General features: G+C 39.0%; 10 protein-coding genes across 11 annotated transcripts; 4 read left to right on the forward strand and 6 right to left on the reverse strand.

Moving 5' to 3' along the window:
- Window positions 1-1,474: 1,474 nt before the first annotated feature.
- On the reverse strand, window positions 1,475-3,715 carry LOC140795090 (probable N-acetyltransferase HLS1). Its single transcript, XM_073147471.1, has 3 exons — window positions 3,055-3,715; window positions 2,770-2,933; window positions 1,475-2,574 (listed from the first exon to the last, which is right to left on the reverse strand). Exons 1-3 carry the CDS (start codon window positions 3,235-3,237, stop codon window positions 1,713-1,715), a joined length of 1,209 nt encoding a protein of 402 aa, XP_073003572.1. The 5' UTR covers window positions 3,238-3,715; the 3' UTR covers window positions 1,475-1,712.
- Window positions 3,716-9,963: 6,248 nt separating this feature from the next.
- LOC140796109 (LOB domain-containing protein 38-like) lies at window positions 9,964-11,194 on the forward strand. Its single transcript, XM_073148986.1, has 2 exons — window positions 9,964-10,549; window positions 10,660-11,194. The coding sequence occupies exons 1-2, from the start codon at window positions 10,366-10,368 to the stop codon at window positions 11,007-11,009; spliced, it is 534 nt and encodes a 177-aa protein (XP_073005087.1). The 5' UTR covers window positions 9,964-10,365; the 3' UTR covers window positions 11,010-11,194.
- A 4,032-nt stretch (window positions 11,195-15,226) lies between these two features.
- On the reverse strand, window positions 15,227-20,330 carry LOC140797740 (QWRF motif-containing protein 2-like). Its single transcript, XM_073151752.1, has 6 exons — window positions 19,111-20,330; window positions 18,340-18,459; window positions 17,356-17,472; window positions 17,173-17,262; window positions 15,635-15,742; window positions 15,227-15,549 (listed from the first exon to the last, which is right to left on the reverse strand). Exons 1-6 carry the CDS (start codon window positions 20,140-20,142, stop codon window positions 15,481-15,483), a joined length of 1,536 nt encoding a protein of 511 aa, XP_073007853.1. The 5' UTR covers window positions 20,143-20,330; the 3' UTR covers window positions 15,227-15,480.
- A 2,365-nt stretch (window positions 20,331-22,695) lies between these two features.
- Window positions 22,696-24,737, reverse strand: LOC140798604 (uncharacterized). Its single transcript, XM_073152908.1, has 3 exons — window positions 24,289-24,737; window positions 23,426-23,523; window positions 22,696-23,055 (listed from the first exon to the last, which is right to left on the reverse strand). The coding sequence occupies exons 1-3, from the start codon at window positions 24,377-24,379 to the stop codon at window positions 22,858-22,860; spliced, it is 387 nt and encodes a 128-aa protein (XP_073009009.1). The 5' UTR covers window positions 24,380-24,737; the 3' UTR covers window positions 22,696-22,857.
- A 4,166-nt stretch (window positions 24,738-28,903) lies between these two features.
- Window positions 28,904-30,762, forward strand: LOC140799830 (scarecrow-like protein 32). The gene has a single exon (XM_073154317.1). It carries the CDS (start codon window positions 29,190-29,192, stop codon window positions 30,516-30,518), a length of 1,329 nt encoding a protein of 442 aa, XP_073010418.1. The 5' UTR covers window positions 28,904-29,189; the 3' UTR covers window positions 30,519-30,762.
- Window positions 30,763-34,184: 3,422 nt separating this feature from the next.
- On the reverse strand, window positions 34,185-36,921 carry LOC140800164 (small ribosomal subunit protein uS14z/uS14y/uS14x-like). Its single transcript, XM_073154829.1, has 3 exons — window positions 36,778-36,921; window positions 36,266-36,365; window positions 34,185-34,441 (listed from the first exon to the last, which is right to left on the reverse strand). Exons 1-3 carry the CDS (start codon window positions 36,837-36,839, stop codon window positions 34,433-34,435), a joined length of 171 nt encoding a protein of 56 aa, XP_073010930.1. The 5' UTR covers window positions 36,840-36,921; the 3' UTR covers window positions 34,185-34,432.
- A 441-nt stretch (window positions 36,922-37,362) lies between these two features.
- On the reverse strand, window positions 37,363-40,424 carry LOC140781597 (FAD-linked sulfhydryl oxidase ERV1). Its single transcript, XM_073127650.1, has 6 exons — window positions 39,858-40,424; window positions 39,708-39,785; window positions 39,260-39,307; window positions 38,868-38,932; window positions 37,946-38,023; window positions 37,363-37,769 (listed from the first exon to the last, which is right to left on the reverse strand). The coding sequence occupies exons 1-6, from the start codon at window positions 40,065-40,067 to the stop codon at window positions 37,649-37,651; spliced, it is 600 nt and encodes a 199-aa protein (XP_072983751.1). The 5' UTR covers window positions 40,068-40,424; the 3' UTR covers window positions 37,363-37,648.
- Window positions 40,425-44,495: 4,071 nt separating this feature from the next.
- LOC140781872 (uncharacterized) lies at window positions 44,496-47,254 on the forward strand. 2 transcript variants are annotated; one of them, XM_073128160.1, is made up of 4 exons: window positions 44,496-44,624; window positions 44,743-45,000; window positions 46,351-46,575; window positions 46,683-47,254. In XM_073128160.1, the coding sequence occupies exons 3-4, from the start codon at window positions 46,495-46,497 to the stop codon at window positions 47,214-47,216; spliced, it is 615 nt and encodes a 204-aa protein (XP_072984261.1). In that variant the 5' UTR covers window positions 44,496-44,624; window positions 44,743-45,000; window positions 46,351-46,494; the 3' UTR covers window positions 47,217-47,254. The 2 variants fall into 2 exon arrangements, with proteins under 2 accessions (XP_072984261.1, XP_072984252.1); XM_073128151.1 differs by having other exon boundaries at window positions 44,547-44,698; window positions 44,771-45,000.
- A 1,670-nt stretch (window positions 47,255-48,924) lies between these two features.
- LOC140796501 (purine-uracil permease NCS1-like) lies at window positions 48,925-50,782 on the forward strand. The gene has a single exon (XM_073149549.1). It carries the CDS (start codon window positions 49,060-49,062, stop codon window positions 50,506-50,508), a length of 1,449 nt encoding a protein of 482 aa, XP_073005650.1. The 5' UTR covers window positions 48,925-49,059; the 3' UTR covers window positions 50,509-50,782.
- On the reverse strand, window positions 50,747-53,658 carry LOC140796492 (flavonoid 3'-monooxygenase CYP75B137). The gene is made up of 2 exons (XM_073149540.1): window positions 52,717-53,658; window positions 50,747-51,558 (listed from the first exon to the last, which is right to left on the reverse strand). Exons 1-2 carry the CDS (start codon window positions 53,581-53,583, stop codon window positions 50,911-50,913), a joined length of 1,515 nt encoding a protein of 504 aa, XP_073005641.1. The 5' UTR covers window positions 53,584-53,658; the 3' UTR covers window positions 50,747-50,910.
- Between the last annotated feature and the right edge of the window lie 1,602 nt (window positions 53,659-55,260).

The following is a 55,260-nucleotide window of genomic DNA, read 5'->3' on the forward strand; positions in this document are numbered from 1 at the left end:
TATGTGGCCTACGGCGATTGGTTTTCGAATCCATTTCATGGCTTCCAACCTACCCATTTCTCACTCTTTCTTACTACGACCAAGACTTGGGTCAAACAATTATTGCTTAAAATTCTTTCCTTTTTCCCTCACACACACACACACACACACACACACAGAGAGAGAGAGAGAGAGAGAGAGAGAGAGAGAGAGAGAGAGAGCTTTACTAGATACTTGAAAGAGAGGAATAAAGAATAAACAAAGTTTAGGTATAACAAACTTGTCGGTTTGGCAGAATTAGGCATACGCGGTTCATTATATTTAAGTTAAAGATCATATTACTGCATATTGGAGCTTAGAGTCAAGTCAAAGGAAGGCAGTTTTGACCAGCCCAGAGTCGTAAAATTTTTACTCGATGTTCTTCTTGTTTACCTTTATTGACTCTAATCAGTTTATTTTAATGAGTCCACATGAATCACATTAACAAGTACTAGTACTTTCTTCGACTACTTTGTTTAATAAAACAGTCAAAAAGATGAATGATTATGTTTGGTTACGCGGTATGATCATAGACTTCTGAGTCTTAGGTGCTTCACACAAAAGTCTTCCGATATTATAAGCTAAAGCTAAAGAAAACTTTTTTTTTTTTTTTGACTCTGACCATGGTAATAGATTAAGAAGGTTGTATATATAACTCCAGTAGATATGGTATTTAGTGTGAGGTAGCTACATTGAATGTAAGGTGAACGGTAGGGTTAAATAGTTTGCACTAGTGATTAATGAGTTAGGGAAGTTGCTACTCATATTATTACTTGTTGTATTATATATGTGAGAAGTGCAACTAGAAGCATGAGATGAGAAAATTATTCTTCTTTTTAAAATTTTTTTTTAAAAAGGGTGCATGTGGCTAATTACAAGTTGTTGTATCGGTAGGACAACTATTAATTTGTGAAAAAAAAAAATATATATATATATATATATATAATAGTCCCAAGCAAGTTTCTATAACTAGGATGTGATATGTATGAAAGCATTAATTTGCTGAAAGATATGATAGAGGGACAATATATGGCCAGTGTCATTAAAAGTGTCTAAGGAGAAATATCTAGCAGAAAATATTGAGATCTTTGTACAGTATGTATTAGGTAGATGCACAAGAGCTTAATAAGGAAAAAAGGCCACCATTGAGCTTAAATCGTAACGCCCGACTGTTTGGGATCAAACTATATATCTTATACAAATTAACGTCAGATTGACATTAGTTGATGCATCAGTACCGCAATTGTTGGTATGACTTTTCACGTAAATGACATCTCCTGTCCTTCTTCGACCCTACAAATGAAATACATGGATGATATTATAATAAGACACGGAGAGGTCCAGTCTCATTCAAACATGGATGAGACATCGCACCTCTCCACTCTCCAGTCTCCAGTCTCCAGTGATGAGGAGAGGATGCACAAAGTTTTTATTTGGGGGGGGGGGGGGTGGGGGATGGAGGAGTAATGTCTATTTATAACTATGAAGTAGTTCCAAAAATAACAACCTTGGTGATAGGTATCTATCTCCCTTATCCACTAAACAACAAAAACAGGAAAGGAAAATAAATAAAATAAAATTTTTAAATTCAAAAAGGAGCAAAAAAAAATTAAAGAAGAGGAGGGACGATCACCTGAACAATCCCCACCTCCTAACTAAACCCCAAAAAGAAACTGACCCCACCTTTTTAGAACTCACACCTCCCTGGGGTCCACAAAAATCGACTTCCCCGGCACCGACTTGGTCCAATCACCGACCTCCCCGTCGCTGTACTCCTCCGCGAGCCGTTTCGCGCACCATAGGTCGTCGTCGCACGATAGCTTCCTCCAGTGTGGTATCCCCTTCCTCAGTGGCTCGTACTCCGCCACCTCCGTCGCCACCGCGGCCGCCCTCCCTCGCGCCAGATTGTGCACGTGCCGGCAGATAGCCGACGCTGCCTCCGCAGCATCGGGCCCCTCGCCGCCGACCCCGTACAGGAACCACGCCGAGAACGGCCGGAACAGATCCGGAAACGCCGGGATCCGAAGCCAGGGGGCCGATCGATCGACGGCGCGGCTCGCCGCCGCTATGCCGCGCCGGATCCGGCTCACCCCTCGCAACTCAAGCTGGAACACGGCCCCGGTGTCCCACACGCTCGCCACCGCCCACGACTCCGGCGGCGACGCCAGGAAGGCGTCGACGCCCGGCCACCGGTAGGGCTCACCGTCGGTCCCGGTCACCGCGAGGATGGTGAAGAGGGAGAAGGGGTTGGAGAGCACGGCGTCGATGTCGCGGGGGAAGAACTCGACGGTGGAGAAGCGGCGCCGATAGAGGAGCTCGGCGTCGGAGGTGGGGAGGAGGACGATGGAGACGTGGCGAGAGATCCGGAGGCGGTGAGCGAACACGGGGTGGACAAGGATAGAGGGTGATCGGAATTTGGAGTACCCGCACCGGCCGGTGAAGAGGCGGAGCGATGCTTCGTTGTCCTTCTCCGTCGCCATGTAGGCGTACTCCGCCCCTTTGTCTCGGAACCACTCCTCCATTTTCCTCACCAGCCGTAGCCCGATACCTTTCCTCCTATTCATACGTAATTATAAAAACCAATAATTATAACCTTCTTTAAAAAATTAAAAAAATAAAAATTGGGACCCTCGACCTTTCGCTTGTATTTTGCAAAATCAAAACTATTTCACCCATTTATTTATTTATTTAAAAAAAAATACGAATTGTAAGCGAATGGAGGATAAACGAAAATGAGTGAGGTGAAATTACCGGTGGGAAGGAGAAACCCGGAGGCCGAGGATGTATCCGACCTTGGTGTAGACAGGAGAGATGGTATTGGTACTGCGGTGGGTCTTCTTACCGCAGGTGACCGTCTTCACACAGCCCCGGATGAGGCCCACGATCTCTCTCGCCGGCCCACTCGTTTCAGCAACCTTCAATATTTTAATAACCACGCAAATATATATATTTAAGTAATGGACCAAAAAGAAAAGAACAAAAAGAGGAGAGAAATTATATTAAGAACAAAATTGAGGGTTAGGAAGTTAAAAATACCAGCATGAGATAGGCCGGAGAATGGCGTATTCGCGCGATGGGGTCACCGAGGAGGTCAGTGTAGAGAGTAATCTTACCGCTGGTGCCCACTTCGCAGACCCGGTCCACTGAGTCGGCCCCGGCCCGGTCCTTCTCCGGGTGGTACTCCCTCACCACTATCCCCTCCTCCTCCTCCTCCTCCATCTCTTCCTTGTATATATCTCTTCTCTTCTTAACCTTCTAACGTAATTTGTTAGGATAATTAGAGGGATAGCAGATAGATAAGCGGGATAAAAGCAAAGGCAAAAACAATCATGGATAAAGAGTGATATTTAGAAGGGTAAGAGAGAGGGGCGGGGGGAGGAGGAGGAGGGAGAGGGTTCACAGCTTTTTCGTTAGGAGCTATATTTGTTTATCTCCCACCTCCTGAATCACGTGTGGAGCAAGGAGGAGGCAATCTTGGGCAGGCAGGAAAGCATGAAGGTAGAATAGACAAGGGAAGGGAGTGAGGAATAACAAGTGCTCATCATGGATAGATAGATTGATAGATAAGTATGATCATCCAGATACTAGTGCTCTTCCTTTTTTTGGCTTCCCTCCTATTCTTGATCCTTGTATGGAAGTTTTGGTTGGGGCTCTCTTTGGGCTAGTGAGTAGTTGATGATTGGGTCTTTAGTGTGAGAGGAGGGGGGGTGGGGGGAGGGGGAGTATAAATACCCATTTTCCCGTGCCCCCTGGTGGGCCCCACTTCCCATTTATTAAATTATTTTCGTCATTTTTTTTTTAAATTTTAGAGTAATAGTTTGGTGGGCAATGAAGCACATAGACAGATTTAGAACGTAGACGACGTAGAGAGAGGAGAGGAGGGTAAAAGATAGGGAGAGGAAATTGGCGGCTGTGACTGCCCGGAGTTTAGGGATTTCTTAATCATTTTTGTTATATTTCTTTTATACGGATGGGAAAGGGTATTATGCCACTATACCTCCGTGAAAATTACAAATAACAACCCCCGTAATTTTTATTTATTGGGTAACCCGTTTGGCGCGTGCCCACACCACCTACTATATGATATGAATACATGCATGTTGACCCGGCATGCATGTGACGCTTTTACTATGTATGTCCCTCTTTGTTCCATGATCAGTTTTGATACATGCCATAATACTATACATACACACACACACACATCACATCACATCACATTAAGCTACTACTCATTGCAGCCGCTTGATTTGGATGTATGTGATGATGTATATGGACTGCTCTTATTATTATTATCTTTTGTTTTCTACTCATACCACTACGACGTAACCCTACATGAATAGTAGAACACGATAAGAATGTAAAATAGTACACATTCTTTCTGGGCCTATCTGAAAAAATAATACCCAAGTCCCCCCCTCTCCCAAAAGAGACGAGCAAACGACGCGCCGCCTTCTCGGGTGCCACGTGGCAGAACGGCCGGCACCGGCTCGAGGGGGGGCGTAGCTGCACGAAGCGCCGTCTGCGTGCCATCCGTTGCGCGTCACGTGGAGCCTGAGGCGGCGGTCGCCTGCGCTGGCATCATTGCCGAGCGGTTTCGGCCCAAAATACCACCTCCTCCGGCTTAGGGATTTCGGATAGGATCGTGGCGGCGTAGGATAAGCCGCACGCTAATCCGTGGCGCAGCGGACCGGACAGTTTAGGCCAAAGCGAGTGACGCCATCGCGGGGGAAGGGGTTTTTTTTTTAATTGCGGCTACGAACGGTTTGGGGCCACCGTCGATCAGGGCCGTCCAAATGTTGGACGGCGCCGGATAAGCTCATCGGGATAAGATGCACTGTAGATTCTTTAGAATGTGACAGATGCTATTTGTGTGACTCGAATTCTTTTCTTTTCTACCACCATAAGGTATCATCTCGACTGATTCCTGAACGAAATCTAAAACAAAAAATGGATAATACTAATGTAGACTAATACAGTTTGATTAATTGGCATTAATATACGTACGCAATTTCGGAAGGGCAAGAGCAACGGAAGTTGGGATTAGTCTTACCAAATAGCTTATTGGAAGGTGGGGAATGCTTAATTTGTTGTCACAAATTAATTACGACGACAGAGACATCGATCAACCACTCGTGACCTCAAAATACACAATAAGCTTAATTACTCTCAAATGCATGCATCGCTTCGTGGAAAATTCCAGGAAATAAAGGTGAACAGATAAACAACAATAAGAAATAGGAGGGACCACAGACCGCAGTGGGGTTTATTAAGCTATCTCTTGCATCATTAATCATCTAAACTCATGCATCATTCATTCAGTCGGCAAAAATAATTTATTGGAAAGCATGCAAACTTGTCATTTTTTTTAACGCTCAACAAGTAATCATCCGAAATACGCCATGTTTAGTATCAAAAAACAAATTAAGGCCAAAAGGATATAGATATAGCATTGTAACGTGTCCAATTCCTAACATCTAAGATATATGATATCACTATATGAAGACCCCTAAATAGATTAATATATGTATAAAGCTTACAAAAACAAATAGTGTTCTCCGTAATCTCGCCTTACAGTGGTCCGAGCTTGCTCACACTTAGCCTACATAAAGGCAAGTAGGTCTCCAAATTAGACAAAGAGTTGCTTCATATTGACACATTGAATAAACCAAGGGTGTGGCTCGAGGAAAGGATTAAGGATTAATTATTAGTTTTGCCAACGAAATGGTGTGCTACTACCCAAGTATCATATAGTTTTCTTTGTACATGAGTTGGACGTCTTAACCACTAGCTGTGGATTAGTATAAGCCTCAGCCTCTCCTATCGAACTTCCAAGCATCGAGACCTTCAATTGACTGGGCTCTTGCCTCATTTGTCCTAGGAGGAGGACTTCAAATTAATACTAGTTTATAGTTTGAATCAAATGACTATTTCTCTCCATCTATCTTTGTCTCATCTTTTTTTTTGGGTTTTGTTTAAGTTTGTATATTTGTTTTGTATTGAGAAGTTTCCATGCAGGAGAGGGTGTAGTTTACACCAAGATGATGACGACGACCTTCCAACCAAAGACTATCGTTTGGCTATTGTGTTTGTGTTAAGATGGTCAAAGAGATTACACACCTCTCGAGGTTTCTTTTTAGTAAATAGAAAGAGAGTCAACATCGATATTGCAAATCGGGCTGTAGTATATCTTAACAGGGTGAGGGGCCCCACATGTATATGACGTGGCACTGGGGGGGGGGGGTCCTAGTTCGACTTAGATTATTGTGGTTGAAGGGACGTATGGATAAGATGATTGATTACCTACAGGCTAAAATGTGGGAGTTATCCATAACCAACTATGCAAACGCTGTGGCTCATGACTGCTATATATATATATATATATATATATATATATATATATATAAACAAATCGCTCAATAACCAAACTACGTCTACTGTTCTTAAATTAGAGTGAGTTTTTATGGTGCTAACTAAGCTTTTTTGGGCGTTCTTCTTGTTAATGGCTAAATATCAACTGCAATTAGGTGTGGAGTATAAGAGATTAAGATGGTTAACTGCTTATATTTGAAATATATATTTGGATGAGTTAAAACTGGGTCAAACCATATAAGAATAAACTATATTTTATTCGAATAGAAAAAATTATGTCATGTTAACAGTAACATGTATGGGTCTCCAACAAAAAGAAAAGATACGTACCTGGAATCGTCAAACCCGCATAATAAAATAGCTTTTTTTTTCCTTGTCTTTTTGTTCATAGAAAAGTGCGGAATAAAAGAAATCAAAAGTTTTCCCACTTGTTTTAGATTAATTACTCTACAACTTCTCAGCATCTTCAAGAGTCATCTCTTAACTTTTAGATATTACTCACTTGGCTGCCCACAGACGTCTAACGAAGCAACTCGTTTGCCCTTCAAAATTGTGAAATATTTGTATTAAAATCCATCCCACAACGAATACCCAAAAGGCATCGCCATTTGTATCAATAGAGAAATCAAACATCGAATTAAGGTGGAGCCTAACATGAGAAATTTTACCAATTCATGTGCACTCGTTTTGAGTCAACCCTTACGTGATTTAACGATAGTTATTTATTCTTCATACGTACGAATAGTTCATCTAGATACTATCCAGAAATTTTCGAGCCAAAGTCTATTATACCACAATACTAAACAAGCCTATTAAAGTTTGAACTCATATCCTATATAAATAAGTAGTTGACAAGAAAAGAAAAACTTAAGCCAGGTCTTATTTGTTTAGTGTAAAAAAGTGAGCTAAAGAAGAAGAAAAAAAATGGTACACGATAAGTTTATTAGACTTCCCCTCTTAAAATTATGGGCATTGATAACGTCGTTATAGATAATTGGGGTGATGGACGGAGAGAGAACGTAGGTAGGGATGGACAAAAGAAGAGATTTGTGGCGCCAAGTCGTGATTGGGACGAAATATATAATACAAGGAAAAAAGGTGATCAATGGAGATGTCACATCGCAACTTTTGTTGTGTGCTATTTGGGTCTGAGCTCGAATGATCAAATCCTGGCCAGGATGTACGCAGTTGCCACCAACTGCCTCAGCAATCTCTGCCCCTCCTCATCACTCTTTTGTTTGTTTGGTACTTCGCATTTCTCCAATAAAAACTTGTCTATGGACTTTCCACTTAATTCTTTTTTTAAAAAAAATATATATATATATAAAAAAGAAGAAGAAGAAATCTCTCTATTTTAATTTATTTTACATTACTTGGTAGAGAAATTAAAGATGGGTGATAATTTTTATTTTTTAAAGAAAAGAAAAGTTTTTAAATAAAAAAAAAAAACATAAATATAGATAGGTAGGGGTGGAACAGAAGAGAGCAGTACAAAGGACTGTTCTAGAATAGTATCAGGAGCCATCGTGAGACCAATCCATTTATTTCACACCCCATTACCCGGAGGACAAGAAGTGCAATTCTAATTAGGAGAGACACACCGTACGTGTGAAAACGTACAAAAAGGAGTACGAAAGCACTGTACAACCACAGTGCTTGTCCTCCTCACCGAATCATGCCACGTGCGACCCATCGACCAAGTACTGCTGGGGCTGGACCCACACCCTTCTCCTCAATGTTAAATTGTCTTGTGCATATTATATGTTTTATTTATTTATATATACGTTCATTGACTAGGGTTTGACGATGTGGCACGGTGACATGCATGCACTGCATGCGTTAGTGTAACACCATCAAAATACTTATACACCAAGAGCATGAGTGCAGAACAAAAGGTTCTGAAAGCCCATGGAGGTCGGATGGGATAAGAGAGTACAAAACCGAGGTCCCAACTCATCATCCATGTCATGTCTACATCCATTTGCCTGATGTCGCACCCATCCATGGCATGAAGCAACAGAGGAGGTGACATTCTTTTGGTGGCCATGGCTTATGGTCCCTCCTTAGGTCTGCATCCAGAGGAGGAATGGAGGATTGGGGGGTGACACTTGTGTATGGGGTTCTGAATGTATTTGTGTATGCATGCGACATACATGGGCTAGGCAAGCACGAGTGATATAAAGATTTATATATCTATATCTATATGTACTGCTGGGGACCAACTACATACAGCAACCACGCGGTGACCTGATCCGCATGCAACAATAATTTGCTTTTGAGCTAGGAATAGGATTCATCGACTCATTAGAATTGGGCCATGGATGTCGACGATCATCCATGCACTCCTCAGCATTCCCCTGCTTTTTAATTATTATTATTATTATTATTATTATTATTATTTCGTGGTCTCAAAATTCGCAGGAAAATTATATGATTTTCCGTAGGGACCCGGGAATATTAAATTGTACAGTTGAGCAGCTACTCTTTTGATCCTTTGATCTTCTCTGAATAAAAGAGCTAGCTATTTAATACACTATATTCTAATTTGTTTTTTTTTCTAGTGTTAACTGCTTGTCATGGATCGTTTTCATAATTAAGTAACAGCCTCTTGACGTTTAAATTTTTGTTTCAGAGTAACGCATATCTTAACTTTAGCCAATGCTACTGATGGTGGTTGTCTTTGATGATTTCTTCCTAGATTTTCCACACTAGTCTGACGGTGAAGAATGTGATCAGTCTTCTTGGGCCGTCTACGACCTCGGTTAAGAGCTTTTTGGGCTTTTACTTATTCTCGTCTGCTTTCTCTAGCCATGGGCCGATATTTCTAGCCCACTGAGTGAACAAGCAGTGATTTTGTTGGGCCATACATGCGTGGGCCCTGTGTACGTACTATTAATCTTAAAACAAATCGAAAAACATCTACTACGGATTATATTCATCGTTGCTTTGTGCGCAGACCCCTCTTACAAGTTTGTAATGTTTGCCAAATAGGGACTAACAGGTACCACTACCAGGTTGAAAAGCTAAGTAAGAAGTTGCAACATGGAAGGATCTGCACCTGGAATTATCCATCCCCATCCGCGAATAAACTGTATATGTATCAGCTTGCACGATTCCAATTATTGAGGCCACCTCTCCCACTAACTTTGCCCGAGAGAATAACATCGCTATCGTCTTCCAACTATGGACTCCATCGGCCATTCTCGTCCGCTAGGAGAAAAAAAAAAAAAAAAGAGCATCCGGCTCACATTCATGCCTTTTTATACAGGTGAAGGTAGTACAAACTTTTTACCCACCCTGTACGCAATGGTCATGCAGTAGTACATAGGCATATGAGCCATGCATTGTAGACCCAAAGCACTAGAGGTATATGATTTTTCCTCTAAATATTGTGATGCGACTTGAGTTTTGATCCAATGATCTGAACCTTAACTCGTGGGGTCTTCATAATTTATATTCATATATTTATAGGAGGCAAAAGGCTAGTGGGTTCTTCATAATTTATAGGTTAGGCGAAGGGGTTTTGTGTAATAAACCACACGCTAGGAAAAAGGCGAAGAAGAATCAGATTAAAGCGCGCGCGAAGGCGAAGCACATGGTCGTAAGGATCGAACGAGCTGCGGAGATACGAAGCCGCCCGCCGCTCCGCTCCCACCCACCCCCTACGACTTGGGAACTTGGAAAAAAGAAAAAATTAATCCCATTTCCCCATCTAGTTACCGGTTTTAACTTTTAACCACTATAAGGGGGTAACCCGATCCTTATCCGACACCAAACCTTACCGTATCCCCCCCCACCCCCAGTGACTATTATATATACTACAACCCCCACCTCCACTCTTCTCCGCCTCCATTAGAGAGTAACTTCTCTTCCAAGCTTTCCAACTAATAAGAGAAATTTCGAGAGGAAACAAGGGGGAAAATAGAGGGGAATTCGAGAGGGAGAAGGATCTGATCTGGGGTTAAGGTTTGGTCGGTGATGAGTTGCAACGGTTGCAGAATTCTCCGGAAGGGGTGCAGCGAGACGTGCGTGCTGCGCACGTGCCTCCGGTGGATCGAGTCCCCGGAGGCGCAGGGCCACGCCACCGTCTTCGTCGCCAAGTTCTTCGGCCGCGCCGGCTTACTGGCCTTCGTCTCCGCCGTCCCCGAGCACCAACGCCCAGGTACGGACGAGCCCGCCATCCACTGAAACCCCTAGCTCGCGATCGGCTCGGATTTTCGAGATTTCTTAAGCTTTTTCTTGGAAAAATAAAAGAATAAAAAACTTTTGCAGCTCTGTTCCGATCCTTGTTGTTCGAGGCGTGCGGGAGGACGATCAACCCCGTGGACGGCGCCGTGGGGCTTCTGTGGACCGGAAAATGGGACCTTTGCCAGGCGGCGGTGGACACCGTGCTCCGCGGCGGCGCCCCGCGGCCGGTGACGGATATTGACGCAGGAGAGGTGGAAGGCAGGGCGTCGACCCCGTGCGATCTGGAGATGCGGTTGAGTCCGGCGGAGGAGAGTGGGGGGAATCGGCTGCGGAAAAGGGCGGCGACGCCGTCGGCGGCGGAGTCGGATGAAGGATCGGTCACGACGAGCGACGAGAGCGGCGGAGAGACGCGTCTCTTAAAACTCTTCATTTAGAATTAAAAGCCTTCCGCGGCGCTATCGTGAGCGTCTGATGGATCACCGCGACAGAGTTTTGAGTTCCCACTGTAGCTGGCGATATTTATTTATTTTTCCCCTTTTTTATGTTAAAATTCCGGACTGGATTTCCAGTGAACTCTTCTTCTAATTATGAAATGCATTAGCGAATAATCTCACGTAAATTACTATTTCTTCCTCTATTCTTATAACTCTAAAAAACAATAATAATAATTTCTTGTCGATTTATAAATATAAAGTGGGGGTAATTAAGTGGGTTGTCGGTTGCAAGTGGGCGATGGACGAAGGGCAAGTTGCGGCGCATGTCAGCGTCGAACTCGGCGACGTGCCTCTCCGCCTTTGCTCCTCGTTCGTGGGGAATGACGGCAAACTTTGGCGGCGGACCCCACCCACCACCTCTCCCCTCTCCCCTCTCCCCCCCCACCCCCCCTCCCTTCCCTTTTGTCTTTTTATCAAGTAGATATCTCCTTCTATTAGTTTCGCCCACTCTATTCCTTTCTACCACTTTGCCAATTTGGCACTTTTTATTGTCATTAGTATTCATCAGAGATGCAGTTGTTCGCCGCCGCGTCTCGGCCTCCCTTCTCCCTTCCCATGGGACTCCCGCCATTATTCCTACTGATCCATTACCTTAATTACCTTTAATGAGTCCATTAGTACGGAAGTGTAGATTCTCTTTAGCTTCCAACAACTTCTGCCTGCTGCTAGTGCGATCGATGGCTTTTTAAAATCGAAAACTATGGATCTCTCATTAATTCAAGTCAAGTTGGTTGGTTGGTTGATGAGTGATGACAATATCTAGACTGTAGAGAGGAGAAATATCCATTAGCTTTTGCTGGGTTGGACTTGGACCCCATCGTATATTTATAGATGACAACATCTCAACTAGCGATTGACGTCCACTACGGTCAATCGATAAGTTGCCTTCAGGTGCGTTATAAGCACTACGTCACAACTTGGTCTGTGTATCCGTATCCATACATCTCTCTCTCTCTCTCTCTCTCCCATAATTAAAGAATATATATTTGATTAGTATTAGTACATTAATGGAGGTATGACTCTTTATAGAAATAGCAAAGCACTTTAAGCAAACTAACTCATTAAAATGCAAGTAGCGAATCGCATCATCTAAAAAAGTGGTGAATAGTAATTATTTTAAGTCCAGTTGTTAATATTGAAGAGCTAACTTGGCTGGAAAGTTGGAATAGTGAGCGTGGTATCACCCAATACGCACACAGAAACAATTCATATGATGCATATAATATACATATCGTCTTCTTTCACTAAGCTATTATTTTGGGAAGGACATAAGAGAGCACCTAAAAGTTGCCCTCCTCTCTCTCTCTCTTAAGTCTCTAGTGAGACATGAACTTGACGAGGCGCCACGCCCTACTGACCCATAAGAAACCAAAAGAGGATCGAGAGAAAGAGAAAGGAGGAAATAAAATATGTGAGAGAGAGAGAGACAGAGGTAGTGCAGGAATTATTCCATCTTTGCTTGTTCCGTTGGATCATAGAAAATAAAAATTAATGACAAGTTCAGGTTGATTTCTAGTATTTTATTAAAAATCCAGGCGTCCAGCCGAAAATAACGAAAAGATAGTGTAAACCCTAGTAAACACATAATGGTAGGGTGCGAAATGAAAATATGTATAACTATTCTAATTTTTAATATTAGAAGAAAAAAGTTAATACTAGTATAAGTTATTCTAATATTTAGTTTAAAACTAGTATAAAGAGTAATAATTATATTTAATATCAGAAAATTGATATTAAAGTATTTAAAAAATAATAAAATTATATTGAGAATTTGTAATGTTTTAAACTAAATGATAAAAATATAATTAAATATATATTAAAGTAGTAGTACTAAATAATATTTTATTCTACTGCAGACTTAATGAATTTCTATAAACCACATTACACTGTATTAACATATATTTCCCTTTTTCTCGCATTATACTCTAAGCCTGCACTAACCACTAGTGCAAACTCATGTTTGCATATTTATAAATCCACACTGCATAGTATAAATCTACACTATATGAAAAAATAAGTCCACACTTTATACGGTAAGCCCACACTAATTATCCAAAAGTTTATGTGAGCATAATTATAAATCTGCACTATATAAATAAGTCCGCACTAACTATCTAAAAATTCATGCGGGCATAGTTATAAATCTGTATTACATAAAATAAGTCTGCACTAACTACCCAAAAATTTATGAGAGCATAGTTATAAATCTGTACTACATAGTATACATACGCATTTATAGAAAAAAAAATATCTTAGAAAAAAAGTTACTCTCATACATGAAAATATAAGAAAAAAAAGAATTAGAAAATAATGGAAGCAGTGTGCCGGTGGGAGATCACAGTAGCAGATCTATTGCTGAAATAGATGGATATTAGTGGATGGTGCAAAAGGCGGGATTGTCGACCTTTGGTACTTCGCTCCTCGCTAGTTACGAGTTGATTCGGAGAGATCACCTTAGTTGTCTCTTGTTGCTTGATTGGGGAGATAGGAAAAGTGTATTTTACGAGGAGAGTGTATGCGAGGGTATTCATAATGCTCCGGAGCAGAAGAGATGTGCCGAGGATGAGAAAGCTCAGGGTTGGGCTCGTTGAAGGAAGCCATGGTTGACTTTAGAGAGGAGAGAGAGAGAGAGAAAGTACAACTCAAAAAAGGTACTATCCTCAAAAGAGCAAAATAGTAATATTAAATTATTAATAAATTAATTTTTAAAAGTAATATAGAATAAAATGAGAGAAAAATATTAAATTAGTATATAGTAGTTTAGTTACTACACATGTGATTGGCTTAATAGAGTGCAGTGTGCAGTAGTATATTATAAACGGTATACTTTTGTTTCTACTGTAATGCGTGACGAGGATTCCACGACGCTCGACAGAATGCTAACTTCGTGTCCTTTGCATCTTATCACGGGCGGCCAAGTTGGGCAATGGATCTCTTATTTCTTCTTTTACCAATGGATATTTTCGTATAACCATATATACATTCGTGCACCGGTTTTTTCTTTCGAAGTGTGTGCTTTGGCAATTAATGATTTAACTTAGGAGTTAGGAAGCACAATATTTGGATCATGTTGGAATATCTTCTTCGTTCTTTTGTTCATAAATATCGCATGATATTATCTTTGGAATTTTCTTCACAATTCACATGCATAGTTATGTAAGATTTTAAAAAGAAGTCAACTAGAGTGATCGAAGTTCATGTGATTAATGGCTAATTAAATAGGTGATTCATTTAGGACAACAGAGCCTTCTTAAACACTAGTAGACGGCTAGGTTTTCCTTTCCCTTTTCTCTCCCTCGAACTGTGTGGTCTTTTCTTTAGATGGGGGAGGGAGGATTGTTTTCTCTGCACTGAGGCACTACCTTTCCTCCCTTCCCCCTTCTCTATGTTATTCTCTAATATTGTCTGTCAAGAGAGAGCACCCTCTGGTCTATGGTGGGCGCGAGGTCTAGAATCTCGTCTTTCCCACCTCCCCTTAGACTCAGCTTCTTGTTGGAGATGATTGTGAAAGGTTGAAGCTACGAGGCACAAAGCTTCTCCCTACTATGACCCTTGGCTCAACCAAAGAGCCTTTCTTCGCGTGCAGTGGTGGGTTGTACAGTGAGAAGTGGGGGAGATTTTATGTGGCCCTGAACCTATTCCTAAGGAAAGGAGAAGGCGTTTCTTCTCCCCTTATCCAGTGATAGAAGGTGGATGTATCATGTTTACTTTTTTCTTTCCTTTCCATTTATTTCATTGTTATAGGTTGGTGATTTTTAATTCTCCAACCTTTTCACAAGATCACGTCCTGGACTACTGGATCACGATATAACCACAAGCTAACTCAAGACTCTACGTACATGAATATGTCAAAAGTCGTTGCTCTAACTCCCATCTCATTTGTGTATCAAGCTTTTATTTGGATGCTAATAAAATTATCCGCCTACGAGCTTTCCCTTAAAAAAAGAGTAGGAGAGTCATTTGGGGAGTAGGAGAGTTAAGTACTAGCATGGTTGTATACCAATCTCTGAGATGCAATTTTACTGCACATAAATTAGAGGAAATGATGCCACCAATGAAAAAGTGAATTCACTGTGCCTCAAGTTATCGGATTGTTTAGCATTTACTACTGTTAGTTTCTTCATAACAACGGTTAAAAAAAAATCAAGTTTCGCAAGTACAAAAGATTTGCTTTTACAATTAAGAGTATCTGTATACAGCTACCGCAGTTACTGCAGGTAAAAAGGCCATTCTCATAGTAATATGCATACAAAAATACATGAAACTCATTGAGATTAACAAGAGGAAAAGGAAGAAAAAGAAAACTCAGGCAAACCCAACAAACAGTAATGTTTAATTACCTTTTGGAACAATCTGCAGTTAGTAAGAGAAGTTAAAATGTTAATGATCAGAAAGGCTGTCAGAATCTGCTCTACAATTGCATCCCGCACTGTCTGTGTTTTAGTTGTAATATGTGCCCTTGAAGGCTACACTGCTTAACCTGATTTTTGTAAGCTCATATCAACAGAAAGCGTCTCAAGATATAGAGGAAACGAAACAAAAAAAAAACTGGTAGTTGCGCTTACATGCATGGCTACCACTGTGGATAGGAGATCTCTAGATTGATCCAGTAGTATTCGTTCTTGTGCCGCCAATTTAGCTACTTCAGACACCAGGTAGTTTGTCCCTTCAACCTAGGGATGTTTAGATCTAATATGAGAGACAGGGAGAGATGGGTATTTTGCATAGGATATAGGATGATGCATGTCAAATTATCAATTGACTAAGCAAGCAACAACATATCTATACAGTTTTACTAAAAGAATTATAATCATACCCAGTTTATTTTCATATAGTTTGCTTTTTTTTAACAAGAATAATTGCCTAAGGAAACTATAATATAATAATCTCCTCAGTGCTCTCAGGTAAATATATCAATCCATCGAATACTACAAGAAATAAGGTATTGGCATAACATTGATACAGCAATGAATAGTGACAGTTAATTTCATAACCCTTCCAGCTATGTCTTGCACCATGTACCCCTCATCGAGTTCACACTTAAATATGTATTTTCTTAGGAAAATTACTGTTTGACAGTTGAGGAAAACTTATATTTTCTAGTAAAAACACTCTCTCCCTACTGACGATTGGGATGTCTGTAATATAGTTACTTGATGCTGCAGATTACACGGAAGCACCATACCATAACAACTACGTCTCCATCAGGTTCCCTCAAATATAAGCCGACTTAAAGGCTGCTTTTAAATTTCTTGAGGCTATGAAAATATATCTTTGGAAGAGCTTAAGTAGAGCCTGCTATCAAGCTGTCACGTGTGCAATCCTATTTAGTAAGCTTCTATCAAGTTAAAGAATTACCATATTTTGGTCTTCTGAAGAATGAGGAAAGATCCAGATCTAATAGTCACAGACACGCGCTTTACAGTAAGTCTATGGTGTTACTGTTTTATAGCAGCCATTACATCGCAAACTAATAACCATTATCTAATCTTTCATTTAATGAAACTAGAGGAACTCAGGTTCTGTCGCTAGCCAATATATAATAATGATTCCATCAACATTGATAAAATAAATAATGTTGTTACTTTACTACTGTAACCCACAGCTGTTTAATGGAAGTTTGTCCCTATAAATTGACACCAATTTACAGAGGGTTGATAACTTGATATCAAGTCTATAAATGTTATAAAATTTTGTCAATAATTCATGGGGCCTTGTTATTTGTAAGCACTCTTCAACAACTGACAGAAAATCTAATAGGGAGAACCTTAAAAAGGAACGATGACATGTCTATCAGTGAAACTATGATGTATGCCTTCTCTTTCACGTTTTAGGTGTGACACTATGATGTATGTCATTCTCTTTCATGTTTTGGGTATTGCCAAATTGTGTGGCTTTCTGTAAACTAACCGGTGAAACTTGTAATATTATAAAACTGAGAGTTCCTCTGAATGCTTGTAGGCACTAGTTCATATTGCAGAAACACTATAATTTCTCTTTATCTAATACAAATGGAATCCTACAAACATTGCATTAAGAAGTAAGAAAATTTTGAACATTCACTACGTTGAGTTTACCAAGAGAATATGGTAAATGGAATCACCTTTGGTAATAAAGAGCATATTGAGGAACCCATAGCTTGCATTATATCAACTGCTGAACCAACAGCTTCTTTGACATCTTGGATGTCTGCCTGTTGACATAAAAAAGAAGAAGAAGATTTATTAGTCTCTGCAGAATCATAATCATTCTACTAATTGCTTATTAAAGTTAGCAAGATCCAAACCTTTGCACCAGAACCAACCGGAAGACGGAGAGTGCTACCCTTCAGTGCCTCTACTACCCCTGACAAAGAAATCAAATGATCCCTATCAATAACAGCCCACTCCTCCAGATAGGTCATCTGCAATTGACCATATGTGACTGTCAGTTTCCGAAATATTATGATTACATAAGTGGGTAGATGAAGCAAGAGCATATTAATGAATCTAAACAAAATTGCTGAAAGCCTGAAACATCTTAAGGCAACTAGAATTAATCTATAAGAGCTTAGAATATATTTTTTACTTGCCTCTATTGAAAGTTTGAAACACATATGCAAAGTTTAGAGAAGAGAAAGATGAAACTTGAAACTTGAAACCATACAGCAGGTTGAGTAACAAAGCTTCAGGTAGATGAGTATTTTATTGGATCTTTAAACATCCTCAATCACCCAGAGTGAATCCCAATTTTCTGCAATATTGATCAGACTATTCTTAATTGAGTTTGAGACCATATGGTCTTTCAGCAAACAGATTATGCCATCATGTTTTGTCAACTCTTGTTCTATCAAAGGGGGCAGTCAACCAAAGAAAGCCTCAGAAGTTAGACTGCAAATTGCTGACTAATATGTGCCAAAATTCAGCACAAGGAAACCGCATCACGTATTGCTTTGGTTTCCATCACGCAAATAAAAGACTGGGAAATGAGGTGAATGATGGTATTGATATGGCATGCAATAAGCCAATAAGTATGTTCCGGCATTGCTCTTTACTTTTCTCTTCAATTTCCTATCATTTCCCTCTCTTACTCTATCTAGATTAATATCTCTTGATTAGATGTATATTAACATACCAAGTTCATATTGCCAGATAAACCAAATGTGAGAAAGCAAAATTACTAATGACTAATGAGTTTTGAGTATGACGTAAATATAGAGACCTTGAAAACACAAGATATTGGGCTAAAGCTTCAATTGTATCTATAAATGAGACATGATGACAGGACTTACTTGTCCCTTAAGAATGGAAGTTAGTTTAAGTCTTTGAGTCAGAAGTTGGAGCTTGCTCCTTTTGATGGTAACCGAATCACACAAGTCTGAAGTACTTGTCCACGCACTACAAAGCTTGTTCTGATACAAATCAGACAAAAAGATTAGCTGATAAGTCTCTGAATATATTAAACTGAATCCAAGTCTATCATGGTGAATAGCAAAAAACAGCTAACTGAATATTATGAAATTTCATCAGCACTTTAACATTGATAAAAAAACATTAAATAGTTGCATTTCATCCATATTGATCCATTTATCACTATAGCAGACTTACAAATGAAGAGATAAACACATCCAACATTGTGGTGGTCACTGCCCTTATTGATAAAGTAACAATCAGATGTCACATGATCTCCAGATCCAGCACAACAAATTCTATCTGAAGTTGGTAATCGCTCTCATATAGTAAAGTACCTTCAAACTACTATTAAGTAAATGAAGAATGTCTTAATAAAAGATGAGAAGGACGAGTTATGACAATGCAAAATTTTATGCTACTCATTATACCAGGGACAAATGAAAGAGTAATACTTTACAGACTTGTGAGGAAGTTAGATGGAACATGATATCTCAACAACTAATGATTACCTAATCATTCTCATGATAAAATTATATGTCGCCAAAAATCAGAAAATGAAGAACAACTGGTAATTTTTGACAAACAACTGCTATGGTCAATCCATATGAACAAAGCTAGGAACACGCAGACATTATCATTATTGTGATTACCTTCGCAGTCAGTCTATGCACCAAATGTGCAGCACTCACTCTTGCATTCACCCACCGCCACTGCAAGTGCCGATTATCCAAGAGCCTCAACATATGCGCTTCTTCTATCCTGTTTTCCCCTTTCTTCGCCCTCCTGACTTCCGCAGCAAAGCTAATAATAGAAGGCGCATTCCCTGGCCTACCAATTGGAGTGGACTCTGAGCTTACCGCCAAACCTCTCCTTCCACGCAAAGGATTAGCCAACCCTCTCGATTGCGAAGCTCCAGCTCTACTTGGTGATGATGCAATCCTGGGCAACAACTGGCTGTCCACTAAATATTTCTTCACTGGCCAGAACCTCGCGGGCAAACTAAGCCCTCTCTCAACAGCGGGTGCCCGAGGGGGCACAATGGGCTCTGGCGTACCCGAATTGCTCCCGGAAGACATGCTATCTGTGTCCGATGATAATAGATCTCCCCCATCATCCAGCATCATCGACTGTTGCATTAGGCGGATAGTGGCCAAGATCGAATCTTTCTTTCCAAGAGAGCAATCCAAGCTCGTCAAGAGTGGATTTGACGCCGGGGAATTGGCTCCCGGCCACAATTGGTCTCCATTCCGTGGGATGGGGTTATCGGAAGCCCTCCGGCGCTCGGGGGTGGCTTTCCGGGGGGAATTTTTGGCGCAGCTGGTCTGATAGAAGAAGGACTCGCCCTGAAAGGAGACGGAGAGGCTTCGGGTAGTGGTGGTGGTGGTGGGGCGGGTGCGGTCCACGGAGAGGGAGCGCCTAGGGGCTAAAGATTGGGGCAATGCCGGTGGCGTCGAGGTCCGGGGTGTTACCAGAGGTGACGGGAATCGACGCGAGATGGAGGAAGGCGACGAGTGGGAATTGGAGGCGGCAGAGGAGGAGGAGGAAAGGTTCCGGGAGGTGATTTCTTTGCTCCGGTGACTTCGCCGTGGGATCGCGACGGTGTTGGAGTTTCTGTCCTTCTCGGAAGATCTTAGAGGAGAAGAATTCTTTGTCGCAGCGGCGATGGCCGTGGCGGCCACCATGGTTTCCGGCGAGATCTCGAGAGAGACACCGGACTCCAGCTCCAGCTACTCTCCCCGAGAGAAGAGGAGGAGAGTGGAGTGACTGACTATGCGAAGGAAAGAGACGAGAAAATAAAATAAAATGTGAACCGAGTATATACTATATAGAGGAGGCGAGATGTGCTTCTTTTTTGTTTTTCATTTTGGATGCTTGTATTCATTTCAATTTCATTCATATATTCATACCTTTGCTTAGTTTTGGTGGGCCAAGTTGTTGGTCAGCTAATGTACATAATGTCGTACAATATCTATAAAGGTAGTTTTAGAAAAATAGGATATTTTAGCTTTTTCACAGAAGACCTCCTATTCCTATGATATTCTACTAAATCTACTTCTCCTTCTCAAGTATTATTCTTAAAAGAAAAAAAAAAAACGATAGTTAGGAGAGTGGATGGATTTCATATATATGTATATGTATAAAGTGATCAATAAGAAATGTCTGATGACAAGTCTTAGTAAGTCGTTATCGTTATATACCTAATTAATGTGCTGATTGTTTGCTTGCTTACCATCCAAACTAAGATGGTGACTAAGTGCTTGACCTAATTACCATGAGCGCAGCTGATCAAACCGCTGTTGGTCACCGTAAAAGTTCTTCTTATTTATGTATAAACTCCTCTAAAATTAATATTCTCTCAAATAAGAACATCTTTATTTCAGATTTTAACATATAGTTATAAGCTAGAAGAGCATCCATACAAAAACAATCATAATAGCCTGATATGAATTTGAAAGGATATACAAGCAAATAGGGAGCTTCTAAGGGGGTATTGATGAAAAAGAAAAAGGAAAAGAAAAAGAAAACCTTTTATTATGATAATATACAAGTAATATGTTTGGCATAAGTGCACCTACGTGGCATGCAGGCACGTGGGAGACAACTTTGTTCGTTGTGTATTAGACTGAAACCGACATTTTATCGGATCCTAGTTGTTCCATGCTGTTGATGAGCACGAAATGCGTACTTTTGGACAGTGAAATCCCAACAACAAATGGAGAAGAACAGAGTACTACTACATTAGAAGTATAAGCTTCACTCTGTTACGTAACAGAGCATTACTTACTTCCATGCTTGCTACTATGCAACAGTAGCTACTAGACTATTTGTCAAGTAAAAGTATAATGAAATCTAATTTAAACAAGTCAAAGATAAGTCGAAATAAAGAAGCCATTCACCTTTCGCAAATGATTGATGTCTGTATTATGTGTTCTTCTTTAATCACCTCAACATAATTATTTGTCGACATCCTCCTCTAATTTCAAAGTCATGAAACTTCTGCATAGTATCTTGAAAGTAAGTTGCTTTGTTCCTGAGATTAGTTTTCAAGAATTCTCTGCAGCTACGTTACAAGAAATTGCCAGCACGAGAGTTCCACATCTTGCAATTTGATTTAATATCTGTATGATAGTACAATAAGTTTCACACCCACTTTACTTTCTGCAACTAAGAATCCATGTCAACTGAAGGAAAATGACAGAGTAACCACTAAAGTGCATAATAAAAGTTTATTTCACATGGAATGTTAGGCATGTTGCTGAGACAGTGTTAGCTATGACAATCAATGACTATGGAATTCTAACCCTGCATAACAATATGAAAAAGAAAACTATCTTGGAAAAAAAAATATCGTGATTGATAGATGCAAATCCATTTTTATAAACAAACTCGGTACACCTTCACATTCTTTGTTTCTGTGCAAAAGAAACAAAAGCATACAGATGTTATGTAAAAGAAATGTTGCTGTTCAAGGGGAGAAAAAAAACATAGATGGATTAGTAGACTATCAATTCTTTATCAACTTCAGTCAAATATTCAGATTACTTGCACATAACTAAGGGAGAGGACTCCGTGATCTATTTTAATCATTCCTGAGAACAAATATATCAACTCTATGTCAATCAATAACCAGCAATCATTCATCTATTGTTAGTGCCTCGTTCATTCAGGTTTACTGATAGATAGCATATTCAGTCACTTTCTAATCCTTCCAAATGTACGACCTTTTAACTTGTCGGTGCAATTTCTTCAAAGATGGATTATACTAAATAACGTTAAGAACTCTAGCAAGATTTCAATTATCACTAAAGAATAGGAAGGTCATATGGTACAAATCATATTACCTATTTTCAACATGTAGGGCTTAAACTTGCAAAGTTCCGTTCAAAGTAAAGTATTAACAACTAAAGGGCTTGTAATTTATAGCTTGCCAAGATTTTCATGCTAGCAGCAAAAGCCCATGCAACTCAAAAGGAGATAATGGTTTCTAAGGACTATGGATCTTGTCAGGTACGGTTGCATATTCTACAGAATTAGACTAACTAATAAGCGTCGCGATTAAAGGAAGAACAAACTGATGAACAAGGAATTATATATGTGCATCTGTGAGCCCATGCTATCCCCCTGATCTCAACCAAAAGATAGTAAATTAGGTTCTTTCTAATTAAACCTTATGTTTGTCACAGAACAAGATATCTACGCACGTAGTTACGAGTTGCTATTAAGAAAAAGTGTCGTGGTTCATGTAGTATCCAATAAGTGATTAATAGTATTCCAGCGTAAATCATAATACCAGCATAGGACATTTTGGTTTATCAACTCAACATATCGTGGTAACACCAACAGCTTCCTTGGTAGGTTTATAGGCATGACAAGTGACAGAAGAAGCAGAAATTTTGTCAAGGAATTCCATGATTGGGGTGGCCAGGAGGTGGTGCTTTGGGCACATATGGCATGAGAGGAGTTCCATGCTCAATTGGTCCAGCCTTAAAGGCCGCCTTTGAACTTGGACTTGGGTCAAAGCGTGGGTAGTCCTCTAGGTTTATACTTCCCAAAATCCTTGCACTCCCGCTGGTTCCAGTAATGCGACTCCTTTCCTGAGAGAGATGCAATACACACTTCTTTTCCAGTAAGTAGTTTATGCATGAACTCAGAAAACTCTAATTAGAAAAAGCACTCTTGGAACCACAACCATATACTTGAAAAATGACATGTTTATGAAACTCCGATATAGAAAGACCCTAGTGTGTTAAAAGCTTGCTCAACCTTAAAAGGGATTGCATGCATGCAAAATTCCAACTCTGTGGACAAACTTTCTTCATTTATTTAAATTCACTGATAGATAATTTCAATAAATAAACATGGATAGTGCTAGCTTTTAGCTTCAATTTAGATACTATCTTTAATCATCAACTCAAACATCTTAAAGCCAACCTTGGTTTTCCTGAGTTGTGCAAATTCACGTACCTTCATTTTTCTGTTGGTTATAAGCGCCGTAGCGCCTTCTATGTGCATAACCTTATGAACTCCATGGCTATAATAGATCAATTCTGCATCTAATGCAACTGCAAGATGAAAGTTATTTCTTTGACTCAACATATCGAGAGAATTGCAGTATAAAGGACAAGCAAAATCTAAAGCATCATGAGAATACCAAACTGACAAACCAGTTCATGCTAATTCTATCAAATCATTTGAGAAATTTAAACCTAGCTTGCAAGAAAGAAAAGGATCGCTCTTTGCATTGGAGATGGATAAGGAAGCATAAGATTAACCAAAAGAAACTTTACAATAAATACATAAATAAAGTTTTGCTGTGATACATGGAAGCACTTGCTTTGCCATAAGTTAACCAACACAATTTGCTCTGAGAAAGAACTATAGTTATACCTTATGAAATAAACATTCATTCCATCTTACGATCACTTCCATCAACAAGTATCTTACTCTAATAACCCGTTGGTTGCTAACAAGAAAGGCATAAAAAAGCAGCCATTTTGTTTATGAGATTTAATCATTGAACCAACTTGAGTGTTAGTGGCCTATGACATAAGGATTAGTAAAGCATGTCAAGCACAAAAATGAAAAATGAAACACAGCTAATTAATAAAATTAAATTAAAAAATACAAGCACATACGAATGTAATAAGAACTAAAATATGGATTTCCACCGCATGTTTCAGTAGAGCAGTGTTCAATTGATCATGCTCCACATCTCGTGCTCACTATATAAATATAAGATAAAGCCACAAAGTCCTTTACACCCAAAACTCCAAAATGATATTTTTAATACACAAAAACTAAACCCAATTCGCAGAAGAACACAGTACCTGACTTCCAGATGCAGTTCTTGCTCGAAGAAATGATCATCAGTGCCGCTCCTACTAAGATGAGAAAAACCCAAATCCCCAAACCCCTCATGTCTCCTTTTAGAACACCTCAAACAACGAAAAAAGACAGCTTCTTCTGAGCCTCACCAGGAAGGCACGAACAAAGTGGTTCCTTTAAGTAATGGAAGAGCCCATTAGAACTAAGAGATGAGAAATAATGGATAGCAGGAGAGCCACCATGAAATCCGTGCAATGTGGGTTTCTTAATTTCCTTCCTCTCTTGCCTTCCTACACCTTGCTAGAGAGAGAGAGAGAGAGTGGGAGGCAGCGTAGACGAATTGAATGCGAAGAGACGGTGGAAACCGAGCCAACTACTGTGGAAGAGGGGGTGAAGACAAAGGTCAGAGATTTTTGAGTAATGGCCTGCGCCATCCGCTGCTCAAGTATTTAATACTTATATATATATATATATATATATATATAACATGGGTTTATGATCCAATAATTAAACTGGCTTGACTAAAATGGGCCCAAATTAGCCATATCTATCTTCGGCCCAATATTCTGGCACGTTGACTTACGGGATCTTAGGATTGCCATGTACCATGGGCCATCAAGAAAACCGAACCTTATCCGACCTAGATTTGACAAGATCTCAACCTGCGCAATCTTTACCATATATTTTTTTAGAGTAGAAAGTCTTCAATTTATCACAATATCAAACTCAAAACACGTGGCTTTCTTCACCTTTCTCTATGACAAAAACTTATAGTTAATATTCTATATAATTATACATATATGATAATATACGAGAACCCGATCACAACAAGCAAAAACAGAGATAGTTATTACTTGTATTTCTTGGAAAAGAACAACATTAATTGATATAGAATTCCACACACTCTTCTTATTTCCATGTACAAATAGATACCGTCCAAATTGTATTAAAAATAATGGAAAATTATACTTTACCCTTTATTGGACTTACGTTTACCATGCCCTTCTATAATTTCAATTGTCACTTAATCTCTCAACTGTATTCAAATTAAAATCGTTTTCTTTTTCAAAATAATTTTAAAAATATTTATTTGATACAAAATTGTATATAATTAGATAATTTTTTTAATACATCTAAAATAATATCCATAAAATATTAGATGATAAATAAATAAATTATAAATTATATAACTATACATGAGTAAAATAACATAAATAAAACACTGTTTAACATTCCCACTGACTCACATGGTGAGATTCCTATATCTCATCAATGATTGGGCAAACCTTATTGATGCTAAGATTCAAATAGTTTTCTCTTCTATTTGTAGCTCCTGTGTATTGTAATCTTATTAAAAAGACCATGCCTTTCTTAAACAGCTCGACATCCCAAATATTTGGCCTCATCCTTTTGGCTTCCTCATGGTTTGGGGTATATCTACTTTACCCACATTAAACAGTAGTACCTACATATAAAATTTCTCTCTTTTTTTCTCTTTCTTTTTTTTAGGGTGCCACTGATCTAGTTGTCTATGAGTTCCCAAATTAAGGGTGAGGAAACTGGAGCACATGCTCACATTCCTTGCTTTCATGGCCAGAGACTCGTTCGTTGTGATGTCTTTTAGGATGAGAACAAAGGAGAGCAGAAAAGAAAGAGAATTCTTCTCGAGAAAATTGAAATATTTTTAGTTGAGCAGCTTGTCATGTAGCCTTTGGACGTCAAGCTTAGGAATCCTATTTCAGTGCTCTCAATTTGAGAGATATAATAATAACTAGCTATGTTTAACGTATGCTGCTCTCCTTATGTGCTTTCTGTTAGATTCTTCTAATGCTCTCACCTTTTGCCACAAAAACATATATAGAAGAAGGATATGCAAGCTTATAGGGATGCTTTATTGTACCCTTGCTCACTCTAAACCAAGGTAGAAGCCAACGGGCATAAACTTTTCTGTCCAGCTGGTTTAAACTTTGATTAAGTTGATAATTAAACAAGGTCACAAGCTTCTGTTTTCATGTGATTAAAGCAAGTGGAACAATGTTGTTAATATAACTATATATATATATATATATCTTTCTCTCTCTCATTAAGAGGTCCATGCAAGAAAGAGCTACCTAGGAGGCTAATTGGCTAGAATCAATGGCCGTGCCGACCATTGACCGACATGGCACACGTTGTAAGAAAAATAGAGAAAAAAAAGCGATATTTGCTTTCACCTTCATCATTGCTTTCATCTTTGTCATTGTCGTTGCTAATCGCCGCTCGCCTTCACCGTCACTCGAGCTCGCATTGAGTGCCCTAATTTGAGGAAGGAGAAAGAGAGATAGTTTAAGGAAGGAGGAAGAGAGAGAGATTTGAATCCACAATTTAAGTTTTTAATCGATAATTCTCTCTCTCTCTATCTCAATCTCTTTTACTTCTCCCTCGGGCTAGGACACTTATGCAAGCTCAAGCAATGAAAATGACGAAGACGAGCAGCGACTACTATAATTCACAGCGAATAGCTCAACGACAAGGTCGAGTGAGTCTACTCACTTGCTATCTTCCGTGTTTACGTGTGTGCGTGGGTCCAGCGTGCCCTTTTCATGATATGCTCGACAGTGGCAAGATTCCACGCTAGATATGAAACCAATTCTGATTGCCAATCACATCAGCCAAGATATTGTTAGATTATTACCCTCTTCTCATAGGTCAGCAGAGAAAGGATTCAATGTATTAGCCCATAAGTAGTTTTTTTTATTTATTCTTTGCTGATCAATTAGCCATTGAAATTACTGCAGCTATAGCTACATTTGTAGTTATTGGGAGACCGACCGAGCAATCACTTATATATATAAAATAGAATTTACCCTCTCCTCACTTATTATTATTTATTCAAGTCATTTGTTAACTATTTGCACGTTTGCAATTCTTTTGGTTAATAAATCTGATGCAAGGAAGCGTGGGAGATGAAATGGATAATCTCAATCCTACTCTCACGAATGCCGGAAGAAAACACTTCCTTAATTTGTTAATATCTATGAATACCTACCTAATCAAAGTCATCAATTTTGCTATGACTCAAAAGTCCTAATTCGATAAATATATATATATATATATATATATATATATATATATATTTGTTTCTAGAGATTTCGACTCAAACTCTATTTTAACTCATACTAAAGACATTTAATTTTAAGTTCTACCTGAAAGATATAAGTAAAATAAAACTTTTCGAAAGACAAAAAAATATGGAAAATCCACCTTGGCTAATTACAATCTTTGATTTTGATTAACTAAAGACACGTCATTTCCTGGGATACCAAATTTCACTTAATTCCAAACTCATCGTTACTTTTTTATTCAAAGTAGAATTCCAACACCTTTTAGATAGATATATCTTCATAATTTTTGGAACCTGACTATAATCGCATCTGTTAATAAAACGGATTTTAAACTTCAAATTAATCTTCCAAAAGGTGTTATTAAAATATACGTATCTAATGAAATTCCAAATTCGCAATATTTTTATTTTTGTATCAAAAACTGTTAGCTTTTATTTATAAAAACTTTAAAATAAAAATGTACATAATAAATCTAGTTCTGTGTTTAAAAAAAATTAAAATAAATATTATTTAATATAAAATAATAATAATAAAGTTAAGAAACCTTGACTTATGAAGCACACTAAAATGTAGCTGTCCTAAAGGAAAGTGGGTCTTTTGTGCAGGGTTACCTGCCTCTCTTTCCTCTAAGGTACAACCCAAAATCTCATTCATGTATTGCCGTCGTTCGACGCTTCTATGTGAGAATCGCACTTCTTCAATTCCAATAAATAATATAGAAAAAAAAATTGAAAGATAAAAATAGCTAAACATTTCTATTTGACTTGAAATTTTATGTTGTTGTTATATTTTCTCATGAACAAATAGGGTATTTATAGTTATTTGAGGACTTTTGAATTTTTTATAACCCGGCCCCAAATAAATTCAGCCTATTAATCATTTTAAAATGACCATTTTGACCATTACAAAACTTTTAAAATTCTTATAGTATTTGAGTTTTAAATTGAATTAAAATTCTGAAATTAGCAATAGAAACATCGTAAATCCATCCCATTCAAATATCAGACAACATTAAAATGCACAACGAAGTTTCCATGATGTTGAGGAATGCACACTACTATTTAGAATATTGAAGAGCTCAGCGGTTCTACGAAGTAGTATTAATTGAGAGAGAAAGAGATACGTAGGGATCGAGTGCACAACTGCACAAGAATGGCGTGATTGGGGGTATACACGACCACGAACACGAGCACATCCAAGTCTGCATGATAAAGTGAAATGCAAGTAGACAAAAGCACGAGATATTGTGAGCTCTATTTATTGTTATTGAGCTAGAGAGAGAGAGAGAGAGATCTAGAGGATACTACAAAAAGTTATACCAACTCCAGTCTAATCTTGGACCCAATTAAGTAGTGTAACATATTAAGTAAATCAATGAATTAGTTAATTAATTGAGAGCGATATGGCCCGTGAGGTCTCTCTCATCTTTCCTCATTCTTTTATGCCATGACAAAACCAACTCCCTTAGTCTCATGTCAAGACAATGCCATGGCCAGCTATCTCACATGACTCCCAAGATCCAATTCAATCACCCCCGCTGGCCCTCTTTCTGCAACCCTCTTCTTCCATTCCAACTCCCTTCTCATCTTAATGGTCTTCTTCTTCTTCTTCTCTCTCTCTCTAACACATACACAAAAACGTTTATGAACTAGTCTTGTACTTGAGTGCATTAACCAGCATCTATTTAGGGTTTCGTGATGATCCTCTTCTCCTACTCTATATATATCCACTTTACAACCACCTATTAAACCATCCACACCCTTAAAGTTTACTTTTTGTCCAACAATAGAAGTACACAAATGATCCAATTCACTCATAGTAGTGCAATACTACTACCACCACCACCACCTTCCTTCCACCATAACGACCTCATCAATCCTAATCACCAACTCCTCCATCGCGCCAGCCGTCCATGGACTGCCTCCGCCGCCAAATTCCACGGTAGCTGCTTCACTGCCGCCGGCTGCATGGAGGAGCTCCTCGTCCACTGCGCCGACGCCATCGAGGCCAACGACGACACCCTCGCCCAGCAGCTCCTTTGGGTCCTAAACAACCTCGCCCCCCACGACGGCGACTGCAACCAGCGCCTCACCGCCGCCTTCCTCCGCGCCCTAATTGTCCGCGCCTCCAAGATCGGCTCCTTCGATCTCCTTACGCCCACGTTCGCCTCGTCCACTTCCCTCCACTTGCATCGCTTCTCCGCCGTCGACCTCGCCAGCTTCATCGACCTCACCCCGTGGCACCGCTTCGGCTACACGGCGGCCAACGCCGCCATCGTCGACGCCGTCGAGGGGTTCCAAATCGTTCACATAGTAGATCTCAGCACGACTCATTGCATGCAGATTCCTACGCTTATCGACATGTTAGCTAACCGACCCGAAGGCCCTCCATTTATAAGGCTCACCGTTGCCACCACAACAAGTACTACATCACCGCCGCCTATGCTCGACCTCTCGTACCAAGAACTGGGCGCAAAGCTAGTCAACTTTGCGCGATCGAGAAACATCGTCATGGAGTTCACAACGATTCCTTCAAGCCCTACCGATGCCTTCGTCTCTCTTATCGAACAATTACGGGTGCAACGACTAGTATCCGAAGGCGAGGCTCTAATTGTAAATTGCCAGATGATGCTGCACTACATCCCCGACGAGACTGCCGGCGTGATCACGCGGTCCATGTTTCTAAAGTCTGTACGAAGCCTGGAACCGAATTTAGTCACCGTCGTCGACGAGGACGCGGACTTCACGGCGGATGACGTCCTTGTGAGGCTGCGGTCGGCTTTCAATTATTTATGGATAGCGTACGATGCGATCGACGCATTTTTACCGAGGGAGAGCGAGAGGCGGCGGTGGTACGAGGCTGGAATTGGGTGGAGGATAGAGAACGTGATAGCTCATGAAGGATTGCAGAGAGTGGAGAGGGTTGAGAGCAAAGGGAGGTGGGCGCAGAGGATGAGAGGGGCGGGGTTTCGGGCGGTGGAGTTCGGAGAGGAGGCGGTCGGAGAGGTGAAGACGTTGGTCGACGAGCACGCGAGGGGGTGGGGGGTGAGGAAAGGGGATCAGGAGGATTTGGTGCTCACTTGGAAGGGGCATCATGTGGTGTTTGCTTCAGCTTGGGTGCCTTCATGAGTTATCTATATGATGGAATAATGGATGGAAGGAGATAATTATGTAAGTGCTTTAACCATCTTAATTGGTCTGTGGATCGATCTTGATTCATTTGTCTCGGGGTTTTAGGTTTGTTACTAATAATTAGTTACATATATCATTAGGTTAGTCATTAGTGTGAGATGTTTTAGTCCCTCTCTTTCTGTGCAACATAGTGTTCTCAAATTTGACAACATATGTACAAGAATAAAGGATCAAAAGTATAGTAAGGGATATTACTTCCTAATATTTTCAGATTTTTTTTCCTTTTTTGATCAGGTAACTCTTAAAGATATAATTATCAAAATGGTCCTTTATATATTTCTCATATTCGTCTTCTCTCTTTCAGTTCTCTTTGTTAATCCAGATTGTCATCGAATAGATCAAGCCATTCAAAGAGTACATTATTGTTTCTATATTAGAAGTGCTGTATCTCAGCTTTTCTCCTCCTACTTAAATATCTTGGAAGTAAGGAGATCGAACATGGATTTGCTCCACAATATCAATTGGTAGCATAAATATTTCTTCTTAATGAAGAAAAGAATAGAAAGATGCATTGTGGGGATGAAGTAGTATTTGATAGTCATACGGATCAATGAGTAGTGAAATAAGAATATAAGCCTACTTACTGGTGCAACTTAACAAAGACGATGTGAAGTATTTTGGAACAACTTCTTCAGACCGAGTGGCATGTTGAACATATATTGCTTCAGTGGAGACTAATACGATAAAAGGATTAATCTGTGAATGTTATGTATGAATTTCTTATCTTCAAATTCGTTCATGTCATGAAAATATTCTTGAAGTGTTAGACACATGGGTATATAATTTGCCTAGGGAAAGCATATGGTGAGGATTTGAGACACCTTCGTTTCGTCTCTAAAATCTTTCTGCATTAAAGATCGTGAACTACAAAGAGGAGAGCTATAGTCAGGTTTCGTGAAGTTTAATCAAGAAAACTTGGTTTTTATTCTCCCCATGGAGTGCTTATTTTGTAGCTTTCCTTTCCACTGAGAAGTAAAACTAGTACTCTTTCTGATCCTTGAAGTTGGCTTGCTTAAATGGAGGGTTATAATCCTATAATGATATATTTTATCTGAGACGTGAACTGTAAGCAAGCAATTCGCAGAACCTTATGCTGCTGCGGCTTAATTATTGTTTTGTCTTGCAGTGTTTAGGTCTCTTTTTTTCCATGTCGACTCTAATGTATTGTTACTATTTCTCTCATCTTCTTTTGATCCTCCCGTCAGGCAACCCAGTAACATAACTAGCTATACCTCCAGTATATGTTACAAGTTTAATCACAACCCAGAAAAACTGACTTTTTTTTAAGGAAATTGAGAGCTTGACATAAAAATTCCCTGTGAACAGAGCTAAATGAGTCAAAAAAAAAAAAAAAAAACATCTGAGATCAACATTATCTTTTTCGATCATTCTTGCAGTACTGGTACCACGCCTTTTGGCCCCCTGAAGGAAGGAATAGACACTTCAGCGTAGTGGTAAGGTTGAGAGAATGAGAATGAGAATGAGAATAAGGGAGATGTGACCTGTCTATGGGCCTCTTTTTGTTCTTTGTTCTTCGAGTCTATGGATCCTTTTGGTTGGCGTGAAAAAGGTTAAGTCTATTCACAACCTTTGCTATTAGATAACGACAGATAAAAAAAACATCATATTTTGTTTACCATGCGTCATATGAATAAATAACACCGCTATGGCTGGCTGTTGTCGTTAAGAATATTATGCTATTGGTGTCTGGAGTTTCGCATCCGTACTGAAGGAGAATTAATGGGCAGATATAATTCTAGCTTCACTGTTTAAGGGACCATTTAGTCGCAGGATAAGAAAAAAAATAAGATAAGAGGATAAAATGTGGACTTTCAGGAGATAAGTGATGTGATGGTGCTATCCAAATTTTTATTAAGTATTTGGTTGGAAAATAAAAATAAAAATAAATGCAATGATGTATTAAATTAAAAATGAAAACGGTATTTAATTAAGATAGTTACAATAAAAAATAAAAAAAATAAAAAAATCAATCTTATTATCCTTTTCTTAGTTTAATATAAATTAATATTTATAATTTTACTTTACAACTATTATGCTGTCTACTTGAGAATAACATCATATATGAACATCTTATGTCAAAATATTTTAACTATATATTTTTTAAAAATTATTACCGAGTATAATATAATATAGTCTTATAGTAATATAATGTTTAATATGAATCTAACCTAGGATTTAGGGCGAGAGATTTAAAAAGGGGCAAAACTGTTATCTGTCACTACAGGATTAACTCACTTGGTTATCTCAAATATTTTATTTTACCTAAAAGCTGAGATAAAAATGAACAAACATAGGCTTTCACATTTCCATATCTCACTATCCCAAGCAACCAACTGAACCAAGAAGTTTTAACATCAAAGAGCAAAATATCTCTTGGTATGACTTAAGATCATATTTAAAAAATTGTTAATACATATAAAACTCTTGACATAGCATCAGACGATGAAAAGTATTATACACATCCAAAACATCGCTACCATACCAAAAATAAAAACAACCATCTCTGATCTCTCTGGCACTCAAGCTTAAGCTTCGTGCTGAGAACATCAGAAACAAGTGCAAAACTACTACTTCAAACAAGAGCACACCCCCGAGCACTGAGGTTTAGCATAAATACCAGGAATACTCATCTCCACGACGCACAATTTAGTCTATAGTTGGAACCACACAATGCAAACAAAATTATGCCAAACGTTGTTGGTAATTTCATGATTTTGACATGAATATTTTATTAATTTTGAGCTAAGTTTTAAGTGGGGCCCACACATTATTTATAATGGTTTAATGGTGGAATCAATTTAGCTCAAAGCATACTTTATTGTCATATATTCACTTAATCAAATTCATGAAGAGAAGTGAATGATAATTGGCTCTAAAGTGGGTATCATGGCAATGGGAAATAAAGGAAAGTAAGTTTAGTACCATATTGGATATTTGAGAAATGTTAGTATGGTATATAAGCAACAAACTTCCTATGGGCTTTGGGCCCCAAAAGGGGTACCTATTTTGTGGATAAAGGTTACTATGCAACCTAACACACACACGCGCGCCGCCCGGCTCGGCTCGGCTCGCACGCACGGGTCAAAGTCCAATTTTACGGGTTCGGGTTCAAGTCTGATTTGATTCGGGATCGAAGTGGTGTCGATAATCAGTTAATCAATTCAGTTAGTTGGTTGAACTCGACCCAAATGGTGCATCCATTCGGTGATTTTGCATCTTTTCGTCGAGCCTGTTTACCTCTATAAATAGGCTGTCAGTCTGCATAATAAAAATACACATAAGAGAGTTTATTGTCGAGTCTTTTTAGTTTTGAGTCTACTGGTCGAGAGAGAGTACAGCACGGTTCAGGTCTAATCAAGGCATTAGAAAGTTGCTTCCTTTCCAGTGCAAGGCAGTCGTTGTATCCTGGGAGACCGACGTCCACTGTTCCAGAAGCAATCGGTGGAGGGCGAATTGGTCTTAAGGAGATAGTGTCCAACACTAGACTCGACTATTCAGAATTTATATTCTGAAATTTGTAAGTTTATTTTTAATTTATTTTGATCGGATTTTTTGGAATCAGATTGTTATCGCCAACAAACGTCACTACAAAAGTATCATGCATTTGATTAGCGAACAAGACTACATAAAAATTGTTTACAGCAAAACGAGATCAGAAGTTCAATAATCACGTCTACCTCGTGAAATAGTTTTTGAACTACAAAAATGACGAGTCAACATTAAATACGGCATTGCTTAAAATTGGAAATAAAATATTTTCCGCAGGTGGCAGGGAAACTTTTCTTTAACCTAATCGGTCCAGCCCTCAATATGTACCATTCAGGAATTCCTCAGCGATACTGTAAAAAAAGGAGAGATAAAAAGACCAGTTAGTGCACCATTTAGTACTAGTGTAATACACAGATTGATGGTAAAAACAGAAACTAGTGAAACAGAGACAATAATTATCTAATATGAAGTACTTCTGACTTAAAACTCCATTTATGAAGGCCAGATTGGAAGTGGGATAGTATTTATATGACCACAGGTGTAACTATTTTATCACTCGTTTTGACCCAGGAGGATCAGCTTATTCTACTTCCGAACTGGATCTAAATGTGATAGCCACCTTATGCACTTAAATCACTAATTTTCTATGGCAGTTTCTCAATATGAAGTGGTGTGTATGGATAGCGGATGGAAGCCTTTAACTTGGTTATTGCAAGCCCCAGATCCCTATGATAAATTGAATAAAATATGAAGTCTCTTCCTACGACAATGCAACAGTACACTCTACCTCTGGCTCTCATGTCTAGGAAAAACCAGAATTAGTACGTCATGAAAGAAGAAAATTAATGAAATGCGGCCCTGTTAGTGGAGAGATTAATAGAGTATGGGGGCACTTCTGTATCATAATGAGATAATTCGGTGTACCTGATCTGACCACAGGAAAGACCATGCAAATAAAAAAATTTCAAGGGCAAACCTGACTTATGGTGTCCATTGATGGTGCAGAAGATAAAGAAAAGATTATTGTTTCCTTCCCTCCTAAAGAGGGAGGAAAATGAAGGATTCTTGGTAAAGGTACGTACAAAATTGAGAACGGATGGAAAGGAAATATCAAAATAAGAAGTTAGTTTTTCATCCTGCATCTTATAAAGACTGCAAGGTAATAGAATATCCCTGGCAAAAAAAAAATTAGAAAGTTTTCTCATAAACCATGTCATTGGAAGCGCACTCAAGTCAGATTAATTGGTTGGAAATACTAATCATTTTCACTAAGCCTTCATTGTTCATGTTCCTCCTAACTGCTCAATTCAGTTTACGAACCCAAAAAGAACACAAGCTTAGAATGCATTACTGCGACACTACAGATGGTGACCACAGCCGATGGTAAAAATGCTTACAAATCAATTAAATGACAACTTGGCAGAGCAAACACTAAATTCACATTAATATCGTGGATGCCTACATGATGGTTTGTCATCAAATCAAACCAAACATATTAAGCTCTTGTTCACTTTAGGAATATTTTTTTTAGTCTAGAATATAATTTTTTATTTTAAAATAATAACCAAACATCATAATAATTCTATTCCAGAATATAAATATTATTCATTAAAATTACATTTTATACCACACACTAATTTAATTATTAATTTACCATCGATATCTATCATATCAACCTATTTTATATTAAATCAAAAGGACTTTATAGTAATTTTATAAAAAACAAAATATTTTTTTATCTTTTCTTTCACTTTATATCACATAAAAAATAATTAATACATCATTATTTCAGAACATAAATAAATATAAAAATAGTTATTTCTAAAATTAAAACCTTATTTTGAAAATTAAATAAGAATATTCAATCTAAAATTGACCTTATTCTTAAAGTAAACAAGGCCTAAAAACATGAGCCATCTTGCAAACTAAATTTACAGAACAATCCAATTTGAAGCAAGAAATTGGCCCACTACTGCGCTGATTTCAGAAATAAAAACAATAATAGACTTACTGAAATCTAGAACTAATTTAACTAACGTCACTACTAGCCATGCAGACATCATTCTCTTCTTTAAAGTAATTGTGTTATGAGAAAAAAATCATAGTCATCCTCTATCCATGGGCAAACAAAAGAAATAACCATCGTAAAAAGATGAAAAACGACAAAATTGCACCTTAATGAAACCAATCTCCTTGGCGTTGCTGCGGAAGCACTGTCTGCAGCACATAAGTCCGTACTTCCGGATCAATGCATGAGGGTTTCCACATACCCGGCTGCGAAAGAAGAAGAGAAGAGCATCAGTTCAACTCCAGTGAATTTTAGGACAGCCATTATTACTTCTAGAACACAACCATGCAATTCATCAATAAATACACCTCTTAATTCCAAATCATATGTATATATATATACACTTTTTAGAAACGCTATCTTGATAAAATTAAGATTCCATTCAATTGTGGACTATCGTAGTCTTCGAAACAATTGAACGGTAGAAAACATGATACTTCTGTAGTACGACAGGGGTGAGTCAAGAAATCAGAACAAAAACAAAATACAAATATCAAAATCTAAGGGATATGCAAAGATTTAAACGTCTTCGTAACCAGATTGCTGATATAAGTGGATAAAAGCGAAGGGCTTTCTTTATATGAGAAGCTTAGAGATAACAAGGATGGAATTCCTCACCAACAGCGAGATCCAGGTCCATAGTTCTTGGGGTGAGAGTTCCAGACGTTACTGTGTCCCATCTCTCTCTCTCTCTCTCTCTCAGATCGCAGAGGAAACCGGCTGAAAGATCGCGGCGAGTAGAGGAGGAGCTTTTATAGCGTACCGCCAAACCCTAACTTTGGTAGAGCCAATGTGTTTTCAAAAAACGGATCCGGATCACGAACAGATAAAATCCGATCCAGATGTAATAGTGGGGTTATTTGCGGCGCTCATTGTCTATAACTTGTGATGCTTTAGTTAATAAGTAAACCAAAATTAGATTCTTTACTATCCATCTTTTCTTCTTCTGTGTTCTTAAGTTATTAAATACTTGACATTTTTTTCTCATTTGTTCTACAGAGATATCAAATGTTCTCAGGCTGTCAATTACTTGAAAATTCACAGAAACGTTAGATTTTTTATTTTATTTTTTTCACTTAAAAGTCTCAATTGTCTGTATACATCCAGCAACAGCTTATAAGGAAACTGAAATAAATGCAACCAATCTGTAAACCATTTGTCCTGACTTTCTGACGACTGATTGATGCAGTTACTGCAAACTCATGGCAGATATTAAGTTTTGATAATAACGTGCTCCAACAAAGAAAAAAAAAGAATATACAAGCACGACTCCACCTATCTTGGAACATATAAATACCACACTTAATAAAATAAATAAAAATAAAGAAGGAAAAGGACAATTCCACAGCCTTGCTTTGAGTCCAGTTTCCATATCAGATTATATCCACTTGTTCCACTCATTGCTTACATCTTTGGAGTATTATGACCACATGCGCACATATATTATCTATTTCAATTTTCAATTCAGTACTCACAGATGTAATTCATCCTACACTTTGAAGTTAGATTTGATGTCAGCGGGGCCTTCCAAATCACAGGAGCGATCCTTGCAATCCAACTTACCCCACCGTGCATTGACTCGCTGACAGGGAAATATCAATTTTCCGAGGCTGTAAAAAGAGAAACATCAAAATTCTCCTGTTAGTACAATGTCTGATTCGATCATCAGCAGATTTATTGATATCTTCTCCCTTCGAGATAGGTAGGGAGCTTCCTTGAATTCAAGGGAGTGGCCAGCAGGCAGGGCTGGAGACATATTACGGGAGAAGGTGGACATTTACTTTACCTTCTGTTAACCACATTGTGCACATGACATAGCCACTGAGAGAATTCGGCCTGTGATCCTGCTTGTACAGGATTTGCCCTGCCAATTACAGCCAATCATGCACAAATAACAATAGATATAACATTTAAGCAATATTTGCTAGGTTAATGTCATTTCATAACTGTGTCCATGAATTGATAATTTAAAAGACAATCATACAATAGCATTTATATGCACACTAATTTACAATGACAAGACGTATGAGTAGCACGAACTCGTTGCAGCAATAGCTACCTAAAACAAATAGGGGATATCCTATTAAAGATACCATGATTGATCAGCACAATCTTTATCATTATGTAAGCATCCAACTATCTAGCAGGCTACATTATCACTTTATCAGTATGCAAGTTCTCTTTGATCAGCATCAAAAATTTACCTCATCTTCCTATTCTCTTATTCCTTTTTAGGAGTAACAACCGCAATTGTTGTTGCTGCAACAAGATTTTAAATTGTTCTCTGCTCATAGATTAGGATTTCTCTGCAACCCAACTTTTGCCAGGAGGCCTTGTTATATATATTTGAGATTTAGAATAAATTGAAGATCTTCTAAAGTGTAAAAAGTTAAAAAAAATCTTTTCAAAGTTATAACCTAAAGTAAGTATCTACAACCAGGTTGCTTACTTTATATTTATATCGATTCTCTCTTTATTTTTTCCTTTTTTTCTTTTCAACCACGAAATTGAGCAAAATCCAGAATATCGTATAAATCAATCGATCTGCCCACACATTTATCTCAAACTAAATTTTCCGCTTGACCTGAAGCTAAGAACTCATAAAGTGGTCATCTCTCAGATGATCAGACCCTTTGCAGCAAATGAGGTAGAATTAACAAAAAGAATATTAAAGTTATATTTGAAGAATACAGGAATGGAGTACTTACTTCAACACTTCCTTAAAATGATCAGCACAATCTCTGCAAGGGTAAAGTCGAGATAATATGGCCATCTACACGTACAAATCAGTATCTGTGTTATTCTTATGTATGAATTAATAAAACAAAAAGACTTAACTGCAGCAACCAAAAGAATGATGAACTGCTCCGAGAAGGGGCTTTGACAAAAAGAAATAATGCTTGGCTGTCTTCAGATAGAACTAGAACATTCATTGATGGCAACATGTACAAACTAAATTTACCAAAAGACTTCAAGATTGTATCTGTAGTTCTGAAGGAACATATCGGTTCCTAGTTTAATAGTCCAAATTGAACTAAGCTAAAATAAATAAGATAATCATTAGTCCAGATCTTGCAAACTTGAATGTCTGTCTGCGTACCAGTTCTTTTGCATCTCGTCTCTGCTGCCTGGTTGGCTGCTCCGGAAACTAAAAAAAAAAAATCAAATAAATATATCGATGAAAGAAATGGTGAGATGTCGAGAAAGATCAGACAGAGAAATATACCCTTGCAAAATATTGAATTGACAGCTAGAAACAAATATTCAGCAGACATGGTTCTTTACAACAGTTTTTGTTCTCTACTAAATGGTTGTGACCTAGTTGGTACTTACTTTAGTCAGGTCTTGGAGGCACAATTTCCAACCTTAATATCCAGTCTAAAAGTTTTACGCAAATATATCGATAGCAAAAGTTGTATATATCACATCAATCTACCAATTGTAACTTTCCAACATAAATTTCAGAAGCATTGCCAGTCAAATGGGTATTTATTTTGAATAAAAAAAAGAACAGACGAAAAACATCACATAGACAAAACATCAAACACCTGTGCTGCAATGGTATGAAGCAAAGTCCAAGTAGCCCTTCCAAGCTCCTCTTTCGTCAAAGGCGCCACATTTTTTTCCTGAAACAAGTTACCAACGTCAAAGATCTCCAAATGTCTCGTGGAAACGCAAAGTGGAGCACAAGGAACCACCTTTATCGGCGAAACGGCATCTGGGCTCTCTTCTGGAAGGACAGGCTTCGGCGAGAAGGACAAGAGTGGACGAAGTGCGTTGGCACTAATCGAAGAGCTGCTTCTTTTGTCGCCACTGGGAGAAACGAAAACGCGGGAGAGATGGGTTTGGAGGCAACGGGACAAGGAGTCGAATGTTTTCAGAATAGGCTCGAATGGGTTATTCGTCATCTCTCCGAAAAGTTACGAATAGAGAGGATAAGGAAGAAGAATTGGAAGAAAAGTCGGCGATAACAAGATGCGGTTAGGCGAGAAAGCGGCCGACTCCAATATAATAACTACTACTTTTTCTTCATTTTTTAACCGCCACCTTCTTTTTTCGGTAGAAAAAGGTAATTAATTCATTGTCTGACAAGGGGCCATAAGTTTCTCTTAAATATCCGAAGAGATATCTTCGGAATCTCTATACAATCGACCAAGAACTAAATCAAAACAAATCAAATTCTTAAATTCGTCCTAGGGCTCCCAACCCGTGCACAGTCTGGTTGACATTCCTAGAGTAGTGGATAATAGTTATAACAAATAAAATCTTTAAAAGATGAACAACATCAAGATATGTCGCCCTCCCTTATCAAAAAAGAAGGGGCCCGTTGATATAGAACATTGGTGAGGCCCTCGGAGTCAACTTCCATCATAAAGTTAGACAGTTTGAACTCTTGAGCCTTTAAGAGGCTGAATCACAAAGCTTTCGTGTCTGTATGAAGAAGTCCATAACAGCTTCCCCCTTTCCATATATGTTAAAGACGAACTGACGTAGCTTTTTTAAATTTAATAAATTTAAATCGTGCTCATAAAATGCTTTGGTGAAAAATTCATCTAATAACATTTCTAACGCCCACGAAAAGGAACCAACTTTCATCATGAGTTAACATTACAATGATAACTTAGTATAATGATGAATTGTTTATGACGTCTAAGTTAGGCAAGCTGTGATTTAACTTGTCTGGAATAGAGCTCTGACTGCTTCTTCTTTTCTTTTTTGAATTAAAAAAGAGTTGAAAAGCCAGTTCGTTTACAATTATGGATTCTGAGAATGCTAGATGTATAGAAAGCAAGCAAGTTAAATCGTTCAGAGAGACATCTTTCCTTAAACTAACCAAAATGTTCCTACTATTAAACTTAGAAAACTTTATAGCCCAATTAATTGGGAAAGAGTAATAGTATCAAATTGAAGAGCCAGTTCAAAAAATAAAAAAAAATATCAGAACAAGATTCCCTGTTTGCTAATAAATGATCAATCTTGTTTGCCATTGAGAATATCCAAGAAGAAGAGAGAGATCGGCGGCTGTTTTCCGCCCCAGCACAAGTAAAATCCCCTTCATTTTACCCCTTACAGGAGCCCCTTCATGGTCCGACCGAATCTTTGGCAATGTAGACCCACCATGAGTGTAAAATGTGAGCTTGACTTTTAACTTTTTTAAATTTCATTATCAAAACAGCAACTTTTGAAAGTTGAATGACGGGTCACTGGCACGTAGTGCCATGCGGATGTGGTGCCTCATTATGGAACCCATGATCACTAATTTAATAAATAAATAAATAAATAGAACAATGCTGTGGCCTATGGCCACAATCAATCACTCAAACAAAAGAAGATAAGAGATGATGCGGCTAAAGTGTTTGTCGGCATAGCCACAGTTCACATTTCTTCGGACTAAAATAGGATTAGAGGATAATCTTTTGCAGATCGAGAGAGAGTTTTAGTCTTAATTATACTTGTAAAAAGAAGTTTACTGATTAAGAAATAAGGAAAAAAAAAACAAGAAGGAAGGAACCCGAGATTAACTTTGGGATGGCCTCAAGTAGAGCATCCACCTCACGTTATCAGATTAACACAACCATGAAAACTATCTACAATGGGAGCGAGCATCAGCCTCCACTACTCTCAAAGTAAAACGTAAAACGGAGGAGCCCTCAAGCATCCCCCGCACGTGCGACAGAGGCCTAGAAGCTTCGGCAGAAGCTTAAAGACGCTCCTCGCGGGGCCCACCGCGGCACGTCCCACACGTGCCGCCTCCTCGCCGTACTCCGATGCCGGCCGACCTCCCCGTCCGCCGCCGTCGTCTGGCTCAGCATCTCCCACATCACGCGCACGTCCTCGTACTCGCACGTGCTCACCTCCTGCCTCAGTCGCCTCAGCCCTGCCGTCACCGCAAGCAAAGGGGGACAGACAAAATCGGAGTCAGGAGACAAGGAAATCCCTGCGGACCGTCAGGAAAATAGCAACCAAAGCATCGGATCAGATCTTACCGGTTTTCCGAAACCCGAGGCGGGTGGCGACGCCGGTCCAGACCCTCCTCATCGGAAAGACGATGGGTTCCCACCACCCCATTTTTTTCCCCCAACAGATCCGCCAGGAGCGCAAATAACTCGGAGCAGAGGGAGTTCCAGAATAAATCCCCCCTCCCCCGGTGACCGGCTAAATCATGAGACCGACACGTGTTGGTCTCCGTTTCTTCACGTGACGTCAATCAAGGCGGTTCCGCTGTCGTACTACGCTGCGATATTTTTCTCTCTCCTTTGCGGTGCGGGGCTAGCATTTCGTATCAAGTGCAGAAAGCCCATTCGTCCACGTCGCCCGTCTCATAATTTAGAGGTTAGTAATGCAAATATGCAAAGCAAGGGTGTGAATGAAAATTTCTAATGGAGAAAGAAAACAAAAAAATAAATTTAAATACACTTTATTTCCAGTACCTTGACATAATATTATTTTATTCTCCTCTACTTTATTTTATATTATTTATTATTCATCATCCTCTGCTTAAGACTAACGTAAAAATATTAAACTGACACATGTCACATTTAGGACATATATCAGATAAGTGATATTAGATTTGGCGAGCAAACCGGGATAAGAAAGATTCGGTAGATCAAGTAGGTAGTTAGCAGATGTGGATAGGCCAACTAACAGGCCGGCTAAGAGGAGTCTAGTCTTTTATATACGCTAACACCTTGTCAGCTAGTTGGAAGCAACTTACTGAGTACCAAAATGTATTCTTCATTAATGAAGTAAAAACGTCTTTATCGTGAACATAAGCTAAGCCCTTAAAGAAGGCCAGCCTTACTGTTCCTCATTCTACTGGGTATATTGGGCTGGACCTCATCGGTAATTGGGCCTAGTACTAACGTTCCAACTTTATTCTTCTAGAATGCAAAAAATATGATATTATATATATAATAAAGTATGGGTAACGAGATTGTTGATTATATGAAATAACTCATGAATCATATCACGAGGAGATCGATTATATTATGTCCTTGTACGTATAAAATAACTCATGAATCAAATCACGAGGAGATTGATAATATTATGTCCCTGTACATATAAAATAAATGTACATAGTTAAAGTCCTCCTCTTCCTCTTTCTCTCTCTGTTACTCTCTCTATTAAAGGGAGACCCAAATTACAACATGTGGGCCCCTCATAATGCTAGAGAGAGAAGCCACGACCAATGAACTAGAAGGCTGTTAGAGTGAGGACAAGTGTCAGATGTGTACATGCCCATCTCCTTATAAGAAATCGACACGATTCCACCCAATCCATAAAAAGAATCCTGATGAAGTTTACGTTGCTAGAGGCCACGATTTATATTGCGGGTGACGTCAATAGCACGTGAACTTTGGTTTCTCTCACCACTGCCAGTCTATCTGAAAAAATAAAAAGTAAATAAATGCTAGTTATATATAAAAGTTGTGTGTTAAAAATTATAAAAATAAATAAAATACAAAGAAAATAGTATATATATATATATATATATATATATATATAAGCACAGTTAGAATGCTAATCCCTTGCATGATCCCAACATGTGCATGTTAATGGAGTTCTAAACAAAGATATGTTATTTTATTGCCATTTCACACACAATCAAACAATTGGATGTATCATGGGACTAGATCGCCTTTAGATCTTGGTATATTTATTAGTACAGCAAGGACAAGACCCAGCCCTTTCCCTCCTCCGAAAGTAACGGAACTAGATTTCATCGTATACACCACTACTATCAAGGCCATAATAATGCAGTCATACCCATGTGCCACACCCCCTTTGTTTCTTTCTCCCTCTTGCTCACTAGTTATAATATTTCTAACGACGAAGCTTTAAAAAAAAAAGATTTAAATTTAAATGTGCGGTGCTTGAATTGGGATCAGTATCGCCTATATATCCTGTTGTCATTACAATCATGCAATCCATTAATTATTTAATTTGAGTACCCATTTGCTTCCCAATTAGGTGGTCTTCGTTCCCGGTGAGAGATAGATCGGAGAACACTTGATAATAAAAAAAAGTTCTCTATTAAAGTTAGTCTATAGTAACCACCGGAAATTTGGTGATCAATGTTTGGTCCTTGTGCCAACTCTACTGGCCAACATGAAGACGAAGGACAAACAAATCCAGCTAATAGATGCTATTCAGATGATGACCAGCAAGAGATACACGTTCTGGCAGAGATGATCCTATGTCTCCTCACCTTTGGATTCTATTCCATGATTTGTCTAAGATCTAGTCGAATCCTCCAATGTCAAGAGAATAGACAGCGTAGAATCTTAAACTGATCATGAGGAACAGGAATTTGAAGACTTTAATTTCTACAGCTTCTCACCTCTATCGCAAATTATCACGTGACGTGTTAGCATAGATGTGAACAGATATGGAGACAAGGAGGAAATATTTTATATGTGGTAATTATCAAAGCATTCCATCAAACATGTGATCAACCATTGCAGGTTTAGCTGTCTCTCTTTGGTGATTCCTTTTGGTGTACTGCCCTCATAATTTCTGAATACTATGTGTTTAATAAGTAAGTCTTCTTACCTATCTCTGTCCTTTCTTGGCACTATCCAGGGCATCTTTTAATCTCTTATCCTTGCAGTGGATTGGCTAAGTGTCTGGGATTTTGTTTGGCATACCTTGAGAGCCCACTAATATATTCTGGTGTGTGAGAGTCTGTGGAGAGATTCTTAAATCCCTCATCTGCCTCAACAATATTGGGTACTAGGAGTTTGTTGTTTTGCCCGAAGAAAACTCCTAGGCCCTCCAAAGGAGCTTCCCTTTGCTCTCTCTTGCTCACAGCAAGATGAACAGACGAGAGGTTTTTCTCAGGTGAGGATCTGCTTGTGATTTGCCTCTCTTGTTCCTTTCATGGGTTTCATTCAGAATTCTCTTCTTTCTCTCTAATTTGAAAAGCATACAAGTCATGCCATTTAGATCATCATACAGATCTCAGTTTATAAAAAGAAGTTCCTCCAAGTCTTGTTTTCTTGGTAGAGTAACATTACTTCCTGTGACTGCAATTAAGATAACGTATCATTCTTTACAGAAGGATATTATTCTGTCCCTGTGACTAGGTGAACTTCTTCTATGGAAAACAAGTTAATTTTCCTTGAGACTTTGCCTGGTATCTATTGCACATCTGATTGAATTTTTCAATCATTCACCTATTTATTTAAAATGTTCTATGAGCTAGTACTTGATATACTAGAAGTATAAGATATCTGATCAGCCTCTACTGGCTGTCATTCACAAGTACTCTTTATCAAATGCTACTGGAATCCCCCCAAGGAAATTTCAGCAAGATAGAGGCTATCATGAGACCTTGAAGGCTTTAGCTGATTCGGAGGCAACCCTGCTTTCAGATCTAATTTTATCTCTTGTATCAAAATTCTCCAGTTATGAGTTTGGGAGAGGCCATCGATTAGGGAACAAAAATTCTCCACCATGGTTATGTTGCACTATCATCATAAGTTCTTTGGGAAATCCATTCTACTCGCCTTTATATCTGTCAATAGATACACTGTAATGAATCTATGCATTTTGAACTTGTCTCATCTGGGTCTTTTTTTTTTCTTCTTCTGTTTTCTTGTTTAGGGATTGTATGTCTACTTCTTGCTGAACAAGTTCTATGATTTATCCCTGACAAATAGTATCAGTTATTTTCTGTGCACTGTAGGATATATGGTGCGATACCATTTAGCAAAATGCCAAAACAGAGACATTAAAAAGATGCAAATTATTGAATAAACTTTCTTTGATTTGTGAAACAGTGTTGCTTACTCCATGTAGAGATGATGATGTTTACTATGGATGCCTAAACTGGTTTTCTAGAAAAAAAAAAAATCAACAGTTCTAGACAGTGTTATATGACAATTCAAGGTTTGGAAAACAAATTTACTGATAATATATCACCTAATAGAGAAAAGAAAAACGCAAACTAAGGAGTTCAAGAACAAAGCTGAGAAATAACATGAGCATGAATCTACGAACAATATATTCATTATCTTGCTCATCTCATAGTTGGATCAAAAATTGCTCAGACAACCTGGAAACCCTGATAAAAGAAAATCCAATGTCATCTCAAACCAGAAACAACTCCATAATTTCATTATTTTTCATTTGGTCATAGACTTGAAATTCATGGCATATATCACTGATATGGAATCTGAACATGGGCAGGTGAGACCAACATCATAAAAAGTACTTGATAGACAGCATAATACAGCGAAGAAGTAGAAGCAGACAAAAGCGTAAAGCCTTTTAGTAATCAAGTTAATACTGCAGCAGAGGACACAGACAAATCTAAATTTGATTCAGAAAGACATGGAGAGAGATTTAAAACATTGTAGCAAACAGTACATGAAGATGGCTATATTGAAGCACGAAGAAACATTCAAACAACAGGTAGACGGTGCAAGATTAATAGATAATCCTCTTGCATCTTTGTCCACTTAATATCCATCATTCCGAGTTGTTAGAGATTCTTATTATTTTTAACATGCCTGATTTAGGTTCACGAACTGCACCGCCTTTACTCTGTTCAGAAGCTATTAATGTCAGATATGAAGAATGCTGAGCAGGGCAGGCAGCGCGCAAAAACCATACGAAAGAGCAGGAATGTAGATACTGAGGCTGGTCCAAATCAACCATCTTATAGTTACTCAGACCAAAGGAATCCTAGCTGCATATTTGATCTAGAACTCCCTGCAAAAGAGTACATTGGAGACGAAGATGGGGATAAGCTGTTGGCTGACGAAGAGACAAACCTGGAGTTAACACTGGCAACTGGAAACAGCCAAAACCAAATAGGGCAATACACACCACCATTTACTTCAGATTCTGGAGCAACCTTTTCTTCCTCTTCAACTGAGACTGCTGGGAGTAAAGGAAACAACGATGATTGGGAATCATTTCAGCAATCCAACATTGCAGTAAGGTTTCAAAATGAAAGAAAGAGCGGATTTAGAACTGATGAGCATGGAAGAAAGGATGGTCTAAACCAGCCTCCTTGGCTCTACCAATGTTTGAGTTTGAACATGGCATGATAAATAATATTATCATATAGTCTTGGTTTGGTTTTATACATTTGGAGGGCTGAACTTGAAAAGGAATTGGCCATTTTGAGATTAAGATCAAGAGCACTGGATCTAAAGACCAATAATGCAGCGGACCAAAAATAATTGAACATCAAAGTGTGAGCCCACATGCAGTATTCCCGGAACTATTAATGACATCAGGCTCAACCCCTAACAGAGCACATAATGCTATCTAACATTCAAACTGCGGATGTAATATTTATATTTTTAGGAATAAAATAAACTTAAAAAATATCTTTCACCAATCATCACATCACGTGTATAAAATCCAAGAGACCTTTTTTTAATGCTTCCATAATATTTCCAAAGAAGTCAAAACACAACAGCCCCAAGTGAAATACAAAACCAAGATCTATAAGATTATATGTCGCAGCAACAAGTCTTTAAAGATATAAAGTTTATAAATAATAATAAATAAAAATGCAGAAGCCCTATGTACGGCTACGACCCAACTAGTTTGGAAATAATACAAATTACTGCTCGATATCAACGTCAACTAGTTGAAAAATAATACAAATTAACCCTCCGTATCAACATCAACTAGTTTGAAAATAATACAAATTACTCAATATCAACGTTGCCCTCTCTTGATTATTTAAATATTCTACCAAATAATGAGCATACGGGACAACAAATATAATCTAAATTAATCTAAAAGTAACTATAGATATAAGATGAATAATATGATGCATACTCATAAGCACCAATGTAACTATAAAATAAAAATTAAAAAAAAAGTTGTATATAACACTCTGTTTTATAATATAATTATGATTTATTCCCTATATTTTTACTATTTATAAATTAAGCACTATGATTTACCGAATATATGTAAAAAATATCTTATGTTAGATTTGAACTAATACGGTAAGAATATTCTATTAAGTAGTTATATTTTATTTTTAAAATAATTAAAATACTTTTATTTCTAAAATAATTAAAATTCATGCCCTTAGTATGACTTGATTTAGTGTATTTTTATAATTTGCTCGGTATAGTTAACTTAACTTAGATATTTAGTTAAATTTAACTAACTGATCTAACGACGTAGTATTTTCTGCACATATTTATTAAATCATAGGACTCTATTTATAAATAGTAAAAATATAAAATGTAAACCACGATGTTACGTACACATTTCTCTAAAAAAAAAATATAACGAATATGATTATCAGTGTTTCTTAGCTAATCATAACACATATCTTAATTTTATTAAGAAATTCTCAATCGACGTGATAAGCTTACATAAGATGGTATAAAACTATATACTCACGCATAGTCACAAATGGTAATTTTCTTCTCTATGCTTGTCTTGTCACTTACTATATATTTATATGTCATGCAGTTTCATCTCTTACGCATTGACTTTACGGTCCTTACGGTACCGATTGACTGCCATTCTGATGCAACCGTATTAAGCACGGTCCTGCAAAGCACGCCGCTTGCCTGCATGAATATTTAAGTAGGCCGCGTCTACGGACTTCTACTAAAAAGAAGAAAATAGAAACGTAAGCTGTTAGTTAGTGAGTGGAGTGGAGCCTTCGTGTGTAATGTGCTTTTGGTATAATTTTTCTTTTAGAAAAAGGACTTTTAGTGTCAATGTCGTTCTATGCCTGTGGGCCTTCTCTCCAAACAGGGATTAAATTCAAAATAAGAGGAAAAACAAGCCATTGCCATCTGCGAAACGTACGCTTTTCTCACAGGGCTTTTGAATGAGCGTATTGCATATAGGAGGGAAGTCCCACCCACCCCCACAGCCCCATTTCCCCTCGTTCAATATCCTCCCATCGCCATGACGAACGCCTCCTCAGCCCCGAGCCTTCGCCCCACCACCCCGTCCCAGCGCACCGCCACCGCCTCGGAGTTCGCATCCCTCTGGGTGGGCCTGGTTGTCGGCGTCCCCTCCTATTACATTGCCGGCTCCTTGGTCGAGTCCGGCATGTCCTGGTACCAAGCCCTCCTCACCATCGTCTCCTCCAAGTGCTTTCTTCTCCTCCCCCTCCTCGCCGCCTCCCACCCTGGCGCTCGCTACGGCCTCACCTTCCCCCTCCTCGCACGCGCCGCCTTCGGACTCCGCGGCGCCCACGTGCCCGCCCTCCTCCGCGCCCTCGTCGCCTGCGGCTGGTTCGGGATCGAATCCTGGATCGGCGGCAGGGCCCTCCTCCTCCTCCTCCCCTCCTCCCTCCACGTCTCCGTCCCCATCCAATTCGCCTCTTTCGCCCTCTTCCTACTCGCCCAAATCCTACTCGCTTTCAAGGGCATGCAGGCCATCCGGACCCTTGAAAGGTACTCCGCTCCGGTCCTAATCCTCCTCGCCTTCTTCCTCCTCTCCTGGGCCTACCTCAAAGCCGGCGGGTTCGGCCCGATGCTTTCTTTACCCTCGCAACTCACCCCGTCTGAGTTCTGGGCCCTCTTCTTCCCCTCCTTAACCGCCAACGTAGGCAGCTGGGCTGCCTTCGCCCTCACCATCGCCGACTTCACCCGCTACGCCCGGAGCCAAGCCGACCAGGTCCTGGGCCAAATGGGCCTCCCTCTCTTCATGGGCTGCTTCGCCTTCGTAGGCCTTGCCGTCACCTCCGCCACTGTTCTCATCTTCGGACGGCCCATCTCCGACCCGATCCAACTCCTATCCCTCATCGGCGGGGGCATATTCGTCAAATTACTCGCCGTCGGCGGGATCACCCTCGCCATCCTAACCACCAACATTCCGGCCAACGTGGTGGCCCCCGCAAACGCGCTCGTCACCCTCGCCCCTAGCGTGTTCAGCTTTAAAAGCGGTGCACTATTCATCGCCATCGTGGGAATAGCGTTCCAGCCCTGGAAGATATACGCCACCCCGGATAGCTTCGTGTATACGTGGCTGGTCGGCTACTCCGCGGTGATGGGGCCCATCGCTGGGGTGATGCTCGTGGATTACTACGTCATACGCGGAACCGAGTTGGTGGTGGAGGCCCTTTACTCTACAAGCCCATTGGGCCCATATTATTACACAAGGGGGTTTAATCTCGTGGCTTTCGTATCTATGGCGATTAGTCTTGGGCCCATTATTCCGGGATTTCTGCATAAGATCGGAATAGTGACCGCTATTCCGGGGATACTAGTGTTCATCTATAACGTAGGGTGGTTCTTTGGGTTCTTCTCGTCTGGAATAGTTTACTGGGTTCTTTCTTGCTTGTGCGAAGGTCGTTGGAAGAGGAAGAAGAATAAAGCAGCAAACTTGATGGATCCACTGCTCTCGTAAGGCTAAGCTAATCATTGTGATGGGATCAATAAAACCGTCGATAGGTCGGACGGGGATAACTTTATAAGATGGGATGGTTTACGAGACAATGTTATGATGGAAAGGAACCCCACGCGGCCCTGCCCAAAAGGTTGTCCGTCTGCTTTTCCAAAGTTTATTTGTTTCTTTGCATATTTTTAGTGCTTTGCATTTGTTCGTTAAAACAGTGTTAATATAATATACTCGTGCAATTTCCAGATACAATCAATAATAGCCCTGTGCCATTCTAATCTTATTCTTCCTTGCGCATTAATATAGAGACGAAAGATGCTAATAAAAGAAGAGAGAGTCTTCGAGTTCACACTGAAACCAAGACTCTCTCTCTCTCTCTCTCTCTCTCTCTCCCCCGAGCTAAAGAAAACATTAATTGCACTTTTGGTACGCTTCCCCGGCTAGCCTGGGCATGGCATGCACCTTCAAAGGAACAGCCCGTTGCAGGGTAAGCCCATAGGCTTCCTCCATATCCAAATTTTCTGGAGATTGACCCTTGGGGAGGGCCCAATCAAAGGCATGCACCAAAGTAGCCGTCATAAATTGGACCATTTTGAAACCTAAACTCATGCCGGCACAAATCCTGCGGCCTGCCCCGAAGGGTATGAGCTCAAAGTCATTCCCCAACGCGTCCATACGCTCCTGAGGACCGCCCGAGAAGAATCGAGCGGGCCTAAATTCTAGTGGATCGGGCCAGGAGGTTGGGTCGCGAGCGATGGCCCATACGTTCACGAGGAGGGTGGCGCCTTTAGGGATGTAATAGCCGGCGATCTCGCATGATTCCGTCGCCGTGCGAGGGAGGGAGAGCGGCGTCGAGGGGTGGAGCCGGAATGTCTCTTTGATGATGGCCTGCATGAAGGGTAGGTTAGGTAAGTCGGACTCGGAGACGAGTTGGTCACGGCCCACAACCGAGTCCAGTTCAACTTGGGCTTTCTTCAGGAGGTCCGGGTGGCGAATCAGTTCGGCTAAGCCCCATTCTACTGTGCTGGATGATGTATCAGTTCCAGCTGTGAACAAATTCTGCACCCAAAAATTAAATAAAATTAAATTAAATTAAATTAAATAACAAAATAAGAAATTTTTATTTGTTATTGCATGATTTAGGCTTATGTAACAATTTTTTAAACAACTTACTTGGATGGAATGGATATATAATCCTAAGTTAAAAAAGTTTTGTCGGTTTTGTTTAATAGAGTTAGGTGCAGTGACTTGTCATTGTTATTACTTACATTATCAAGTGTCAGATTTCAGTCATTTTTTTGTTGCCTTCCCTCTTACCTTGTTAACTATGTTTGTTAACTGAAAGGGACACTGACCAAGTGATCCAATATAGAAAGTGGCATACTGAAAAATAGATTTCGTGTCAACGGGACCACTTTCTGTTGAGCCACCATTACAAACTATCCGCTACCTTCTAGTGTATTCTAATATTGTTAGCCTCAGTTAAGTAATAGGAGGTGAACTCAGAGCTTTGCTCTAACACTAACTCTTTATTTGGATGAGAGGAGAGAAAAGAGAGGAGTGAGAGGAAAAAAAAAAAAAAGAAAGAGAAATTAATTTTTGTCTCGCCTTGTTTAGATATAAGAGAAATATATTAAGCTTAACGTGTTTAGTTTAAGAAGATAAAAAGGAAAAACAACATATTTAACTATTAAAATTTTCATTTATTATTTATATTATTAAATTTAAAAAACACAATCTATATGATTCATAAAATTACTCTTTTAAACAACATAAAAATAAAAGTAACGTGTAGTCGTGTATTCCGCACAAGCTGTATTATATAATATTTAATTATTTTTAAAAATTTTAAATAATAAAATCTAAAAGTTTTAAGTAAACAGTATAATACAATTGATATATTTGTATAAAAATAATCTAAATTTTTTTTTTCTGTCAAAAGACTTCTTTCTCTCTCTCCTCAAAATTTAATAATAAGAGAAAATTATTTTCTCTCCTGTTCTCTGGAAAGAGGGTGTAAATAACATGTTAAATCATAAACTATTCTTAAATAAAGCTTAAGCCGATAATGAGGAGAAAGAATTAATTTTTTTTTAAATATTTTATATTATCCTACCATATACCGTGGGGTGGGAACTCTTTGTCTCTTTGCATTATCGGAAGAAAGTGTATATAATAATAAGAAATATAATAATCAAGTAAGTATTTGTAACTCACGAGGAACAAGGCTTTAATGTCGATATCTGTGACGTTGTGGCCATCGTCGTCCTTGAGCCTGAGCAGCACGCTCAACAAATCATTCCCACCCATGTTGTTCCTCCTCTCCGCGATGATCCCATCCAAGAAGTCGTCGTACCTCTTGTGCAGCCTCTTCATCTTCCCCACCACCCCTTGCAGGTCCATCCACGCGATCCCGGGCACGAAATCACCGACGTTCAACACCCCGGCCAGCTTCATCAGCTCCACCACCATCTCCTTGAACTCCCTCGCCTCCTCCCCCTCCTCGAACACCCTCCGCCCCACCGTCGCCCGCGCCAGCGCGTTCGTCGCGCAGACGTTCGCCGCCTCCCCCAAGTTCACCGGCCCCGCGCGCTGGGCCAAGGTCCAGACCATCCGGCTCAACTCCGACTCCCGTATCGGCCGGAGGTCGTCGAGGGCCTTGGCGGAGAAGAGGTGCACGGAGCAGAGTTTCCTCAGCCAGCGCCACCGCGGGCCGTAGGGGGCGAAGACGAGGTCCTGGTAGTTGTAGGCGACGTGCTCCGCGCCAGAGTTCTTGGGCCGGTTGCTGAAGTTGGCGTCGTGGACTTTGAGGAATTGAGCCGCGATGGAGGCGGAGGAGGCGACGACGACCTCCACCGAGCCGAAACGGAGGCGGAAGAGGGGCCCATAAGTTTTAGACAGGGATTGTAGGGTGTGGTGAGGCTTGGATCCCATTTGAGGGAGGTTTCCTAATATGGGCCATCCTTTGGGGCCCGGCGGGATAGGGAGGTGGTTTGGCTTCTTCTTCTTGGAGGATGAGAAGAAGAGGTAGTAGATGGAGAAGAAGAGGAAAAGGGTGGAGAGAAGGAGGAAGAGAAGAGCCATGTCTTAGTTCTTCTTCTTCTTCTTCTTCTTATTCTTCATTGTTTATTAGTGATGGTATTATATAATGTTGTATTGTGTTCATTACCTTCCGTTCTTCACCTACTACTATTCTTAGTAGTTATTGGACAACTTGGCTCGTTAGATGCCACGGATTACTCATCTACCAACGTACAAATGGTCTTTGCCGTAATCCCACTTGTCCTCTCTCAAGTTAAAATGGCTTTCTGGAGCCAGGCTCGATCACACGAACTCGAAGGCAGCTAGGTTTTCCTCGCCTTCTCGTGATGGCCCGAGCCACAGATTACCCAACTACCAAGGACCGAACATGGTAGTTGGGAAGTTGTGGGTTATTTTCATTTTTTTAATTTTTTAATTTTGTACTTTTGTTTCCTTTCTATTTACTTTGAGCCATTTGTAGCTCGGACAACTACTCAAAGTTTTTCTTTTTAGCTTTATCTAAATTTTTTTAAAATATTAAAATTGACTGTGAAATTTACCAGCATAAGCATATTTTAGTAACTAAACAATAGCTTATCTTAATACTAGTTTATTAATATCTATTTCTTTTTCCTTTCTCTGCTATCTAATATTTTATATTTATTAAAAAAAATTTATTACTATTTTACCTTTAGATTTATCTCTTTAATTAATGAGTTTATATTTTAATCTAGACTACAGTGAGGGTATAGGATCCAAGAATAAAACTTTTTAAATTAGAAATTCGACATTAATGCTTCTGGTGCAACAACCTTGTCATATGAAAGAATTAAAAAGCAATCTTTAGATCTTGCATATGTATATGTTTGTATATATCAAGCTATTTTGTATATTTTATTTAACCAAATAAATTACACTTCAAACTTAATATTAAAATAGATATGTAGCACTATAACTCTAAGTACTTTTAGATGAAAATTTTGAAAAATCTATTAAGAGTTTTATGTTTAGAAAACGCTAAAGAGTTAGAGCTTTTATTAGAAGAAACGAAGAAAATTTTTGAAGTAAAATCTAGAGAAGCTATAATTTATAAAGCTCTTCAATATCTTCACAATGATATATTCTATGACTAAAATAGATAATCGAGCATAATTAGTTTTCTTATTTAATATTTTAATAATAAAATGCCTAATTTTTCAGTATTTTAAATGTATTTTTTTTTTTACTAAATCACTGAAATGTTCGGTGTTTTTATGTGTATCTATCTAATCGAAGTTTACTTTTGTCTGAATAAAATGATTAACGATGTAACATTTTATTTAGAGCTATAATAAAAATAGACCCATGCTGATATTAAGTTTGAAGGGTAAGTCTTTCGTAAAAAGAAAAAAAATTAGGTTAGTGGGTCAACAACTCGTCGTAAACTACTGACAAACTCGGACTAAAATAGAAGTAAATTAATAAAAATATATATATATCGCCAGAGCTACAGGCCAAAGTACATACCTTTTAAAAGATTTGCCAGCTTGCAACCATATAACGCTGTGGTCTGATGTAACAGCAACCAACACTCATATGCATGCATGGAAGGAAGAGTAGGTTTCGTTTTGAAAAGTCTCTGGGTGGAGTTAAATACCTACTTTTTTTTATCTTAAAATCTTTTGGAAAATTTTGTTGGTGAACTAAAATAGTAAGATTCTGTGACCTTTTATCTTATCTTTGTTCTTAATAAACAATCTA

Source organism: Typha latifolia, chromosome 1 (genome assembly GCF_019914945.1).
Source record: "Typha latifolia isolate L0001 chromosome 1, TyphaL0001v2, whole genome shotgun sequence".
In the NCBI taxonomy this organism is placed as follows: Eukaryota; Viridiplantae; Streptophyta; class Magnoliopsida; order Poales; family Typhaceae; genus Typha; species Typha latifolia.

Coding starts and splice junctions, on each gene's coding strand:
- LOC140799830 (XM_073154317.1), top strand. CDS start 29,190: ATGATCCAATTCACTCATAGTAGTGCAATACTACTACCACCACCACCA.
- LOC140781597 (XM_073127650.1), bottom strand. CDS start 40,067: ATGACGAATAACCCATTCGAGCCTATTCTGAAAACATTCGACTCCTTG. Junction 39,308..39,707: donor TTCATACCATTGCAGCACAG/GTGTTTGATGTT, acceptor TTTTTTTTTTAG/TTTCCGGAGCAGCCAACCAG. Junction 37,770..37,945: donor CACAATGTGGTTAACAGAAG/GTAAAGTAAATG, acceptor CTCTTTTTACAG/CCTCGGAAAATTGATATTTC.
- LOC140796109 (XM_073148986.1), top strand. CDS start 10,366: ATGAGTTGCAACGGTTGCAGAATTCTCCGGAAGGGGTGCAGCGAGACG. Junction 10,550..10,659: donor CCCCGAGCACCAACGCCCAG/GTACGGACGAGC, acceptor AAACTTTTGCAG/CTCTGTTCCGATCCTTGTTG.
- LOC140796501 (XM_073149549.1), top strand. CDS start 49,060: ATGACGAACGCCTCCTCAGCCCCGAGCCTTCGCCCCACCACCCCGTCC.
- LOC140781872 (XM_073128160.1), top strand. CDS start 46,495: ATGGAGAGAGATTTAAAACATTGTAGCAAACAGTACATGAAGATGGCT. Junction 46,576..46,682: donor AAGAAACATTCAAACAACAG/GTAGACGGTGCA, acceptor TGCCTGATTTAG/GTTCACGAACTGCACCGCCT.
- LOC140797740 (XM_073151752.1), bottom strand. CDS start 20,142: ATGGTGGCCGCCACGGCCATCGCCGCTGCGACAAAGAATTCTTCTCCT. Junction 17,473..18,339: donor CTTCCATTCTTAAGGGACAA/GTAAGTCCTGTC, acceptor GGTCAATTGCAG/ATGACCTATCTGGAGGAGTG. Junction 15,743..17,172: donor TATGCTCTTTATTACCAAAG/GTGATTCCATTT, acceptor AAACATCCCTAG/GTTGAAGGGACAAACTACCT.
- LOC140800164 (XM_073154829.1), bottom strand. CDS start 36,839: ATGGGACACAGTAACGTCTGGAACTCTCACCCCAAGAACTATGGACCT. Junction 36,366..36,777: donor GGACCTGGATCTCGCTGTTG/GTGAGGAATTCC, acceptor CTTCTTTCGCAG/CCGGGTATGTGGAAACCCTC.
- LOC140796492 (XM_073149540.1), bottom strand. CDS start 53,583: ATGGCTCTTCTCTTCCTCCTTCTCTCCACCCTTTTCCTCTTCTTCTCC. Junction 51,559..52,716: donor ACATTAAAGCCTTGTTCCTC/GTGAGTTACAAA, acceptor TTTTGGGTGCAG/AATTTGTTCACAGCTGGAAC.
- LOC140798604 (XM_073152908.1), bottom strand. CDS start 24,379: ATGAGGGGTTTGGGGATTTGGGTTTTTCTCATCTTAGTAGGAGCGGCA. Junction 23,524..24,288: donor GAACTGCATCTGGAAGTCAG/GTACTGTGTTCT, acceptor TTCATCTTGCAG/TTGCATTAGATGCAGAATTG. Junction 23,056..23,425: donor TAACCAACAGAAAAATGAAG/GTACGTGAATTT, acceptor CATCTCTCTCAG/GAAAGGAGTCGCATTACTGG.
- LOC140795090 (XM_073147471.1), bottom strand. CDS start 3,237: ATGGAGGAGGAGGAGGAGGAGGGGATAGTGGTGAGGGAGTACCACCCG. Junction 2,934..3,054: donor CTCCGGCCTATCTCATGCTG/GTATTTTTAACT, acceptor AAAATATTGAAG/GTTGCTGAAACGAGTGGGCC. Junction 2,575..2,769: donor CGGGTTTCTCCTTCCCACCG/GTAATTTCACCT, acceptor ACGTATGAATAG/GAGGAAAGGTATCGGGCTAC.